The 62,138-nt window shown below is 36.1% G+C and overlaps 1 protein-coding gene across 1 annotated transcript; it reads right to left on the bottom strand.

Annotated features, from left to right (window-relative positions):
- Positions 1-26,081: 26,081 nt before the first annotated feature.
- LOC106672411 (OTU domain-containing protein 1-like) lies at positions 26,082-26,480 on the bottom strand. Its single transcript, XM_014403816.1, has one exon. The coding sequence runs from the start codon at positions 26,478-26,480 to the stop codon at positions 26,082-26,084; it is 399 nt and encodes a 132-aa protein (XP_014259302.1).
- Positions 26,481-62,138: the final 35,658 nt, after the last annotated feature.

Genomic DNA, 62,138 nt, shown 5'->3' with positions numbered 1-62,138 from the left:
AATGAATGGCAAAAAGGAGGGAAAATTCGAGAGATGAGGTTGAGATGGGAAGTTAGCGCCCGAGGGGATCGAAGTCACGATAGCTCAAGTGGTAGAGTAGTGGCGTATTTAGCCGAAGGTCGAGGGTTCGAATCCCGCTCGTGATACAGACTTTTTTATCTCTATCTAATTAATTGAAAAATGTTAATTGATCAATCGGACCACGAACTGTAATGGCTTGAAACTTATGTTGAAAACGTATAGTTTAGTTTTGTTTATTTTATTTTTTATTTGCTATTTTTTTCTTTTTTAGATGATTCGTCATTGATTGTTGTTTCATATTTTATTTAAAAAGTCTAAATACCAAACTAAGGCCACCATTTCTTGACATGAATAAGATTGAAAGGGTAAAAAACGGTCGTAATTCGTAAGAAAAGGGAAAAGGGTTTTACTGCCCTCCGTGCACCTATTTTAAATTGCATACACAAGGGTCGACAGTTGCCTTCTCTGTTGGTTTGAAAAAATAAAAAATCCAATGTGGAAGATATTGTTTGTAGTATGCGGTGTTTTATCTGCCAAGGAGGAGGTCTCGGAGGCGTATATATTCAGGGTACAGATGGTCTCTGGACTGTTAAATTATAAATATGACGAGGGTGCCGTACTGGAGAAAACGCGGCTCCCACAGGGCAGTATTATCTCTCGAGTTCTCGAGGGTGGTTGTTTTCCTTTCCCCCCATTTTTTTCCACTATGCAAATGCTTTTCGCACTATAAATAGACTAGCATGGTTGTTACATATTTAATAAGATGTGAATATAAATTACAGTACGACTTTTTCAAATAATGCCTCATTTGAAGTATAAGGTATAAATAATTTCGTTTGTTCACAACTATTAAAATAAGGTACAGAAAATTAATGTTTATCTTTGTTTTCTGTACGCAAATGAAGCTATACTACAAATGATTACATAACCTTATGAGCGCTTAATACGAATGAGAATATAATGGTAATGCAGAGGGAATAGAAAGAAAATAAGACAAAGTATTTTAGTTTTACACCAACAAATAAAAAGTAAGGTTAAAAGTGCAATAAAAATATCATAAAAAAGACATGGCATCATTCCATCACATGGTTCCAAGGTAAACAAAAAGGGAAGGCAAGTTCATCCCAGAGAACAGAGAGAAGGAAGATCAAAAACTCATCGTGCGTCTTGATTGAAAGATATTACAAATAAGTTTCAAATGAAATTCTTTCCTGGCTTATGTACTACCGTTCAAAAGCCTAATACCAATCCGTAATCCTTCGAAACAGTAATCTACATGGTCCAATCATAAAATCCGCAATGATTTTGATATTCCGTTTGTGAAAGAAGTACTAAAACCCAGAGACAGAAAATCCCACAAATCCGTTGCGTCCCAAAATAATAATCCACAGCTTATCAACTCACACTAACCGACATAATCAATTTTAATTAAAGTGGCAGTCGATTTGCGACCTGTTGGTCTTTCTTTTCAAGTCAATGTTGTAAAATGAGTGTGGAGAGAGGTGGAAAGTCTCTCTCTTTTTCTTGCATTTTTTCCACTGTCACTCCCACTATCTTCCGCTCCAACTTACCCGATCTTTCCCAACTCTCTCTCTCTCTTCTCCTTCTTCCTCTCTCTCACTCACTCACATTTACGCTCTCACTCTCNTCTCTCTCTCTCTCTCTCTCTCTCTCTCTCTCTCTCTCTCTCTCTCTCTCTCTCTCTGTCTCACTCTCTCACTCTCTCTCACTCACTCATTTTCATTTTCTCGATTTATATCTTTCATTTTTTAGTCTTTTCTCTCACTCTCTGTCACTTATGTTCCTTGCTCTCTTTTTTTCCATATAATCACTCTTGCTGTTTCTATATCCCGTATATATTTACTTTCCTTTTTACATTCGACTCTCTCTCCACACATATTTCTCACTCCATATCATTTCTTTCTTTTTTTGTATATTCTTCTTTCTTTTTACTAAACGTTTTACTCTACACTTCATTCTCAACCTCTTTTATTCCCTTCCTTCTAGGTTTCCCTTTCTTCCTTCCTTTTATTTTGTTAGCTTCAATCCATCTTTTATCTGTATTCTTTCTTTTTTTCTTCGTATTTGGCTCTCTCACTTCTCTCCCTCTCTTATATCATTGCATCTCTCACTATCATTGTTTCTTTCCTCTTTGTTTTTCGTTTTTATATATTTTGTTTCATTCTTTACTTTTTTCTTCATCTCTCTTACTCTCTCTCTCTCTTTCTCTCTCTCTCTCTCTCTCTCTCTCTCTCTCTCTCTTATTTTTAGAGTTTCTCTCTCATTCTATCGTTTTTTCGCCATCACTTTTACTCTGTTGTAGCTATCTCTTTGATCTATCTATCTAACTATTCATTTATGTATCTATCTACCGAGTTGATGTGGGTGGTTATCTGCGTGTCGGTGAGCTCATGATGAGCCGGCATTTAGTCATCACTTATTGGGTCCGTCATCATTCGATTCTTGTTGAACATTCAAACATGTTTCGGCAAACGTCCACTTCAGTGAAGAGCTACCTATCTACACATCTCGGTCGGTAGATCGTGAAGTTACATTAACCTTATAAACATAAAAACCGAATCAACTTGCAATTTGATTTAAGTTACCGATTACCTCGGTCTTTCGGAAATATCAGCTGACCCAACTCAAACGCTTCTCGCCTTCCTCAGTGAAGGTGTTAAACGGAGTTATTGTTAAGCACTGAGAATGCGGGATGCCGAAGCGCATTTTACATTCCAAAACAACGCGAACAGCAGACCAAAATGATGTGTAACCAAACTGCAAGTTGAATATACCCTGTCTTCATCGAGAAATTTCACTTTGTAAAGTATAGAGCTTTGATTGTTTTTATTTATAATATAGTGCTCTAATATGTTTTTTGCTATTGTTTTGTCAGAACACATTAATGAAGCAATATTGGTCATTAAATAATCATTTATGTAATCTTTTAAATAAAGGTGTGTTACACAAACAAGGAAGTGCTAAATACTAAAAGTCATTATTGCGAAATACTTCTAGCATATAAGCATTTTAACATTAACGAGGATGAAAAAAGTAATTTATTAGATAATCAAAATAGAAATAATTGCACATAACTGCAATGGTTATCAATCGTCTGCTGGAATCGGACTGTAAATTTTTAATAAATAAACAAAACTAAAAATTTGTTTTCAAGGAATAAACAAAAGAAGAAAAAATCTAAAAATTCTGCCTGTTGCAGAGAAAGCACTTACCGGTACTGTTGACTCTAATAACGAGGATAGGCGAACCATGATTAATTTCGGTCTCACTGATATCAAAAGTTAATTAACAATTTATGCAATTTGTATGCAGTGCAAGCGTATTTGGAGCAGGCCCGCATTTAATTACCAATATGCCATCTGAACTGAAACATGCATAAATCGTCGTAACAGTTAGCCGAAGTCCACGTGCTTTCGCCCCTTGCACATCGTCGGACCATGTCGCAGTAGCCTGTGAATATTTATGTTTGCCCAGGGGCCGTGAGACGAGGAGGCCAAAAGAGCTTTCGCTTGTAAAGACCCCCAGGCTGTAAACAGTGATGTAGCCGGATGCGAGAGCAGAGGATCTCATATTTCTCAATCAGTGCGTCGGACGGTGCGCCGGACTCCGGGGCGTAATAAAGTTAAACAAATCCGACCTCAGGCCGGCCTAGTCGGCCCTACATTTTTAAAGGCAATTCCGTAGGGCCAAGTTGGGGACTCCGCGGCGACGACTTATATTTCCCAAAGGGCGCACCCCATCGCCCTTTTGTTCCGCGGATTTGTTTTCATTTTCCGGCTTCACTTACGCTCACGCTATGACAAATTTCCGGCTCCAACTGCAGACTTACTGCCCCCTGGTGCATAACAAACCCCGTTAACTATTTATATATCATTTCCCGTTTATGGTCCCACACGTGTTGTGTATCAAAAACCTTTCGTTTTCCACCTGCTACAAAATGTTTTCCACCGTAGTTTCACTTTACAATACAAATGCAAATACAATTTCTAAAATAAATTCACAACATATCCAGATAATATGCATAATCAATTTGGTCACTAATTTCTTTTAAAAAAAATTTACTAGTTAAAAGACCAACAAACAAGAAACTTTATTTTTGTTTAATCATTTAAAATGTACAATAATGTCGAAATGCCAAAACGTATATGACATCCAAAACTACCCTGAGGATAAGTGAATCTGGAATCGACCAGCTAGATTTGATTTAGCACACCTCCGAGTTCAACAAGGATACTGAAAATTATATAAACAAACTGTGAAAAAAATGTAATTAAAAGAATCTTTACATGTTTGTTAACGTAATCATTTTTTTGGCAACAGAGCAAAAATTTGCGCGAAGCGCGATAAGTTACAGGGTTATTGGGATAATTCAAGTTAAAACAACAACGAAAACACATCTAGTGGAACACCTATCCAGTGCAAGCACTCCTAAATGAGCTACCTTTACTTAATCACTTTCACAATCTGAAAGCTGATCACCGACCTTTTTAGTCGTCGAAAGGGGTTGCTGGGAAGAAATTGGAAGGAAAGGTATTGTACGTGGGGATTAGAGTTGGAATCAAAGCGAGTGGAATTATTGTAGGATTTTACAACTTATTTAAAAATGAAACGTTTAGGTCGTTATGGACGGTGTGGTAAAAAACATAGAACCGAGGTGCTGACAATGGATCTACAGATTTCGTGATTGTGAGGTCGGGATTCGGCGGATATGAGGAAGGGTTGGATGAACCTCATGGTTCTATGCCGTAAGTCCACACTTGTTTCAGTATTGTTTCAGTATTGACTAATATATGAGTATTTTAGTGTCAAGGAAGAGTTTTGATCTGTTGTCTAATAGTCATTTAAGTAATAGGTATTGTCGGTTCAGTTCTATCCTTTTGAGTAGGCTATGAAGATTCCAGGTGAGAAATATGTATTGTCTACATACAGCCCTAGGGTGAGGTTTTTGGTGGGAAGAAGGGCGAGGGTGAAGGTTATGTTTTGGTTCACTATTTTTCTTGGTCCGCTTGACCACTATCATCCAATTAATCAAGGTTTTATGTTGAGATAAAAAAGTCAGTGTCACGAGCGGGATACGAACCCACGACCTTCGCTCACGATAGCTCAAGTGGTAGAGTAACGGCGTATCAAGCCGAAGGTCGTGGGTTCGTATCCCGCTCGTGACACTGACTTTTTTATCTCAACTTAAAACCTTAATTAATTGGGTTATGTTTTGGGTCTTTCTGGTGTTTAGTTAGATTCGTCTTTTGTGAAACATTGTTCAATCGAATATAGGTGTGTCTCCAGGTTCGGTGAGCAATATCGGGGTGAAGATCGATGATAGAATGGCAGTAGGATAGTGCTGTCGGGACTGAAAGGGATATACCGAGTTCAGTAGAGGGCCGAGGACGGTACCGTGAGAGACTCCCGCGTCCATATTAATAGTCATTTACGTTCATAACGTGCGGTTAGTTCAGAGACACCTTGCGTAAAAACAAAGTTGATAAAAAATTATTTTCACTATTTTCAAAAGGTGTCCTGATAAAAAATATTATTATGTACTTTGTTGCAAAAGAAAAGAAAGTTTGATGCAATATGGTACGATGATGTAAAAGTCACGAGTGTTTTTTGCCGAACTCAGCAAAAATTTATTAGAATATTTTTTTAATAACGGTTAGATTTTAATAACTGATATTGCAGAGATATTAAATAATAACTTTTCCACACTTTCTCTCTGTTTGTGTCCGTTTATTTGGTTTTGATAAAAATAAAATAGTCATAGATTTTCCGAAAGGTGCAACATGAAGGAGAAGATAATAATGACCTTAATCATTCTGGAAAAGAAACAGAATTGATATAAAAACCAACTATTGATTAATCAATCATACACGATAATATAGATTTAGCAATCAACACGGATGCAAAAGGAAGAAACCATGTTGCTGATCACTATGGACGTAAGAGAAGTCATTGATTTGGCTAGCTTGCCAAAAGAATCTAAAATAAATAAATATAAATATCCTCTGAATCTCTACTTCTTCACATTATCATCATTTTCTGAAAGAGTTTTTCTTCTACATTAAGCATACCAACGCGTGCGTCTGGATTTTTTGAACTCCAGCTCGTTAACGAATTCAAACATGTATGCTTATTATGCTGGTATGTCAGGTAATGTAACGAACGCATAGTAACAAAAAAAAGGGTGGGAATCCATGTTTTTGGGGCAGAATGTTTTGTTTGGTTCTTCTCTTTTCATGATAATTATTTAACCGTTAATTATCGAGACTTATAAGTGGGTAATAGCAGAGGTCATAATATCAACCATTTGATTTTTGGGTTTGAATTCAAGGATTCGAATACGAGACCTTTAGGACGTCTACGCGTGGAGCTACAGAAAAAACTGATTATTGACTCAAAATACTAATTAATTCTCAATGAGTCATTTCAAGTGCAAAAAAATGAGACACCCAGATGATGCCTCTGATAATTGACACGCTACTAATCAGTTCCAGGAAACTCGACTGCCGAGTCATTAGTGAGTGAAGTTGCTTAGTTTCGGGCGATTTTCAAGATTTACAATTACAGGTGAACATATTATTTTTGAGAGAAGTTGAAAAAGATCCCGTTTTAATGATGGAATGAAAAGGAAAGCCTATTCGATTCCATATCTCAATGTTTGGTTCTTCAACTCAATTACAAAACTATTTGGAGTTTAATTTTTTTTTGTTACCAGGAGCAGGTGAAGTTCCCCTGTGCACTGCAGCTTTATATAGTTTATTGTACTCTTTCTGGCGCCATTTTCGGGAGCTCCCAACACATGTGTGAGTGAAGTCACCTGTTGCCGGCGTTCTTCCATCGAAGAAACTAATTTTCGAAGAGGGTCGGGGCCAAATTCTGAGTAGCTGAGATCCTATTCCGCCCAGACCTTCCATTGATGAGTGCCGTGTCAATTTGCATGAAACAGCTTTCCTTAGGCGTCAGAAAAAAGTTCAGAGAGACGGTGAAAATGGAACCGCGGGGTCAACTAAAAAATTAGGGATTTCGATCTCTGGTGAATAGCTTCGTGTGTGAATCCGCGTCACTATTGCGTTAATAGCAGATTAATGATTCCAGTTAGAAACAGTTTTGTTCCTTTTGATTATCTCTGTGTGTAGAGGGTCATCAACTTTCGACCACCAAGCCCCAATTCTCAAGTTTATCAGCGATGTACTCCTTGGTGTATTTTCTGCACTCCTCCAGTGAAGTTAAGTTTTGCTCATTAGTTTTGCAGCCTGGAAGAAGAGAAAATCGGAAGAAACAATTTCACGCGAATATGTTGTGTGGAGTAGTACATCCGAGCCAAGCGGTAACAGTTTTTGGCACGTCTGAAAAGGCACCCGAGGAGGAGAGTTATCGTGATGGAAAACACCCCACCTGCGGTTAACCAATGCCGGTCGCTTTTGAACAATTACTGATGTTTAATGCTCCAGTTGAGGGCAGAGTACACCAGAATTAGCGTTTTGGTAGAACGGAGGAAGCACCCACCAAATGCAGAATATTGCCTTCTTGGGATGTTATCCGTCAGGAGAATTTGTTAAAAGTTGGTCGTTGTGTTTCTCCCAGTATTTTTCTGTCTAAACATTGTTGTAAATTTATCCCAGTTGTCAATCTTTTTCAAAATGAGCCATTTACGTTGTATTTCATGAGAAAATCATAGATAGAGTATATGGATGAATTTGATTTGAATTCGACTCACTTAATTTGTGAGGAATCGCCCCAACAAACCTATCTGCCTGCTGTCCGATGCATTCAAACACCCCAAATATGAAATATTTCAAGTGTCTCTGGAACGCCTGGTGTTGCGGAATGTGGGCTATCTGTGATAAAAGCTTGAATTCGGTCATCATCAACGTTTAAAGACGACCAATGCGTATTTTAAATCATCATTTCCGCTTCAGGGTTAAATCCTTTTTCCAGAGGGTGTAAACATTAATCAATAAATAAAAGTTTTTTAAAACACAAGAAAGAAAAAATCGAATTATTAAAATGCGCTACGGACCTATTTTACAACCCTATATCAAATGTTTTATCTGCCTAGGCTCTTATAATCTTTGCAAAGGTCATACCACATCTATTGAGATTAAATGGAAATCCTTTGAATTATAAATTTGCCAAAAAATGAATTTGGTATTGTTTAACATTAAGGAAATAACATAAATTTCATCTGAAGAGAGAAAATTAAGAAGGAAAGTAATTAACAGTTCCTTAGATCGAGATTCGTGGAGTCAGATAATTTTGTTTAAGATTTCCAACTTCAAACTGTTCAAATATCGTTAGTATGAATTATTACATTTATCATCTATGATAAAATTTCAACTGTTCATTTGTCATTTTTAATTACGAATGTAATTATTCTTCGTTTATTAAATGATAAAATAAAAGTTATTTTCATTAAAACAGGAGAGTTGTTCGTTAACACAATTACTCTTTTTCACCGTTTTCCGTTGCACTTTTCCATATTTGCCAAAAATGAATAATTATCCTCCTCAATTAGCTCGTATGACAATATTCAATTATGAATAATTTTCTAGTACTTGATTATTAGGTAGTTGGCACATTTGTCGACTTTATTGTTTGGAAAATCGCCTATTTTTTTTTTTTAGATAAAATAAAAGGTTAATAGGTAATCAATTTAAAAGTTAAGCGGTAGTTCGACAAAGTGGTAAGAACAGCTTTTAAAGCTCAGAAACTCTCTAAACGGCCCAATGAACCATAGAGGTTTAACATACAACATACAATGTTTTAACATGTGACATAAGCATTGACAAAGAGCGAATGGTTTTCTGGCACATTTCAACTTTCATACAGCCGCCATTTGTAATTTTCAAATATAAGTTAATCTTGGCCTGTGTGCAGAGATGTCAGGCATGAAGATTTCAGAATTAGAAACAAGAAATTTAAAGTGAAATGGTATGAAAATTACTTAAAATTTGATTATTAAATGTTATGGGGTAGTCCAGGGCACGGAAGGAAGTAAGAATTCATCAAAATGTCGTTACGAGGTTGGGTGAGACATCGTGAAATTTGTGCCATCCCTATGGAGACATCCGCTCGGCTGTGAATCTGCATAAATTTAGCATGAGCACCTGGCCCCTGGATTCAATAGCGCCTTGGGTAAACTCAATTTCAAAAATGTCTGCCGACCCTCATACCTTTTCACCCTCTTTACACGCCTGATAGCGTCTCTGATACCGTTCTTTTCGTTGAGATCTTTTCTCGGCAAATGACTCTCCCTTCCCGGCATCAAAAGTCAATCATGACCTCCGAGGACGCAATTTCCTCTCCGCTCAAGAAACCGGGGAAAGACGCCGAAAGAGAAATCGGAATACAAGATGAAATAAAATGTTTTCCAATGGTGGAGCCGCAGAACTCTGATTGCTTTTAAATCTAGCACACTGTTATTAAAGACCTTCGTGTTAACACAAAACAGTTTGCCGTCCTTATCTCTTTTTCTACACTCTAAGGTCAAGGCATAAAACGATTCCGTGAGGACTACCAAACAAGCTTTACATTTAAAAAAGAAACACGCTAATTTTGCAATGTATTGATTCAAGAAAAACAGAACAGAAGCGTCTCCCAATGATCATAAAAGTATATCTGCCATATGTGAGAACCGATAAAAAGCCAGAGGAAAATTTCTAGACACTTGACAAAATGTATTCGATTAGAAGTACATCAAGCAACGTTAGTAACGTAAAGATTTTAATAAAACCGTTAAAATAGTGATATAATAACAACTCTCTCTCTCGCATTGTAATCTATAACATTGTTTAAATTTTGTAATTATATAAATTTTTTTCTTTATTGATTTGATACAGGTAAATGAATTTAATTTTTTATTAGTTATTATTACTCTTCTAAATTCAGCTTAAATTTTCAATTTTTATAGTTTTGTGTGTAAGTCCAAATTTTAAAATAACTAACATTTTAAAAATTTCAAATTTTAAAATGTCAGTTCTCGTTAAATGCAAGAAAGGTCCAATTGACCAAACTATGCGAGATTTGTAAAAATAAATCGTTTAACAAAATAAATCAAATATCTCTCTCTCTCCCTCTCCCCCTCTCGCTCACCATCCCTCCCTCCCTCTCTCTCTCTCTCTCTCTCTCTCTCTCTCTCTCGCTATCTCTATTTATTTATCTTTCTTTTTCTCTATTTACCTATCTTTCTCTTTCTACTTCTTTCTGCATTCTACTCTCTCTTTCCCCCTTTTCTCTTTCTCTGTCTCTTTCTATGTATCTATCTATCTCTCTTTCTCTGTCTACTTCTTTCTACCTTTCTACTCTCCCTCTCACTCTCTCACTATATATATATATATATATATATATACATATATATACGCTGTAAGATACTTCTTTACAATAAAATGTTTTTAAACATTAAAATGGTTTTTGTGAGATTACAGATGTGTCATTTTTAATTTACAAAGCGAGTTCTAATTGATTTATTTCTACCCCCCTTCAAATTTACCTTACTCACGTTTTCGAACATTCAATTGTTATTTTTCAACTCTACTAGAACGTTATTTAAAAACCTGGATATATCAACGTAAAACATATTAGATGAAGTTTTGTAAAATTTGACAAGTTATAGGTATTTTTTGTAACCTCGGTAGAACGTGCAATCATGACCAAAATTTTAAATTTTGTAATTTTGACATGTTCCAACTGATATTGACTAACATTTTATGTCATTCAGATTAATTCAAATAGAAGTATCTTACAGAAAATTTAGCGTTCTCAAGAAGTATCTCAGAAAATAGTGTAATTGGATTTGTTGTAGTCTCAACATTTTGTAAGAGTTTTTTTGTGGTAAGGTAGTAAAAAGTTGAAAAAACCTAAATTGAATATCGTCAAAATAGAGAACTTTATGAAAATTTTTTGCTCCAAACGAAGAGTAGAATCGATACCCTGAGTTTTTTCAGAAGGAACTGGGACACCCTGTATATATATACACTGAGAGAGAAACAGAGCGTGAGACAGACCAAGAAAGATAAAAGTTTTAATACACAATTATGAAATTATATAAAATTAATAGAGTAATAGAGGTGAGAGAAATTATATATATATAATTTCTCTATTAAACTTTTATCTCTCTTGGTCTCTCTCTTTCTTCTGTTTCTCTCTTCTTCACTAGCCTTCACTCTCTCTACCTTACAAACTTACTCTCTTACAAATTTATCTATTTCTCTCTATCTGTGGCTTTGAAAGGTATATAAAAATAAGTAATCAAAAATTATCAGGCAATTCCTTATCTTCATTGTTAATATTACATAAAACGTTTACATTGAAGACCGATAAATGCCACGTCACCTGCTTTATGTGACATGAGATAGCTAGGAATTACTATTACCTAATAGAATAATAATGAACATTTTCAATTCGGAAAAATACAATTTAGCATATTTCGACTTGTTAGCATAATCAAAATTACAGCAGAAATTTTAGGTCGGAAGCAAGTCATAGTAATTAAGTGAACACTGAATCAGTGTTACGGAGAAGCGAAGTAGATTGGGGCTGGATCATGAATAATTATAAACATCACGCTCTCCTCCTACCATTCAGGAATCAGTCATGTTTAATATTAATAGAGTAATAATGCCCTTTGGCCTCTCCTTCTCATCGGATATATGTACCTTGCTCAGCGCAAATGCGTAAATATCAGTTAACCCGGCAAACTGTTTATAGAATAAATAGTGTTGAATATTGATAGTTCGTGCCATGTGGTTTAAGGCATTGGTTGTATTTCACCTAGATGAATCATAAAACTAAAGAAGAAACACGCTTGAAACATTGTACTATTCAATGCACATTTGGGTCAAGGCGGAAACAAGCCTAAATACACTGACAGGCAAAACATTCCACCCATTTGTAATATAACTTGGTTTATACATATTTTATATATTAATCAAAGTCGTACGTTTTTAACGTTTAATAAATGAGTCTTTGTCTAAAAAAGTAAAATAAAATAAAAATAAAATGCTAAGGCAAATTTTAAAAAAATTAAAGACGGTCAGATAAAATTTGTTTTAGATTTTTAATTAACATTTCTATATCGCGTATTTCCTCCTCTTGCCTTAATTAAATCTCGAAGACGCCTCGGCATACTTTCTACCAATCTGGAAAAGTCTTTGCTGGAGGTTAACCTATTCTTTAAAAATAGTCCTTTCAAGATAGTGGAGTGTATGAAGGAGTGATGTACGTGCTGTTATTCGTCCTTTGATATCCTACAAATGTTCGATGTGGTTCAAGTGGGGATAAGACCCTGATGTTATGCTGTTAAGGTACGTTTGTATTATGCGAGCGACATGTGGACGAACATTATCGTGAATTAGAACAGGATTGTCGCTGATTTCATCGAGGATAGGAAATGTTCAACGACCATCCATGAACAACAACCAACTCTTTGCGACTCTCCATTGAAATTCCCGCCCAAACCATAACTGAACTACGTTGGAAAGGTTGGCTCTGGGAAGTAGTGAGCTTCGTACGGTTCATTTCGGCTGATGTATCGCTTGAACAACAGTAAGGTGCCAATTTCGCAAAATTCTCAAAGTAAAAAATAAACTGTCATCCTGTGGTTCTGTTACCCTAGAACGTCCAGAATCGGGCCTTGTATGGTAGGACCCAGTTTCTCAAAAACGTCTAACGGCGTCTCGCAGTGTTTCCTAGAGAACTCCGATGGTAATAGATAACGCACACCTGATGGAACATCCATCATCAATAAGTGCAACACCACGCGCAACATCCTCAGCACTAAGTGGCATTTTTATGTTTAAAAATTGAACTTAAGAAAAAAAGATGAAAATGAAACAGTTTATTGCTTCAGAATTCAAATGAGACTGAATAAACATTTTAAATTAAATAAAAAGTAAAAATTGAAAAATCCATTATCCTTGCTTAGGATTAAGGATTAACCGTGTTTACCTCTAATTGATATTCCCAATATAAAACATAGCATAATCAAATATTTATTGATAAAATCAATGAGACAAATTAAGGACGGAATTTTCTTTTATCGAAAAAATCAAAATCAATTGGGTGGAATTTTTTGCCTGTTTATATATGTACAACAGGTGAGTCATGCGTACTTTTCACATTTAGTAGGCTTAATGAATCCCTTATTATTATAAATGCACTCTAAAAATTGCGTAGAAACTTTAGTCATTTACTAAACAAACAACAAGGCAAAGCTATTTATTCTATGGCCATTCACAAACAAAAATACGCGGAATAACATCGGTGATCACAAAACCTGCATCATCAAGTATTTCACATTGGACAAGAAATCAATTTATCTTATATAAAAATAATTTCAACATCCGGACTTTTTAAATCATGTTGAAGTGCAGAGGTAACGAAAAAAGGCGACAGTGATAACATAGATGATTTGGTGGTCATTTCATCCAAAGATTCTCCATACATTGAAGGTCATAACCCAGCATATGTCATAATTGCGCTAACAGACGTTTGCTTCCATTGGCCAACCATACCAATGTACATATTACTATCAACAAGTTTTTTCTTATTTGAGCGATATTCTGAGACGGGAACGTGGTTATTTTCTAGGTCCCAGCCATCAGGTCCAGAGCCACAAATTGCCAGAGATGGTCCTACTATAAATATCGGTAGGTGACCCTGGGAAGAACTGAATAAGAAGATTGATTTTAGCCATCCGATTAAGAATAGGCCATGCGACGTGGTCACGGACAATTTATTTTTAGACAAAGCTAGTGTATGTGGACGAAAAATGTTTCTGTGGTAAGATAGATGTAGAGTAAACTAGCTCGGCGTCGCATTTAATTGAACAATATCATTCCATGGATCAGCATATATTTCTTCAGTCTCTTGATTCATAATCTATTTTTGTGTAAATATTTATAAATCTCTCACTCACTCTCTCTCTCCCTCTCACTCTCTCTCTCTTTCTCTCACACTCTCTCTCTCTTTCTATGCTTTCCCCTTCACTCACTCTTTCACTCTCTCTCTCTCGCTTTGCCTTTGTCCGTCTGTCTGTCCCTCATATTCTCTCTCTCTCTCCCTCTCTCTCACTCTCTCCTCTCTCTCTCTCCCTCCCTCTCTCTCTCTCTCTCCCTCTCTCTCACTCTCTCCTCTCTCTCTCCCTCCCTCTCTCTCTCTCCCTCTCACTCTTTCTCTTTCTCTCACACTCTCTCTCTTTCTATGCTTTCCCCTTCACTCACTCTTTCACTCTCTCTCTCTCGCTTTGCCTTTGTCCGTCTGTCTGTCTCTCATATTCTCTCTCTCTCTCTCCCTCTCTCTCACTCTCTCCTCTCTCTCTCTCCCTCCCTCTCTCTCTCTCTCTCCCTCTCTCTCACTCTCTCCTCTCTCTCTCTCTCTCTCTCTCTCTCTCTCTCTCTCTCTCTCTCTCTCTCTCTCTCTCTCTCGTTAATTGAAAGAGACGTCGTTTGCCATCTAAATTTGCGTGATTTAAAAATAAAACCATATTCATTTATTCCTCATCTCTCTTTTACTCATTCAATTTTTCTCATTTCATTTTATTTGGCATTTCATTGTTCTACTTTAGTCATTCCATTTTATTAGCCATTCTTCTATCGTTCAAAGAGCTGTTTTAAATGGTTGACATATTTGTATTATTTGTGGTTATTGTAACCTATTCCCAGGAAATAAAAAAGTTCCTCTGCGTTTGGCCCCCCCCCTCTCTCTCTCTCGCTCTCTCTCTCTCTGTCTCTATTACTCTCTCTCTCTCCTTACATAGTATCCCTGTTTTCTGAATTTTCAGTTTGATTGTATTTATGAGCATGAAATATTATCTATTATATTTTATAATATTAAGTACCCCGAAGTCACTCAATTAAATTAGTTTTATAGTTAAGCAAAGGTAAAAGGTAGGAGAAGGTAAAGAGTGATCGTGTTGAATATTCCACCAACCTACGTGGGTGAAATATATTGAAATAGAAAAACTATTGTTGTTCAGAATGAGTGAGACTGGGAGTGTAAAATAAACTGCTTGCCTTGAGAGTTAAACTGACAACATCTGACGGTAGCATAAAATGTTTAGTGTTGTTTTCTTTATTTATGTAGGGAATATGCTAAAGTTACAAAAATTATTGTAAAACATAATAATTTTATAAAACATTTGTCAGAAAGACAAGCGATGTTTAAACGATGTGTTATTTTTTTAATTTTCACACATAGATACAAATTTCATAACAACAATCCATAAAGAAATATACGAAGATAAAGAAAATCCTAAGGAAATAACAATAAACATTTTTATCATTAAATCTCTATTTCTCGAAAGAGTCGATATCTTCATGTTGCATTATTCCATGTACACAGTATCTTTGTTTTTATTTTATTTTTGCGTAAAATTTATTATTCTACATTCTTTTACTTCTTGCTGTAAAAATAATCCGAAATCAAGTACGGCCAATAATTCTTCTTTTTTTTACTAAAAAGAAAAGTTAGTAAAAACCATTACTGCGAAAAATGAAATTTCTATGATATATTTATCTGAAGGGAACATTAAACTGTGTAGGGCATATTTCAAAAATAAAAGGGCCGATTATGTAGTTCGCAAAGTGTATTTTCATATGGGAAGCAGTTCTTGCCTTTGGCCGCTTTCCAAACGCACATCCCATAGCCGGCGTGTAATGTTGCCTCAATCCGTTCCCTGGGAATGTGTTTTTCGTTACTTTTTTTCCTATTCGACTTTCTGCAAAGCTCTCTGAATCAATTTCAGAACCTGCGGTCATGTATTCGATCCGATTTATTAGGCGATACAGCTTCTAGTTGCAATTAACGTCGAAATATTGGGAACTAAGCCTTCTGCGGCTGTTTATTCAAAACTTCGGAAATGCTTGAATAAGCCTCCAATGATGAAACTGCCCACTCTAAAGTTTTTCAATAGTTGAGACCCTCTCTGTTGATCAATGGGATAATTTAAACAAAACAAATTCCGTTTGTCGAGTTGTTGGGTTGGTCTGCAATTTGCAGAAAGTGCTGTTCGGCCGATCAATACTGATTAATCAAGCCGACTAATCTTGCGGTTCTCATTTTCAGCTCTACGCCATCACGAAAACAGCGATTAGGCTTTGGTAAATGATCCGGACATTTTTTATTTAATTTATTTGAAAGAAATATAAAAACAAAAATTTATTTATTATTGATAAAAAATTTTAAAAAATCATTATATAATACAATTTTCTACTACAAATAAATTAACAATTAGCCAATTAGCATCAATATTTGTAACGTATAAGTATTTCCAACATGTATGAAACAAGCCAAACACAAAAACTGAAATTGTTTACAGAAAACCATCTGCTTTGTTTAGAGCACATTTTAATTAATGCACACAAGTAACCACAAAAAATTCAGTAAATCGGAAGTTTAACATGCTTAAGAATAGAAGTTACAAATTATTTTTAAAAAATAGATTCATACATTCCTAGTGGCCATAATTGACCATATTAATTATTCCAATTAATTATTCTTTTTATCTAAGTTTTTGGTTGAAATGAAAAATTAATGTCACGAGCGGGATTCGAAAGCCCGCCCTTCGGCTTAATACGCCGCTGCTTTAACCACTTGAGCCATCGTGACTTCGATGAAGTCGTGAATGATCGAAGTCACGATAGCTCAAGTGGTTAGAGCAGCGGCGTATTGAGCCGAAGGTCAGGCGTTCGAATCCCGCTCGTGACACTAAATTTTTCAACTCAGACAAAAAGAATAATAATTTGGAATATGTGAATAGATATGACTTCAAATGCTTATCTAGTGCAGGTCGTTAAGAAAGCTTGACAATCTGTCAAATTGAGCTAAGTGACATTTGTCTAAAAAGAATCTGCTTGAAATAATGTTACGTCTTAAAAATGTACTAATAACCAAAGTAAATTTAGTGGTTAAAATGTAAATAATATTTTGTCAACATTACAGGTTATTGTTAACTTTCAAACTCCAGCAAGCTGACATATTGAAACATGGTAAAAAAATCGACAAAACAAATATTCCGCATCGTCCTGTAAGGAGCAAAACATGCTTCATTTTGAAATATCCATCAAAAGTTTTGTTTTAATAAATAAAAATATGCGCCATCACATACAAAGATTTTTTCTTTCAAATTTTCAAAATACGTCAAAAAATCATTTACAGAATGAGAGCAAGAAAAATACTATCATTCAGAAAGTTATGACTTCAAATTTATTGTGAGATTTCTTTGTGTAGCCAGCAGGTTGGTGAATCTGTAATTTAGTATTTACAAATACATTTTCTTTTACCCATGCTTCTACGAAATCATTCTTATCTTCCCGTAACATTCCGTAATTATTTCTGTTTTAACTTTCTCTCAATACTCGTTTGTTTATTTGCAGGTATTTGTCTGACTGTATCTCTCTCTCTCTCTCTCTCTCTCTCTCTCTCTCTCTCTCTCTCTCTCACCCAGTCTCAAATCATATCGATTGAACAATGCGCCAGAGAAATAAAAAGACCAGGAACACACTCCCGAAAGTTAGGCATTTCCTCTAGCAGTCAGGCAGCTCTAAGGGCATCGTGTGAGGCGAGACAAAGAGTATTTGGAACTGCTAGGAGGTCCTGACGGAAGTCAGTGTCGCTAATGAACTGACCCTGGCATGGGACACTGGGCACTCGGGGCATAGTGGCAACGAAAAGGTTGACTTGTTGGCCAAAGATGAAGCCAACATACACTCTTTGGGTCCTGAACCCTACTGTGGCTTAGCATCCTACCAGAAAAGAGGATACATCTTAAAATGGATCCTTAATGAGTTCAAAACCTGGTGGAACAATACCACAGGTATGAGGCACGTAACGATATTCATGAAAGGACCATCCGCAAACTTCAAAAGTATTGTTGGAAGGCAACCGCAACCGAACCAGGATTCTGGTTCGACTCCTGACAGGACATTACCACTTAGGAAATCACATGCACCGGATAGGAGCGCTGGTAGAAGAAACACTGTGCAGATACTGCCGGGAAGAGGAGGAAACTGCAGAACACATTCTATGTTTCTGTGAAGGTGCAGGTTCTTGCAACTAGGACAAAAAAAACCACACTAAAGAACTGCTGGCACAGCTTTGGAGGTTCATTAACAACCTGAAGCTGGCTAGTGAGTTATAAAAACAAGGGAGCACGATAGATCTAGTTAGGTAGAGGTGCAGTATGCCTTGTGGGTTGTAGCCAACTCTTTTATCACTAACCCTATCCTATCTCATTCTCTCATTGCCATCCTTTGAACCTTTCATTTTATTCTTGTGAGAATATACATTCGTTATTCTCATTCCTAAAACTCACAAACTACCCAATACACAAATTCTCTTACAGAACCATCAGCCTTATTTCTTCAATATCCAAAATCTTTGAAAATTACTTTTTAAAACGCTTCCTATATGCTTGTAAAATCATTCCTTCTCACACATACGGCATCCGTCCTAATCATTCTATCATCCAACAAAGTTTCAGAGTTTTCAACACTACCTCCTGGGGAATAACGAGTATTTCTCTGATACGTTCCTACATGTAGCACAGGCTTTTGATAGAGTCCGGCACTCGGGACTGCTTTATAAACATAAACGCTTTTTACCTATTCCTCATTTACCTTATCCTGAAATCCTATCTAACCGACCGCTCCTTCAGAGTGTGGTGCTCCATCGAGTTCGCTAAAGTCAGACAGATACAAACCGGCGTCCAACAAGGGAGCATAATTAGTCCCATACTTTATATTATTTATACTGCTGACGTACCTATACACACGAATATTATCACCATCTACGCGGACTGTAGACTTTTTCCTCTTTTCAAAGAACTGATCCATACCTGATTCTAAACCTTTCACCTCAACCTCTTGATCAATTCTAATCTTCTCAAGCAATCTACGCATTCCCATCCCCAGAGCTCTCCTCGCCGCCTTGTCCATTAAGCCCTCGCACTTAGTGCCAGCATCGGCTGGTTTGGCATGGCATGTGTCTTGGTTGAAATAAAAGCCTAAGGTCGTGAGTTCGAATCCCGCTCGTGACACTAACCTTTTCATTTCAACCAAGACCTTACATAAAAAGAATAATTAATTGAGAGAATTAAATTAAACATTTATGTTAAGAATCGCTTTTTTATTTTATTTTATAAATGTATAGTGTAATCGAACAACAATGTATAATTAACCTCTGTAATAATGTCAAAATTGTAAATTGATGGAAGTCAATGGGGCCAAAATTTACCAAATAACTAGGAATATAAAGGAAGCATTAATTTCTCTCACTCTCTCTCTCTCTCTCTCTCTCTCTCTCTCTCTCACTTTCACTTTTCTTGCTATCTCTCATTCACATTCTCTCTCTTTATCTCTTACTTTCACCTAATCTGTCTTCATATTTTTGTATACATTCTCGCATAATCATATCCTCCTTATGTTGGCTTGCCAAACAAGTTCTTTCTTCAGGTTTGTGTGGTTTCTAAGATGTGAAGTCTCTTTTGTAATATCGAAGGGTTTTTTACCAGGACAAAAAAAATTTGTTATTCCGCAAACTTAGAAATGTTGCATTAACGTTTGACCAATAGTCAAAACATGTGAAATAAACTAATCGATTTTAATGTAAGGATGTTACTGATCATTTGTTGGATTTAAAAACATAAATATATTACAAATCACCTCGAAAAGTCTATGAATTACCTACAGTGGAAATTGTTTAAAAGTGATAATCCGCGTAGTCTCCAACTCATTAAAACGATGTAATTATTGTAGCCGAACATTTTGAAAATGAGGCTGGAAGAAGAAAAACTAAATCATTCTTGAGTAAGCACGTACAACTTTTCTCAAAGGGTTTCAATCACAAGTGGCAACGTGAATTTGGTCCTGAGTTAGGATAGAAACAAATGACAAGTCCAATCCGTTTGCCTCTGTTGATTGGGGCGTGCTTTATTCAGTTATTCATATTTCAATAATTAGTCGCGGCTAATAACTGACCCTCGCATTAGACCATGGCTCTGCGATCATACAAAATAATTAACAAACGGCCGAGTGCAGGAACTCACAAGATTAATTAACTGTAAATGCAAAATCCGTGAACCGAAAGGGTGAGCCTCCACAAAGAAGAGAAGCACAGCTGCCCTTATTCGTGGATAATAATTTCCACGTCGGCTTCAAGTTCCGGCTCTTTATCTCTAATTAACCCCCTGGCGGACACCCCTTAGATAAGGATGGTATTATATTGCCGTAATTTATAATAGCAGAGAATATTTACCTTCGAGGAAATGTGTATAAGGTTAATTTTGTGGCAAAACACGAGATAGGATTGGCAAACTTGGTACTAACATTTTGTCAGCAGTAAATTTAATTTTAATACAGTGATATTTGCACATATTAAGTTTAATTACATTAAATATAATTAGAAAACAAACACAAAATATGTAGATAAATGGTGTGAAAAGAGAAATAGAAAGAGTGTGTATGAGAGATAAAAAGATAAAAAGAGAAAGGTGTAAGGAGAGAAAAAAAGCATGAAAAACACGGAAATAGGCTTGAGAGAGAGAGAGAAAGAGCGAGAGGGAGCGTGAGAGAGAGAGAGAGAAAGAGCGAGAGGGAGCGTGAGAGAGAGAGAGAGAGAAAGAGCGAGAGGGAGCTTGAGAGAGAGAGAGAGAGGGTGATAGATAGAGGCGAGTAAGAGGCAGAAGAGAGTAAGAAGGAAGAATGAGAGAAAGGGAGATAGATAAAGGACCTAGAAAGATAGATAGGTAGATAGATAGAGAGAGAGAGAAAATGAGAGGGAGAGAGAAGGAGTGAGAGGGAGAGAGACAGGCAGACAGACAGACAGGCAGTGCAAGGGAGGTCACACTTCTGGTCACATATGGATTTCTAGTATGGCGGCCCAAAACATTGAACAAGGAGACTCAGAACAATTACAAAGTCTACAAGGGCGAGCGTGTTCATACCTGCCTCAGTCTTTACTGAACATTGGAAACTACACTCGACCTTCCACCCTTACAAATTTATATGCAAAAGCTTAAAACCGTTTTTAGCCAACAGACTGTTGAGATACAGGAAACAAAGCCAGATGTAATGAGGAGCCACCACAGAATGAAGGACAATTTTAAAAAAAGGAGGAAACGAAAGAAAAACTCAACTGTGACAAACCCTTCCCAGTGGTCATACATAATGGAGACCTTTGGAAGAAATGTAGCTCCATGTTTCAGGAAAGAGGCACTAAAATGGTACACAGACGGTTCGAAGTTGGAACAGGGAGGTGTAGGGATAAAAGGGCCATACCCCCTTGGACCATTATGGAAACGAGGAATCATACTAGAAGCCAGGACCGGGTAGGTCTAAAGACGAAAGAAAGTCCCCTAACCATCCCTAACCATATGGTCAGACTTTATGTAGCAAGGGAACATGTGAATGGGGCACTGGAAGATTGGGGACGAATTTTTTTTACTGATGAGGTGAGAGTCAAATCTTCAGATAGGCGTAATTTTTCATACGGAGGCGCTCAGAAGAAAGGTACGTTCCGTGCTGTACGGTTCCTCAAGTTTATGAAGGGTCATTGATGTTCTGAAGTTGCGTTTCCTTGGACGCACACACCGTATTGATTGTTGGGCGAGGAAGATCTTCAACTTCACAAAGGTACCTACACGGCTTAATCAAGAACATGTAATGTCATTTGCCCCTAAGAGATTCTCGCTAATGGATGATAATGCCAGGCCCAATGGAGTACGTATTGGGGATGACCTGAATGTGTTAGGAATCGAATGCTTGGTGAAGTCAGCTCGAATTTCTGATTTGGACCCAATCGAACAAATTTGGGATCTATTTATTTGACGAGAAGGAAACCCAGTTCCTAACACCCTGGAATAGTTGGAAATGGCTGTACTCAATTTTTTTAACTTTTACAACTAATCATATTTTTGGTATGTAAAATATGAATAAACTTTAATGCGTTAAAATTACAGGGTGGTGCGTTTATTTTGTCCATCAGTGTATATTACCGAAAACAGTCTATACGCTCAGTCCTTACCTCTGTTAGTTTTACTTATTAATTAATAAAAATAATAAATAAAAAATAATTAATAATTAATTTTAATTTTGATACAAATTGCGTAGATTAAAGTTGTAATAAATCCAAAGATCCATACGAGAACGACGGAAAGTGACACCTGGTTTGGCCTTGTACAAATTATGTAAACAAACAAAAAGTATTCTATATTTACATTAAAAACGTACAATTCTAAGATTTGATTGCAGATGTATTTTTGTAAACAAGATTAAGCCAGAATCGGATAGGAGGTAATCAGAACCATTTTGGTAAAAATTTCCATTACTGCCCGGCTCGATGGGAAACGGTTATCTAGTCGTGATCTCCCGAGAATCATTTATCCTCTCGGGGTTTACTACGAAAGTAGAAAAGCAAAACAGATTGGTTTGAGAATAAGCACATGCTATGGTGACAAACAACTGTTTTCGACGTCGCCGGGGCCAAGGACAAAAGGCAATCTGTGATCTGTGTTTGTTGTCTTGGGAAGGGGCACAATTTGCCGCTCTGCTGGATTGCTATACTCTGCCAAAGTCTTATCTCGTCTTTATCTTGTTTGTCTCGGACAGAAGGACGTCTCCCGGTTATTAGGAGGAGGATTGTCAGTGCCCTTTCGTCCGCGAGATCATCTGACAACTGCCTCTTTTTAAGTTACTTTCCGCATCGTGAAGCAAAGGAGGGCAGGTCTGAGGTGCCTCTTTTCTTCTTTTTATTATTTTCTTTTTCGTTTTTCTAAAACTAATTTGATGGAAATGGAATGATACACAATTTTTTATATTTCTTTCGCTTTTCATTTGAACAGTTCTCTGATCAAGTCTTCAATTGTGCGTTCTATTGTTTGGCATTGGAATAATAGTTGAATTGTGCTAAGAATACACCGAACCGGAGTTACATTCCTCAAGAATTTTGTCTTAAATAATCAAAAAATTGAAACACTTGTCTTTAATTAATTTTTCTTTTGTAAGCGTATCTTCCATTGTTTCACAAGATCTTTTCATTCCAATTCTAAATAAATAGTTCTTTTGAAATAAAATATACTTTTCGACTCATATTTGAAAAATAAAAGAAGTCTTGCAGATCCCTGGATATTTTGATAAACGAAAAACCTGTATTTCTTGCAATTACATCTTGGATTACGGGGTGATGAACCCTCGGGGTGCTTCAAACCCAGGACCAGTATCCTTTAGTGATGAACCCCGAATTACCGCATAAACCGGTGCCCGGAATGAACCTTTAATTTAATCGCAACCAACGATTTTGGTTAGCTTATCTTATGGTTAGGCCCATGATATAATATATAGTGGCACTAATTACCCCTAGGTTTCTAGCAGGTGCACTTTGGTTCGAACAAAGTAATAAGGTACTACGTAACATTACTATTGGTGGGTGAAGAACGGTGAAGTGAAAACTTGCCAAACTTACACTATCTCTGTAGTTACACCTTATTTCTATATTTCTACACGGGGTGCCACTTCACAGTCCCCGATGGGAGAAAGAAGAAAATGGCTTAGCTCGATCAAATTCTTCAGTTGGGAGCTTGCGCTATTAACAGCAGCCTGCTTTTGCTGGGAATGGAGGATTATGTAAAGCCTATTATAATATATTATGCCGAGGAGCACAATGCAACCCGGAAAGGTGTGCTGGGCTTTTTATCTGGTCTGAATCCAGTATTGTGGAGAAAGATAATAAGCTTACTAAGGTTTAGAACCTGAAGAGTTGTCTGCCACTTTGTTCCTCATACACGGCCAATTTGCAGCATAATGGCTCTCCTTGTGCGTTCTTCCCAGGAGTGGTCAGCGCTTTCATGGTTTCTTTTAGTGAATCACCAATTTCCAAATCTCCCTCCATGGTGATGGAGAACTCAGACTTACTGCAGGCGGCTCGGTCCCCATTTTTCTGATTGATGATCGGATGCTTTGGACTACGTGGTTGAGGTCACTATCAGAAGGAGCAACTATTCTATGGTTCTAAACATATAAATAATGTGCGGTGCTTAGTGATACACCAGACTGCATCTCACGATCTCCAAATAATCATATAAATAATCTTTCCTTCAGAGTCTAGTGATTAGCAACTGTTGAAAAACTCCTAGGGGTGAGGGTTGCTACTCTTAGGAAGCCTGCGCCTGACGCAAGGTGCGGAAGGAAAGAGCTCATAATTTAAAAACTCCGCATAAAGAACGATTCTCCAAGCCAGACAGTATACCATTGACAGCGCGCCCAAGGCCTTGCTTACTGTTCGATGGTGCCGGGCTAAGGGGGGGGGGTCCGGTTCCCATGCCATATGTGTGTCGGGGGCATATCGGTCCTCACAGTTGCAATGATCTCGTCTCAGATGTTTATTTCTCCGATGTGTGAAGCAGCAAATCGCCTAGTAGTCGGAGAGTATAGATGTAGATTAGGCATAAGATTTCCCAGGACCGGGGTCCGAAGATTGAATGCTGAGGAGGAGGAAGTCCTTCACTCTAAATTTTGATTATTTGATTTTAAATTTATCATAAACTTTATAAAATAAGCATAACTTTTACTGACTACGGTCAATCTAAACAATAGCTTACCTTAAATCATCTGCAGACATGAGGACCTCGCTCTGATTTACGTCTTTTTTCCAAAAAAAACTACTATATAATCAGTCCTTTTGAACTTAAGTCTAATCAACTTTTCTGTACCGAGTTTTCTACCAAGTAACTAACTTTACATTTATATGTTTCTACCTATAACCTTCCCCAACTGCCTTTTTTTATTCTTCATTCCACATTCCAGTTTGCAGGCAAGTTAAATATCGAATTAAAATGTTTATTTTAAGTCATATTTTTCTTCACGATTTTATAAATAATAGATTTGGAGTTTGGATTTATATAGGTAGAAAACCGCACATGTACGTACGTACATACATACAAACATGTTCCCAGTTGAGCCTATGCTCTTCTCGTAGTCCACAGGCAATTCCAGCTTCCATTTAGAGTAATCTGCCGGCAGACTCGGTAATAACCGAGGATCACCTACCCCGAATGTTGCCATTCAGGGATAGACCTCAGTCTTATCCTTCCAGCCCCCGAGGTTGGGTTGGGGGGAGGTGCTGTCAACAGCATGGTCAATTCCGCACCAAAGCATGCAGTTTCAAATCCATTCGTATCCACATTCATTCAATACATTCACTCAAATATCAAATGCAATGCAAATACATTCACTCCTATTAGGGTGGTGCAGTACTACTATATTCCTCTATCAAATCAAACCTTACACATATTATTATAAACAATATAAATTTTAAACAATTACTTGTTTTTATTTTTTCAGTTCCTGTTCCTAATTCAGTAAATAACAATATTTGTTGTTTTGTATTTTGTTTTATCTTTCTGAGCTATGTATCATTTTCCCTGTACAATGACAAAACAATATTTTATCCAATTATTCTAATAAATAAATAAAACGGGGTGGAGCATAAAACTCTGATACACATTCGTTTTGGTTTTTTCCGCAAAATTCTTATTCAACTTGTTCACATCAATACGTTGATTATCTGTACAAATATTCAATTTTACAGTTAATACAGTCGTTGAGGTATATTCGTCGAATTGGTTCACAATAAAGACAAAGGAACACGTGATCGAATAGACTTGCATCAGTTGTAAAAATTAAAGCTTGTCAAATTCAAAAATGATTCCAAATAATTCAAGAAATATTGTTTTATTGTGTTATTATATATAGCTGTTTTAGTTTGGCCGTTGAATCGACTACGAGATGCATAAAATGTGAGTATGAAAAAAAACGAGCATTCAAGGAGCGTAAAGTTGTTTAGGTATTGACATGTTTGTTTATGTCTTGAATATTTAACAATCTATTTAAAAATAAAGCCGACATTAATTTTACAGAATTTATCAGACATTGGCATGCTCATGGTACGGTATTTGTTACCACTCTTATTCATCACCGTTAGTGTATCTCTGAAGACCATGAGCAGGAACGCCTCGAAGATCAGCGCGGAGAGGCAGGCGTGCACGATCAGAATCAGAGAATCACATCGAAATGTCCTTTGTCTTGGGATCCCGAAAACAGTAAAGAGCAGACTTTTCCTCTCCTGCCGCTCCCGAACTCGTGAGAGTAATTTGTCGCGGAATCGATGACGACGATGGTCAGGTTGAAGATGTCTACCGCAGCTGTGATCTCCACGTGGCCGCCGTACGTCCCGTCCGCACCCATGTGTCTCCCGTAGTCCTCCGGCGTCGAGATCTTCGCCCCGAAGGACTCATCTCCGATTATGAAGTTCTTGTACGAATCCCAGTGTCTTAAGACGTGGTGGACGCACCTGTGCCTGATGTCGGGGTGATGCTCCTCGAATCCGAACAGGCAGAAGGACAATGCTCTAAAAAGACAGTTGCCATCCGGAGTGACAAGATGTGTTTTCATTGAATTCACATTTATAATTTGGATTTAATTTATAATTACACGCTACCATCTTTTTATTAAAATGAAACATGTGCTTTTTTTCAATAATAATATAGAAATCATTGCATCAAATGAGCAAGTGATTTTTTTTTAAACTGCATTCCATCCAAATGAAACATCTAAAATAAATCTAAACAAAAAGTATTTTCCTACAAATCGAGATTTTCGTCAAACTATCAGCATGTTTCCTTTAATTCACCAGGTTCAACAATTTCGTTAACATTTGGACAAACTTGTCAAAGTGTTACGGACAAAGTAAAGGTATTAACAAAATCCCGTCCTAGCACGTAGTTTGCTAAGTAGCTTTTAGGAAAGCTCGGACTTAAAATAAGTTAAATATTTACAGAAGGGAAAATCTTACAGGTTTGTACCTCTTAGCTCCCTTTTAAACACAACGTCGACATCGAGATGATCTTTATGACCCCAAAAGCTCGCCACTTAAGATTAGCTAGACATACAACCCATATAAATTCGTTAACCAAGCACTATGTATGCCGTTCATTTTTTTGGTAATCATGATGATGGTTAAATCATTAAGTATTATCAGTTCTTGTATTAAAAAAACACTTTGAAAACATATTAAATAGAGAATCTTTGTATTATTTTTTTTTTAAATATTTGAATATATCTTCGTTTAGTCAACATTATTCCATCTTCCAGAATATTTGGTTTTGTTGAAATATTCAAACGTAATGTCAAGGAATCGGATCATTTTCATTTTATTTCTCGTTATGAAAACATGACATAAGATTTTGAGTCTAAATTTTAAAAGCTGGGCTTCTCATTGGTCTTAAAACTATTTACAAGATCCCAAATTCGAAGTCTGAACTGCAAACACACACTATAATAACTGTTTATGACTCTAAACACTGCCTATCATTCGAGTTCTAATTGAAAATGGGGCAATTAGAACGAACCAGCATGGCCTTCCAGAAAAGATTGTTGACTCACAAATTTTGAACGAAATTGCGGTCAAAGAAACACTTCCTTTCCCATTTTGGGTCGCAATTTCATCAGAAGGGCAATGAGCTTCTTTAACGTGCGAAGTCACTTGGTCTTATCACACTTTAGAATTAGGAGGATAGATAGATTTTGTTTATAATAGAATTTCTAACCACTCTCTAGAGAACTCTGCCTTCGGTAAAAAAGACGATAAAGGCACCACTGATCAACAAGCTCTATTCTAAGCACGCGCCAGGGGTCTCTCCACTAAACCACTACGATTCCATTCACATGTAGTACGCTACCGTGCTTGGAACCTCGAACTTTGCGCTACCCCAGAGTTCAGTTGGTTATGCACCCTCCCCCGTCGATGCAGACAGGATCTGGTACCCACTGGTAAGCACTCGCCATTCGCTTGCTGACATACAGCTTGTACTTAAGGGGGTTTACTCGCTCTGATAGCTTCACCATTATGCTTTGCTTGAAACCCCCCCCCCTTGCATCTAGGGACTGGGAAAGGTCTTATGGAAAAATGCTGTGGGACCTGGATTGAAAAAATGGAAATGCCCGAGAATGATGTGCTCACCTTTTCAGCTTGCGCCCCTTGCAACGGGCATAAACTACCACCCTTTGGCAGCGTGATCCCAAAAGTATTGAGGTACGCTCCCTCTGGATGGATAAAAGAGGTGAGATTGATCGTTCAAACGCCGAACAAGTAGAACGCCTTTCCAACCATCCTATCACGAGGGATAATTCCGAGATTGTGCGCCCGCCTTACAAACATCACAGAAAAACTGTTCATTCTCAGGTACCACATGGGTGTATTCAGGGGGAGAGATAGTCAAAAGGTTTCTTCCCTGATATTTGGCAACAGGTGTCTCCAGAGCTTCGCAAGCTCACCCTTTCGGGTTACGCCCGCTCAACCCCAGAAATCCGCTCCCGATCAGTATTTGCTACGTCTTCCCTGAATAAACACGTCGGGATCCTCTTTTAGTTCGTCCTCTGGTGAAGCCTTAAGCACTCTTGCTGCCTGGAGAATGAAAGAGAACGCGGGAACGGGCACAACACCTACCCTGCTACCCTGTACGCATTCAACAGACTCCGTTGGCGAAGTCCTCGCACGCTTTACGTTTCCTTCGTCCGATCTTCCATATGCACACGGAACGTGCTTACGGAGATCATACGCACGGGCGCGGTGGAGGACAAGAAAGAGCAGACAAAGATTTACAGTGTTATGATCATAAAGACATTTACGAACAAATGAGCAAAAATGGATGCAGATCATTCAAATGTTTTGGGTACCATTAAACTGGAGAAATGAATTGTTCTCAAAAAGCTGGAAGTTGGGACAGACATTTTTATACAAATGCCAGATTTTCTGCAGACTCGGAAACTTTGATTTGGTAGACCAAAAATCGTACAATGCAGATAAACTTAATATATTTAATAGGAGAGTTTCAATGAATCTGAAAATAGCTGGACATGATTGTCGGAGCGATATGATTCCTCAAATGTTGAATCACCCCCTCCTGATAAAATATGATAACTGTGGTTGCAAGCTGTATCATTTTTAAAAATTTTCAGATGGGAATATCTCGGGGGAAACTCAGTGACCCACCGTTAATAACTCCATAAGTAGGTAATGCCTTGCGCCCAGATGATAATATGCATTTGGTGAAATCGGAAATAAATTTGCAAATTATAATATATACTGCGCCCAAATGGAGTGATTAAAATCAGAATTTGACCAAAAAACTACTTCCATTGGCTAATCGCAAGGGGGGATTATTTTCCACAAGGATATAATACTCGACCTAAATGCGCCAGAAATTGATCGGCTGGTATGTGCAACCCCATCCATCATATTCGGTTTTATTCCCCTTTCAAATTTTCACTTATTCGGGGATAAGCAGAGGAATTCATCTCCCTTAAACCGAAGAACTTCTGGGAGAACGGGATTTTGCAACCGATAGTGAAAAAAATGTTTTAGGTTTTGTTGAATAATTTTGTTCACAAGTACCCGACTTTTTCATTTAACTTACCATCAAGTTCAGACAACGAATTTTAGTTTTAGTTTAACAATAATACTTCACAAGTTAACAAGTGCTTTTATTTGGTGGGAGGTGCAGAAACTTTTACCCTGTGTTTTTATTGGCCTTATTATAAGGTGCAAATAAACATATTTCTCACCTCAAGCACTCCCCGAGAAAACCACTGTGCCAAGTTTTCCCTTATTAAATATAAAAAAATCAAACCGTTGAATGTTGTTTCTTGACAACTGATATCCGCGTTTTATGAGATCGCGATTGGTGTAGGTGGATGAAAGTGGCGAGACATCCCAAGCCACCTGTAGCTCTCCCGGCATTGTTTAAACGAAGACAAAGTCTAGTTTATCTTGTTAAGAAGGGAATGTATTGCAACTTAACAGTTCTATAGCTTGTTTGCTTTTCTGTATTATATACCGAGTTTTTTCTGCTTCATTTTACTTTCCTCACCATGTTTTTATTATAATTTAAATTTGTCTGGATATACTAATGAGTTTGTAATAATCAGCATTTTTTCATATTCAATAGTCCAATTTCATTCAATTCAATCACTGGGTTCTATTCAATTCTGAAAGGAGCTCTTTGTATATTTTTCCTTTAGGAAAAGGAATCCTAATTTAGTTGGACCCTGTTTTAGAGCTACAACTCTAGAGAACTAATCAATTTTATCTTGTCCTATTCCTTTCCAATAAAGAACTCTTTCATTTCCAGTTTCACTTCATTAGACTGTTCTATTCTCAGAAGGGAGCTTCAAATACAATTATCTGACCTCTCGTCGCTGTCTGAAGCTAATAGACTCGACAACTTTGAGCACGTCTTCGGTATCAGAAGGCTTCTCATTAAAGGCGATACCTCAAGGTAACTTTATACCCTTCCATCTATCTTTCGTTAGCTCTATTGTAACCTTAGAATACCGTTAACCAAAACCCCTTTCTCCACTTCTCCTGTACATAAAAGGGTAATTATCTAACGCCTCTTTATTTTGTTGAAAATAATGGAAACACTGTATAAAACTGTTAAATAGTTACACAATCTCAACTAGGACATATTTGTTACAAGCAACAAGTCAAAATTTTCACAGCCCTTCCAACTAATTTTTTTTATCTGAAAACCTTAATATTTCTTGTAGGTTTACCTTATAATCAAAATATAAAAAAACTACAACGAACAGCTGAGTTTGTTAATAAGTCAATTCTGACTTTAAATATTCAAAATTGGACTTTTCTTATTAAAAAAATTTTTTGTTTATAAAAAATGAATTTGCCAAAGTAACTCCATCAAATAATGTTAAAATAGTTAAATCCCTCTCTGTCTCTCTCTGTCTGCCTCTTTATCTCTCTCTCTCTCTCTCTCTCTCTCTCTCTCTCCCCCTCTCCCTCGCCCTCTCATTCTCTCTTTCTCTCTCACTGTCTATCTATATCTATCACGATCTATCTACCTATCTAATCTATATTTATCTCAATCTCTCTCATTATCTATCCATCTATTTTTCTACCTACCTATGTATATAGGTCCCTATCTCTTTTTTGTATATTTTCATTCTTCAGAAGGTAATAATTACAACCAAATAAAAACTAACCAAATTCTCAGTACGGAATTATTTGACAATCCACGCATACACGCTCAATCAAACTCTCTCTCTCTTTCGGTTTCTCTCTTTTTCTCTCATTATCTATCTATCTCTATCTACCTACCTATCTAATCTATCTTTATCTCTCTCTCATTATCTATCCATTTATCTATATACCTGCATACATTGTTCCCTATCTCTTTTTTTATACTTCTTCTCTCCAACTTTCTAACTCTATATTTTTCTTTCTCAACCACTCTTCGCCTCCATCACCTTCCTTCACTTTTCTGTCTTTCTAGTTCCTTTTTAATCTTTTCTCTCAAACTCCTCTTATCTTTTTGTATATTTTCATTCTTCTGAAGGCAATTATTACTTTCTAGATAAATATTTGACAATCCACGCACACACGCTCACTCACACACTCTCTCCCTCACTCACTCTCTATCTCTCTTTCTTTCTCACTTTTACTTACCCCCTCACTTTTACCCTCTATCTATCTATATATGGGATATATATTTTCATTTTCTTAGTATTCGCTCACTCTTTTATCTATCTCTCCTCCCTTTCTTAGTCTAACTCTCACTATCTCAGATAAATATCTGACAGAGCTCAGTGGCAATAAACGTAATAAAAACTATTTAACGGGAAAGAAATCCTTTCATTTCTTAATAGAAAAAGAATAACAAAATTCCGATTTGTTCATCTTTATTATGAATCGACTTGGTTATACGGTGAAAAGTTATCATGTTAATAAATTGATACTTTATATAATATTAAGTTAATTTTTTTTTAAATCAGTTACGTTTTAAAGTAATGTATATTTAAACTTGGCAGATAGGACCTGGAAGGTTCCGAGAGTTATTTCCAGAACTTACTTTTTAAAAAGATTTACCCTTCTGATTCGTTAGAGTTGATTTCGAAACGGAAGGAGATAATTTGCCGGATTTACGAGACTGGCTTCGCAGAGTGAGCAAAAAATTTGATTAGGGTTGTCGGATATCCGTCTTATCCTATTCATTTTCCTCGGCTTCCTCATCTGCATTGCGGCTGGGATCAAGAGGTCTCCAGGATGATTTTAGGGTGATGAGAGTAATCAAGGGTAATACCTAGGGCAGGCCTTCGTCTTTAATATTGTGTAATGCCTGGAGGGGCCAACGGGGAAATATAGAAGTAATTCTCTAGATGGAAGTCATTGTGACTGCCGAACCTCACCCTTCAGAACAATAAATTCCTCGGTTAGGAGAACGTGGCCGGCACACCGAGCACAAAACCGTTCAACTACAAATCTCTATTTAACCCTCCAGATTCCACCCGGGTGCAATACGACACAAAGAGCTGCTTCTAGTTATTGTCGGCGGCTTATCGACAAATTCTCGTTTGGAAGGAACGTCCTAAATCGCCCTGGCCATCCTCCAATAATTCTTGATTAGGTTCAACCCGTAGGTGCCGTTTCGGCCGTTTCCAAGGAAAAGAAAAGACAACGTTATTTAATAGATTTCTTCTTGTTCAAGAAATAGCTTTTAAAGTCTGGTCTGAATTTCCCATGAACATCCCACAATTTTCACATAATTCCATAAATGTATTATAACTTCGGAACATTAAAAAATTACTGATTGCTAGTAAATACCTACAGTCCATCTAATAACGCATTTTAATTACTTAGTACTAAATATTTAGCTTACTTAACTCAAATTGTCTGATAGTTTTATTAACACAAAAATTCCTTTTGCAAATATATGGACGCATTTGACACACAAATCCATGCAAGATACTAACATACATACGCTATTTTCTATAGTAGAAGGTTGCCATAAACTAAAACTAAAAGTAAAATTTAAATATGTTAATGTAAATAAATGTTAGATGGTTTTGAAAGAAAGATGATTTGGCACTTTGGTAATTTTAATACGACACAACAACCGACCTAAGAAAAATACAATATCCAGCTACAAACAAAAATAAAAATCTGCCTATTTATCTGTGTCTCTCTCTCTCTCTCCCACAATTTATCTGTAAAACTCTCTCATTCCCACTTTCTCTGTACACTACCTTTTTTTCTTTTCCAACTTACCTGTCAGAAATACTCTCTCTCTCTCTCTATAAATATATAAGTATAAATTCACTTTTCCACATCCAAAATGTAATTTTTATATGTAAACAACGTTTGTAAATCCCAGACCCTGAAGATGATCTCAATAAAGATCGAAACGTTGGTACGATAAAGAAAATGTTTTTCTGAAACCTACATCACACCAGACNCTCTCTCTCTCTCTCTCTCTCTCTCTCTCTCTCTCTCTCTCTCTCTCTCCCTCTCTCGCATTATAATCTATAACATTGTTTAAATTTTGTAATTATATAAATTTCTTTCTTTATTGATTTGATACAGATAAATGAATGTAAATTTTTATTAGTTATTATTACCCTTCTAAATTCAGCTTAAATTTTCAATTTTTATAGTTTTGTGTGTAAGTGCAAATTTTAAAAAGTTCGTTCTCGTTGAGTGCAAGATTGTCAAATTGACCTAACTATGCGAGATTTGTAAAAATAAATCGTTTAAAAAATTAAATCAAATCTCTCTCTCTCCCTCACTGTCTCTCCTTCCCTCTCTCGCTCTAAATCACTCCCTACTTTTCATTCACTCTCTCTCTCTCTCTCTCTCTCTCTCTCTCTCTCTCTCTCTCTCTCTCTCCTATCTATCTATCCATCTATCTCTATCTATCTATCTATCTCTATCTTTCTACCTCTCTACTCTCTATCTCTCTATCTATCCCTATCTCTCTCAATGTCCAATCATCTATATATTTAACTGTCTACCTTCATCCCCATATCTTTCTTATACTTCTTCTGTCCAACTTTCAAATTCTATATTTTGCTTTTTCCACCCGTCTCCGACTCCATCACTTTCGTTCACTTCTCTCTCTTTCTCTTTATTTTTTCAAACTTTTCTCTCAAACTCCTCTGTATTTTTTTTATAAATTTTCATTCTTAAGAATGCAATTATTACGTTCTAACCAAATTCTCAGTACGGAAATAATTGACAATCCTCGCATACACGTTCACTCAAACTCTCTCTCTATCTCTTTTTCTTTTTCTCTCTCTCACACACACACACACACACACGAAAGGATCGTACATATATATTTTTTAACGTTTACTTTGTATCGTATAAACTCATAATATGACTTAACTAAATAAGATAATGCACATATGTTATTCTTGTACGGACTGCATGTTTGCATTGCTCTGGCAGTATTTTCCATGATACTAACAGGTCTAATCAAATTAGTTCCGAACAATTATAGAATGAGATTTTTTTTGTTATTTCTCATTCATTTCCTGAGATGTGAGACGTCGAGGTGAGAATGAGGGTAAGAAAAACTTTTAATGGCATTAAGGAGGCACCTGAAAGGAGAGTAAACTTCGTTAATTGTTAAAATGCTGACAACAAAGTGGATAAGATGCTCCATCAAAAGGTAAGAAAGTCAACTAAAGCAAATCTGATGGTCCATTAAGATTAAGTGGATTCCAAGGATGAGAAAGTCACCTAATGTTATTATGTGGAGTGGAGAGTTAACAAAGACCCTTAAATATACCAACATAATACGAAAGGAGTTAATACCCTCACCCTGGGTGACTCAAGATCCGAAAAGCATGTTCGACGTCCGAAATTGCATTGGAAAAACCAATTTTCCGAGGACTCCCTTAGTCTAAATGGGTTTTCACCTGCTTCAAGAGGAGTACATTTATTGAGTTCGTCTCCTTATGCATGAAGCCTAAACTCGGACCCAAACTCGCACACTTTCGAAAAATCCATGCCCAAATAACGCTTAAAATAAAATCGTACAGAAACTAGAATTGTTCGTACCAAGATTTCAATAGTAATAACAACCGGGAGGACAAATTAAATACTGTCTACAGAAAATTTTTCATAAGGTGTATATAATAAAATGCCTAAAAATTGAATTTCCCCGACTTGCTTTCGAACCATAATGCGGAGTGGTCATATACATACCGAGCTAAACTGGGCGGCAAAGTTAAAAGAGTTACTAACGATGATTGGGAGAAGCTTTGGATCCAACAGGTCGGTCTGCTACATGTCAAAAGTCTTTGTATCCAATTAATTAAGGTTTTTAGTTGAGATAAAAATAGTCAGTGTCACGAGCGGGATTCGAACCCACGACCTTTGGCTAGATACGCCGCTACTCTACCACTTGAGCTATCGTGACTTCGATCCACTCGGACACTAACTTCCCATCTCAACCCCACCTATTAATTGGCCAAGCGGACCATGAAAACTAGTGAATTTAATAAGTTAAAATGAAGTATATATTCACTAAATTTCTCCGCGACCATTTTATTTGTCGCCGAGAATCAAATAGATTACATGACGTTTGAAAAATGGCAAAAAGGAGGGAAAATTCAAAAGGTGGGGTTGAGATGGGAAGTTAGTGACCGAGTGGATCGAATCGTGAGATAGCTCAAGTGGTAGACTAGCGGCGTATCTAGCCGAAGGTCGTGGGTTCGAATCCTGCTCGTGACACTGACTTTTTTTCTTTCGGCCTGAGTGTAGGCAAAATTCTCCTGACGAGCTCTCTTTTTCAACTCAGAAGGCAAGATCGTGGAACTTGTTAAGAACATTTTCTTACTGTTTGTTTTTAAACGGTTTAACAGATTCTTGATACCTTAGATGCAATATTTTGCTTATACTTGCGACAATAAGTTAGACGGGTTTCGAGTTATTAAAACTTTTATCACTATGAAAAGTACGCTCCTCACGCTCACAAAACATTGAGGAGTAGATGTATTTATTTTTTGAACTGTTATTTACCAAATTGTTTAAAACCGAAAAAAATCAACGATTATTGTTGAGAAGAGGAAAATTCACCTTAGAAATTATGGACTCACAGTACAGACGGATTATGTGTCCAGATATCTGCTAGATAGAAATTTGTTTAAACAAATTCTAGTATGAATTTTTATTTAAGGTTTTAGTTGAGATAAAAAAATCATTGTCACGAGCGGGATTCGAACCCATGACCTTCGGCTTGATACGCCGCTACACTACCACTTGAGCTATCGTGACTTCGATCCACTCAGACACTAACTTCCCATCTCAACCCCATCTTTTGAATTTTCCCTCCTTTTTACCATTTTTCAAATGTCATGTAATCTATTTGATTCTCGGCGACAAATGAAATGGCCGCGGAGAACTTTAGTGAAGATATACTTCATTTTAACTTATTAAATTCACTAGTTTTCATGGTCCGCTTGGCCAATTAATAGGTGAGGTTGAGATGGGAAGTTAGCGCCCGAGGGGATCGAAGTCACGATAGCTCAAGTGGTAGAGTAGCGGCGTATCTAGCCGAAGGTCGTGGGTTCGAATCTCGCTCGTGGTACTGACTTTTTTATCTCAACTAAAAACCTTAATTAATTGAAAGATATTAATTGGTCAAACGGACCACGAAAACTAATGAATTTGTGTTTAAGCTTGAAAATCGCTACCTTTCGGTGGATATAAATAGAGCGCTAAACGCAAAGTACAATACAGTGTATCGATCAATTTCCTGCTTTTGGTAAAATTGAAGATTATTGTAATTACAAAACCAATTTTAACATGTTGAGGTTTGTTTTTCAGCAAATTTTGGGCTTAGATAATATAATTAGGTTCTATTTGGTGGGCAGATTTCATATAATTGTAACTTCTGAGGTGGGTAAATTGTGTAAAATTAATATCTCAACATTCTAAAATCTGGTTTGCAAATGTTCTTTTCTGAATCCATTTAAGGTCAATGCTTATTTTCCACTATAGTGAGTTTTACTCTATACGATCTCTGATGTAAATAATTTATGTAAGTTCTTTGTGCTTGCAATTGAATTAAGAATCGTTTTTTCATGTTATAGGTACGTGTGATAAACGATACTACATATTACATAGTGCCTATATATTGTTTTTTTTCACGCTGTATAATGCAATTTTTTTCAATTAATTAATGTTCAAATTTATTTAATTAATATTCAAAATTAATAGGTCTACTAAACGATATTCAACCATCTAGGGGCGTCAGTGGTCGCAACGGTTTATGCGTTGACACGGCGCTCATCACTGTACACTGTAAGAAGGTCCCGATTTCGAACCCGACATACTTACAAATGGGCAGTTTATTCCGGCACCCCGAGGGTTGAAATAACCTCTGCTGTTGCTAACCCTCGTTTTAAAAAAATTAGCCTGTACACTACACACTCACGTTAATAAATACATTCACTTTTTTAAAATAGGAACTGAGTAGTCAAATACTCGCTACCGTGCTCATATCCAATGGCTCTCTTCACGGATCCATGAAATGACATCCTTCAAACAATTAGGACACAGCAAATGAACTTTCTATATATTTATAGATAGATTTATTTTGTCAGTTTCAAGCTGACGTATGAGAGGTGATGATTTTATAAAATGGTCGTTTTCATCTGCCCTCTTTTGATTTCTAAATGTTACGTTTTGGAATACAAACGTGAATAAAAAATTATGAGATATTCAGTTCAGTTTGGAAGCATAGATAGCATGTAGTTTATCAGGTCATTCTGTCTTAGTAAATCTTAAAGTAAGACATTTTCAGTAGTTTGGTGTGTATATGATTTAATTTTTTAATTCTAGTGAATTTTTACGCTGAAAAAGCAGTATTGCACTCCATTGTACATCAACAATAAAGAGATACCAGTTTCCACTTAAGTCAAATACCTTGGACTATATCTCGACAGCAGACTGACGTGGAACCCCACACAAGACTTAAAAAAGCAGAAACTTAGTACTAACTTGGACTACTATGAAGACTTCTAATACCAGAATCGATTTTGACAATTGAGACAAAGTTAACAATGTACAAGACTAAGACCAATATGGACATGCGGAGTGGAACTGTGGGGTACTGCCAAACCTTCCAATACCCAGCGCATCTAGTCCGTCCAATCGAAAGTCCTTAGACAATTTGTCAAAGCACCTTATTATGTCACTTAACATCACTATCTACAAAGACCTCAACATTCCTTTTGTCAACAAACTAATCCGGTCCAGATTCCAAACCTTCCACACCAACCTTTCGAACCATCCTAACCATACTGCTCGAGCCTTCTCCACTCATTCCCATCCTGACAACCCACCACTTCGCCTCAACCGACAATGGCCTCGGGAGCTCCTCGACCCCTAATCATACACACTGAGTGCCAGCATTGGCTGGCTCCTCAAAGCATGTGTTCTACCGGTGTAATTTTGGCATTAGTGCTAGTGTTTTGCTGTGTGATGAGTTAATCATATGTACATATTCGTATAGTATATTATCATGCATTGGTAACAAATAAATTAATTTTTTTTTAATTCTAGTTAAAATTGATAAAAAGAAGATTATGTGATATTTTATTGAGGTTTGAGGGGCGGACAATTTGTAGTTAGAATGCATCAGATTCGCTCGTTTGGTCAGCTATACGCCATTTTCAGTTGTGTTTATTTTTTATTATTTTTAACTCACTAACGTTGAGAAACGTCACGGTAAAGTAGGAGGTTTTTGTTTTAAAATCATCCAATATTCAAGCGAAAGTTCCCCTAAACCAACAGTTTACATAACAGAAAATATAACAGGGTCATTACCAAATCGATTTTCTAGCATTGATCATTTTTATCAGAATGTTAATGAAATCCTATCTCATATACCTATAATTCCGAGTAATCAAGGTTCTTCATCGCGGAGATCCCCAGGCACTGCGGCCTTCTGGCTTATTGGTACTTCTAGTTCATTAGTCCAGTGCAATAGACTCAATCCTTCTTCTTAGAAGTATCAGGCCATTATCTCTCGCTTTTAAAATTTCAATTCCTAGAATTTTATCGTGAGTTAGATTAAATCTCAATTGAGCTTTCCTTATAATAACATGGGATATTAAATTGTTTTGGTATTCTGAGATATTTTATTGAGATTCGAGGGAGGGCGACGTCTTTGGGTCAGAAAGAAGTGTCTGTGTGTCAAGTATGGCTTATTTTTAATCGGGTGAGGATTTCTCTTCTAATATTTAGTTTCACTGAGGGACTCATCGACCGTTCTTTTCCACCCGAAGCATTCGATCAGACCAACCGTTTCCATTTTTAGGGTTTTATGGTATCAAAATTTCAATAGTCTTATATGGCTTGTTAATTTTTTTTAAAGACGTTTAACCAGTTTGTCGATAACAAGCTGATTGTATTTGAAGTGTCTGGGCGATTGTTTTTAGAGAAAGAGTAAACTCTAAAGCGTTTGATAATTTGTAAAAGGTTTTAGGGACAGGAAAGTTCAAATGACACCTTTTCATCACATATCTGTCAGAAAAACAAGAGGCATGTGTGCAGCTCCGATACGACGGATCCCCATTGTTTTCTCTGACATCTGAGTTTTCAATCATAAAAAAACGCCCAGGTTACCCCTAGATGCCAAGAGGAACAGCGACACACCCTCTTTATTTATTTTTGGATCCCCATTGCGAATGTCAATACTATTTTTGTTTTCAATTCATTTTCGCCGGGTCTGAATCTGAGTCACGGGCGAAAGGATGGGACCAAGGGATTTATTCCTTTGATGCCAGAATTGTCCTTTGAATTTCCCAATTGGCATCCCCTGTTTTCTCCCTGTAATGTCAATATTTACAATACCCTCGTATTCGGCTGGCGTTCCGGATGGAAAAAGATCGGTCCGGCGGCGAAAACCAACACTCTACTGTTGATCCAGTCGTTAAAAAAACAGAACGACGAAAATTACACTGAGCCCGTTCAAAAACGTTAATAAGATTCTCAATTAAACCTTGACAAAACAAGGTTTGGTTCTTTTGCAAGTTGACACAGCGTCGAAAAACACTGGAAAAATAAGCTGCCAAAGCATTCAATATCGAACGTCGCGCGTTATTTAAAAGCGATTCTTTTTTAAAACACGTTTTTGACATTAATTGCCAGACAATTAAAAAATTAAGAACATAACAAGATAAAAATAAGATTTTTAGTGTCAGTTCGTCAAAGTTCTATAAATTTTTTAATGAAAACCTTGTTAGCGTTCCAGAATGGAAGCGAATTTTCCAAAGAATCCGAGTTTTCCTTTCGGTTTACGTTTGTTAACAATAGGTATCTGATTGGAGAAGCTGTTTACGACAGAGGCGGAGGCGACGTATTGTGGTTTGTAATGAGACATTGTAATTCTAATATGGGCTTCCGGAAGCTGCGAAATGCCAGTCATTAGGGAAGCATTCAGGACCAAACCCAATCCGCAACGTCTTCTTCAACTAGCCGTTCCGGGCTCCGGATGTTTATTCATCACCGCATTGGACGGCTAACGATCTATTTTATCGCGGCCCTAAGTTGTTCTCTAAGTTCAATTTAACAAAAGGCAAAAAAGTTTGAAGAAAAATTCTTGATTTTATGTTTATAAGGTTATTCCTGGCAACCAATACCATTTGCTCCCTTTTGTCATCTTTATCGCGTTCGATTTTGCTAAAAATGCCTGTATTTTCCAGTAGCCAATATTTATTTTCTTTATTGTATTTCTATTTTTATATAATATACTTTCTAAAAAAATAGACGCATGTTAGTATGAAAGAAATTAAGCCAGTTGTATATAAATGGCCAATTCAGGAACTTGAGAGAAAAGAACTTGTGATTCTCTCTAGATTGCGAATAGGTCATATCAGGCTAATCAATAATAGGCTTTTAATGCAACAACCTTCCAACTTGTCCTCGATGTATGCGAAGTGGAGAACGTATCATTCTGACAGTAAAACATATTGTGGTCGACTGTCCCACTTTGCAACCCTTTAGGCAAAGGCTCAACCTTTCCAGTGATTTACAGGAGTTTCAGCTTTCTCAAATTTATTGGAATTTATAATGAGATTTAGGCCTTTTCCCAAATTGTTATACCATTGAATGTTTGCCTGTTAATGATTGAATGAGAGTTGTGCGTGCAAGATTTCTTTTTTTTTTTCAAACATTTTTGAGGCTGCTGGAGCGGAAAAATGAAATGGAAGAAAATACAAATTGCCGGTTAATAAACTGCAATGCCTAAAATTGCAATTTAAATAAGAAAGATAGCTCCCTCAAAAAAAATGTTATGTAGAATTAGTTTATTTATCATATTTGAATGGAAGAATAAAATGATAAGGATGAGCCTACACCCATGCTGAGACTGTTGCTAGTCTAACTCCATTATTATTATTATTAACCATAAAAGCCTATGGGAAATGTTTAAATTATGGAACAAAAATTCAGAATTCTACAGAATTCTAATTTAAAAAAAAAATAAATAAATAAATAAATTTTATATGTGATTTAAAATGGGATTTTTGCATACATTTGGACTTCCAAATTAAAAATTTTAAAAGGATAAATTAAAGCAGGATAAATTAGTTTACGAGTGAATGTTTGGAGTCAGAGCTTTATAGCACTCAGAAGGGATATATCGTAGCTAAACTAAGATAGAATGTGTGGATGTTAGGGCGTGAAATGACTTTAGCCGTTAAAACGCTCTTAAAAATTAATAATAATAATAAAATAATAATAATAATAATAGAAGCAAGTATTATAATACTACGCTCGCTCAAACATTAATTTATTTCTACTTATGTTCTTACAGAAATAAAACCTGGGAAATAATTTCTGTAGTTATTTATCTCTCTCTCGCTCTCTCTCTCACTCAATCACTCTCACTCTCCCTCCCTCTATCGATCTATCTATCTAACCTCTCTCTTTCTCTCCTTCCTCTCTCACTCTATCCAGGTTCTTCTATCTCCGTTTTACTCTCTTCTTTATTCTTAACTTCTTCTTTCTCCCTATCTATGTATCCCCTTTCTCTTTCTCTCTCTATCCCATTACCTCTCTCACTCTCACTTTCTCTCTCTCTCTCTCTCTCTCTCTCTCTCTCTCCTCTCTCTTTCTCATGTACTTCTGAATTATATAATAAACTATTCGATAAACTTAATTCGATCCAACAATACTGCCACATGGAACCTGTCCCTATACCTGGTTTTCACTATCGATCTACCAGAAAACGTGGAAAATACCTCAGCAACGCCGCTGATGATACAGTAATTATGGATGTTGGGGAAACTAAGGCTTAATTAACCCATAAACTGAACACCTCAATCTTTAGGACAAATAACTGCGCGACTAACTGGTTAATAAAGGTGGATTTAGAAAAATCGGTACATATGGTCAAAGTCAACCGGAAAATTCAAAATATACCAGCCCTCCTGCCATAATCCTTGAAATTATAATATAAAGAGTATTTGTTCATCTTCAGACCTCAATAATATACAAGGTGTATCAACTTCTATAGTCCACCCAATTAATTCGGAAACGATTAAATTTAGCAAAAAATTAAATTTTACCTAGGAATCGCGTGGTGATAACTGATTTAACAGAACTTTTTCATGTAGCTGGGATATGACAAAAACTTTGTGACAATTCCATATTTTGATTGTACAATTCGATTCTAGAGCTTATTTTGTGCTACTTTTACTGAAGGGAAAATTTAGATAAGATCGACAATTTTTGAATTATGCCATTTTTTTTTTTTAATTTTGCAAATAAAAAATATGTTCTCACTTGTTTTGAGAGAGTTATGGTATTATCTTCCATTTTGTTTTAGCTTTCTTATCTAATAGTAAATTTGCATTTATAAATATCAATGTTTCGATGTTCTGTTAAGTCTAGTTAAATTTCGATTGGACCTCTCTTCTTGTAGTAGTTGTATTTGTTATTTTCTCGAAGCTAATCTTCTTAAAATCATTTAGATTCTATCGCACAATAATGTATACCTGAGTATTCATTTCATGTTCTGCTTTCCAACAAACTGCCAAGAGGACAGATGTGCTTGTTGCTTTTGTTGATGCTAGGCAGAGCTCTTTTTTTTCAAAAAGTAATATTAGCCAGGCTTAAAAGCAACCTTACCCGATTCTGAGAGGATTCCTATCCTAAATTCACTTGCCAATGCTAATCGTTTTCGAAATAAACGGGTAGGTCCAACTTGTTGTAACAAAAAGCAAACCCCCTCACGCGTCTTCCGTCGGGCAGGACTCAGAAATGGTCGATCCTATCAAAATTTTCCTTTCAGTAAAAGTGGTATAACGTAAGTTCTAAAATCGAATTCTACAATAAAAATGTGGGATTATTGTTTAAAATAACAAAGTTAGTGTCATTTCCCAGCAAGGTAAGAAAGTTATGTTAAATCTGTTACGACCACGCGATTCCGAGCCAAAATGAACATGGGGTATGTATAAGACCATTTTTTCATAAAGTTAATCGTTTCCAAATTAAATCGGTGGACAATAGAAGTTAAAATATCCTGTACATGAGAGTCTTTTATTCAATAAATATTCCTTAGAAGAAGACCTTAGAAATCAAAATAGCGAGGACAGGAAATGATCAGAAAAAATCAATATGTAGATTCGTCATCCCGCAGACAGGAACCAAAAAGAGGATTCTCTCGATATAACTTTATGTATCTACCTGTTGTACTATGTCAATTGTTGTATAACAAAAGAAGAATCCGTGAAAATGTTTTGTAGAGCTAGACGGATGTCTGCCCCAAACGATTTATGATGTCATGTTGTTCAGGGAGTAAGTATAATAACCCGGGGGATCTTCACGATGACATATTTTGATTACATAGAATTCTAGATTTGTGAGGGAGGATTTGATTAGCATTTGTTTCAATCGAGCTTATTCTTAATTGAAAAATGATCAATGCTAGTAAATTGACTTGATAATGACCCTGTCAGATTTCAAATTGTGTAAATTGTTTATTTATCTGAACTGTAGTATGACAGTAGTCTTTTATTTATTTATTTTTTAATAAATAGATCTGAAGAGACAATTTGCCATGTTTGAACTATAACTTTTTTAATAGTCGTAAAAACACCAACCAAACGCTTCTGGTTTGAGAAATGTGCCCAGATATAATGGATTTTTGAAGAGGAAACGCTCCGGAGAAACTTAGCTAGTAATGAATTTCTCCGAGGATTTATTTTTCTTTGTTTATATAAGACCGGGTGCGGGTGGAGGGTCGTCGAGAGGGAGAGTGCTCCTTGTATGGCCTTAGGAGGAAAAACATAATTAAAGTGAGAAGAAAATACGAGCGTTGCTGCCCTCAGGCTGTCTGAAAGGAGACGTCTGTATTTGTTCATCTTAATATCACTGCCAGAATATGATATATTAAAAATCAACACTGATTATACAAATGTATTTTTGTGATAGAACGTTTCAATAAAGGGCGTTACGCTCTCATTTAATAGGTATGAAAAATTCCAACAAAGCATTTATGGAATTATACATTTATATTGTTTAAATTCAGAGTTGTAAAGCGGGCAATTCCGACAATCAGAACTTGAGAAATGCTCAATTAATCAATCTGTAACTTTCCCAGATATTCTGGAGTTGTTGCTTCACGAGAATAAAGCATGTAAATTTGAATTTAAGTTTAGGTGATGCACGACAGACTTAGAATCAAGTTTAGCCGAAACATCTCATTATGAGGGACCAGTTTCGGAGGAAATATATACGGGCTCGGGTGACAAGTCTTTATCTTTCTGTTTGTAACTACTAAACGAATTCGATATTCAGTGAAAAATGGGGATTTTATCAATCGGTGGAGACTTTAAATGGCGTCAAAAAATACATTAATTCACTTATACTGCTTAAAAACATTTTTTTTTAATTACCGATACTCGCATTGCCAAGAATGGTAAACTTGACAATTAAATTAATCAGGTTTTCCGATATTCAAAGTTTTAAAAATTTAAATCGCACCGAAAGAACCTTCAAAATGATTTATAAGTTTTTAAAAGTTGTTACAAGCTTTAATTATTCGCCCTATTTTCCCCTTAAGCTTCTTTGCCCAGAACTTTGTACATTCTACAAAAAAGTTTCCTCCGCGACAAAAGGATTTTAAATGTTCTCGAAAAATAATTGGTCTTCCTTTCCGGATCAAAGAAGTACGAGCGTCTTCAATCATGAAAAATGTGTATAACAAGACGTGCAAAAACGTAAAGGTTTTTTTAATAATTAACTAAAATGTATCTTTTAAAAGGCATAAACAATCTAATAACAATTTTTTTGTTCTCATTTTTTTCCAGTAATCCTCAGCAGAATGGAAAATAAACATAAACTATGAGAAAGTTCAATAAATTTTTAGGAACTCGTAAATTCTCTAAGCCCCGAACCCTTTTATAGCCTAGTACCTTGCCATAGAACTGGATACATCCAAAATGGATTCTTAACGAGTTAAAAATCTGGTGGAAGAACACCCCAGGCATGTGGTACGCGAAGAGATACATAGTAGGGTTATTCGCAAGACTTACAAAGGAATTACTGGAGGTCACCGTTCTGGCGAGACTACTGACAGTGCATTCCCAAACACTCGGTGGTCCTTAAAAGGACAATGAGGATCTTTAACGCCCGTAGCTGGTTGATAGCCTTACCGGACGTTTTGCTTCTCAAGATGAGAGATGACGCACCTCCGCTCACATGAATGTATGTTACAACTGCAAGCGTTGGTGTAGAAGTCGTCCCAGCCCCGAGGGGCCAAGACGAACCTCACTCCCCGCTTTCCCATTCCGAGTGGTCGGGTCTGCATTAAGCATCAGATCGTATGCCGCGCGTAAAGGGCTACTCATGGTGGCTGAAAAGTACAAGCCTGGTCTCCCACGCACTCCTTAGATAGAGAAGGCCACTCTATCGCCCAGAGTATTGGGGCTCTTCGAGCGTTAGAACTTCCGGATCCGCCGCGGCCGCGGTTTTGTTTAAAGCGGAATCGCTAACCACCCCCTGGAGGAGACTGCCTTCAGTAAAGGAAGCCCACGCAGGCACCACCGACCAAAAGGCCCAACTTTTCAGGTTGCACCCCAGCCTCGGCCACACTGTACCATCCAATGTCACCGTAGTAGGACATTAAGTGGCCTATGGCTTCTCTGGGAAGATCTAGACTTCTGACGGAGCTCTGCTGCCTAAGAAGGTACGCATATATGTATACGTATGTACACATACATGTATATATTGTTAAAATTAATGATTAAGAGGAGTATTATTAAATATGAATAAATTATTAGTTATAAAATATTCATATATTAATTACCCTTAATTAATCAATATATGAATAAATTATTAGTTATAATATATTCATATATTAATTACCCTTAATTAATCAATATATGAATAAATTATTAGTTACACTGGGTAGGAATAATGACAAAAGAAACACTGTGCAGATACTGAAGAAGGCGAGATCACATAGAGAGAACTAGGTTTACGTTTCTGTAAGAGTCCTTGCAATTTTCTAATGATTTCGTACAAGTGACTAGTAGTTTTTTTTGTCTTATATCATACAATTGCATTCTACTTATTGAAAACTTTGGTTTTAAAATAGGAAATAGTTAATTCTTATATGTTAAATTTTAAATTATTGATAAATCTTTCAAAATGGGTATATTTCTTGAAAGCTTGACAAAGAATGAACTTAATACTAATTTTTTTGTATGTTGCACATGTTTCTAAATTTAGAACATTAAAAACAATTTAATGACAAAAATGTTAAGAAAATTAGAAATCACAATTGTAGTGTTATCTAAAAAATGAAACATGATAGATTTTACCATTCTGTATCTGCTTTTTTTTCGTTTTAACGTGTTTTTGCCTACTATTTTATTTGAAAGAAAAATGAAAATAATTATTTTTAATTATAATTAAGGGTAAAAATTTGGTTTTACAGGAAACAAAATAGGTTCTTTTTAACTGAGCCATTATGAATACGAGTGAGATTAATGTTTGCTAACATAAAAGAGATTAACATCAACCCGTTTATTGAAGATGCGCAATAAATCAATCACTCACCAGGAAAACAAGAGTAAATATAATTAATTTCGTAATTTAAATTCGTAAAGGCTGGAAGGTAATTAGGGCTTCACTCTCATCCCAGGCAAATGTGAAAAATGGGTTTAAATTATGCACTCGTAAGTGAGGGAAGAATTAGCATAGATGTAATCCCCGTAGAAGATTTCTTTTTAACGAGTGGACGCTCTCATGCATATGAAGCAAGAGAGCCGTGTCACGCGCTAATCTGATTGGTCGAGGGTACACATTTTTTCCCTACTCTTGGCCCTTTTTCTCGTTTTTACGAACGCGAGCAGACATGCATTAACCGTGCCACTCAACACTTCGTATCACCCTTTAAATTCCCACCCCCTTTATGAAATTCAAATTAGATTCTGGCCGAACGGGCCGATTGTTTTCTAATTTTTGCCTCCACTTTTCTCTACCCTTAACCCCTTGCTCAAATAATTTAAGATATTCACATGCTTTCTACTATTATGCAATTGTACTTATAATGAAATTATGACATATGGTTGTGAACTAGTAGAATCTCCATCTTTCTATCTATCTAGATCGTCTGTCTTCCTTTCTCTTTCTCTCTCTCTCTCTCTCTCTCTCTCTCTCTCTCTCTCTCTATATATATATANTTCTCTTTCCCTCTATCTATCGATCTATATCTCTATCGCTCTTTCTCTCTCTCTCTCTCTCTCTCTCTCTCTCTCTCTCTCTCTCTCTCTCAAACCTATTTCCGTATTTTACATGCTTCATTTTTCTCTTTAATCTTAAACTTTCCTTTGATTTAAGAATAAATGGAATGTGTCAGCTACAGTTCGTTCGAACTGTTTGTATGGGGAAAAAGGAGCAAACACTATAAAATTGTGATTATATATGGTATTATTTAGCATAGGTTCATTATGAGGAGGTGATTAATTTTATTACAAAGAGATTTTCATCTTGCAGCTTAAATACTGTGCGCTATCAATTTTGTACTTACACATACTTCTACCCTTTTACCACACTAAGTGTTACTTTCTGGTTTCCCATTTTCAGTCAATGTTAAAGACGATTTATGAAACGTTATGTTGTCAAGGGGGAAGTAACTTCGATATTCAGAATAGATGTTTATTACTTTCCATAATATTTCCATATTTTCTTTGATATGGATGATTTGTTTGACCAAATAATGTAAAGCCCATCATCGGCTATGTAAAGCCCTCTTACAACACTGCAACTTTCTCCCTATAAATAAAATGAACTTTGCTGATTTAATGGAAATGTTTATAAAGGTTTAATATTTATACATGTATTATTTATTCAGATGTTTGCATAACGGCTTTTATAAAATAAAAATTTATTATTATTCATACTATCTGATCCGCTAGCAAAAAGTTAATAAAATATTACACAGTTCATTCTCCCATCAGAAAAATACAGAATTTTTTTTAATGTTGTTTTGTTGAAAAAATGTTCTACAATAAGCTTTACAAATTAATTATTAATTAATTACACAACTAATTATACAAAAAATAGTCTTATAGCTATGTTTTTAAATATCTCAACAATTATTGAACTATGTGTGGATTTACCGAATGTTCTGAATATATAACAACGTTACGATTACAATAAAAATTATTACTATTAAAACATTTTGCTGATAAATAAATCTTTTTTATTGTTCTGCCTAAAAAGTTTTCCTTCTTAAAAAATAGTCTTCTCATCAGTAAACTAAAAGGGATGGTACAAAAACGCTATAGAGATATTATTATTTCCTACCATACGATCCTATATATTAAGATAATTAGCTCTGTCACTGTATATTCAGCTGCAATGTTATGGTATAACAGTTTTTATCAGTTTTATCGATTGTCAGAAAATGGGAAAAGGAGCGATAAAACTGTTATACCATAACATAACAGCTGAATATACAGTGATAGAGCTAAATATCTGAAAATGACCTAAGGTGCCAAGCTGAGATGGGGAGAGCCTGAGAACATAAAAAGGACTGAAATATGTTTAAGGTACAGACAGCTACCTACCTAGACAGACAGCTAGCTATACCTTGGTTGATAGGAAGCAACTATATAGACATATATTATTCAACTCTGGAGTTGTACCAAACACAGCAATACCAAAATTATACAAACAGCTCCGAAAATCATACGTGACATAGTCCCTGCACCTTCGTAAGTAAGGACTTTCATAGGGAGCTTATGATCCCTGCGGTTGAGCGCTGAAATATAAAGATTAGACTACCACTATCGAAACACCTTCAGAAGGTTGAAAAAGACAAAGCCTATGAACAAATGAGGTTATTAATTTTGTGAATAGTGATATGAACCATTGGCTTTGTAAGAATGGAAACATTTATTTTTTTGTATATACTTAATTGTAAAATTAAAGGTTGGGCGCTACTCTCGGCAAGCTATTTTGACAGCGGACCTCGGAGCCGTTAGTAGCATTAAAAATAACCGAGTTTTTCTTCTTAAAAATTTTTTTTTCTCGACAAAACCGGACACTAAACGAGATCAGCAATTCATGAGTTTTAACAAAAATTATTCGGTTATGATGGTTTGAAAGAAAATTCATTTAGTGATAGAATAAATTTAACTATTTAATCCTCGTTTTGCTCTTATAATGCATTAAGACCAAAGCCAGGTAAAAAAATTGTTAATTAAATTTTATTATACCATTAAATGGTTTTCCAGTGTTTAGGTGAGCTTTCTTTCAAACCATTATAATTAAATATTTTTTATTAAACTTTATGAATTTCTGATCTCGCTTAATTTGGTTTACATTAAAATAATTATGATTTAATTTATATATCGATAAAAACACATAAATATTGTTTTAAATAATCAACAAAATAGTAGCGTCCGTTTTTCCTCTTGTCTTTCAGGTTATTAATATACAAATGAACTCCTCAAAACTGAATAGGAATATTGCCAATTTTGTAGTATCTACTTTCCCCTTAGCATTTTTATTTTATTTTTATTATAAATTTCATTAAAACGTATTTTTAAATATTTTACTACTATTTTGAAAAATAACAAATTAAAAAATTTTAATTCCATAATTTTGTTGTTGCAGGTCCCCTGGCTACGGATGGTGATCGAAAAGCCTTCTCTGCAACGCATCCCACATGTGCTCAATGAGACTGAGGTGTGGAGAAAATAGGGGAAGGGAAAGATGGGAAATTCCAACGCTTTCTAAATATTGATGATCAACTGCCTCTATGAGGTCTGGCATTGTCATCCTGAAATCGAAAATTCCTGCCAATGAGATCCCTGGTTTGAGGGATGTATTCCTCGATAATTTCTTGGACATAACGGACTGCGGTGAGGATGCCTACAACAATATGAAATCCAGTTTGTCTTCCAGCGTAAATCCGAGCCGAGGCCATTACACTGCCTCCTCCAATCTGCACTGAAGTGAGCACGAAGTGGGGCATTGTACACATTCCATGTTCTTGGTAGACCTTCGACGCCTGCTATCACAATACAGACAAAGACGGGACTCATCACTAAACATAAAAACATTCCAATTGGTATTCCCAGTAGTGGGCTCTTGCTATAGGTCATCTCAATGGGGCATGCGATGTAAGGCCCACATCCTACAAACAGTTACGAATCGTTAGTGTTGATAAAGGCCTTGAAAACATCTACTTCATTTATAATCTGGAGGGCTCTATGGAAAGTGTTCCGTCTTCCAACAATGACAATATTTCTGTCCTTCCTTAGCGTCGTAATGCGCTGAGATCCACTACCAGGCCTCCTATTGGCACTTGCAATCTCTCGGAATGAGGCTACAGCCAGGGAGACCACGCTCTGAGAAATTGCTTCTGCGTTATTCACTTGCAGGTGACCTCGATGACTGATTCTAACAAAAATATTGCGAACTTCCGTTTCCAGATGATGTCTTTCTACAGTTGAATGGAATACAACTTGATTAAAATGTAGAAAAGATGAGAAATGTTTGCATACAAAATGAGTAATCTTCATGTGTACTATTCTTAAGTAAATCCGTTTTTAGAAATGAGGATTAAGATTTGAATGTTTTGGTTTGTTTTCAATTTTCAATTTTGCTTTATTTAACCAACAAGAATATATCGGTTAATTCAATTAAAATTAATAGAACAAGAATAAATTAAAATATCCCCATTTCTTTTTGAGCAGTTTATATATGTATACAAGTATTAAAAATAAATTGATGATTATGAATTATCTGTCCTGGTATTAAATTGGTTTATTACTAATTAAAACATTTAATTAAATAAGATTAAATTATTGTTTGTTGTTCAAATTAAGGTGGATGTCAGTTTTAAAATACATAATCAATAATTATCGTCATTTTAGTGTAAAATTATTCCAGTCGAAAAGCTAATGCAACGGTCAGGTTAAAATAGATGTTTTTCTCACGCAGGGGACAGCAAATCGCCATAATTGCAGTTTGATATCAATCCACGCCGGATCGAGGAATAATAAACCCAGCGGGATAAAAAAATAATCTGTTCAGACAAGAATGGTAAATGATAAGGACATTTACGTGAGTGTTTCTTTTTTTTTTTGTGTGTGTGTGTGTGTGTGTGAGAGAGAGAGGTTTTTATCGAGGCAGGAAGGTTCAAATGGTGAAAAACCTTTTTTCTATTCCTAAATGATGTTTCAAACAATATAAAAAACTGCATGCATATCCGTTTCAATCGACAAATTATTTTGCAATAGGCATTTAAATTAATTTAATTTCGAACATACTATATGAAATTGTTGTTTAATTAGGGGATGTAGCACACAGGATTGAATCATTTTCATTTAAAATCAAATTATATATACATGGCGAGATTAATATTAATGTTTCTACTTTAATAACAACGATTATTTCAAAAGCGCTTTAAAAAGAGTGGAAGTTCGTAGATTAGTGGACACAATTTTTGTCAAAAACTCGAAACCTATCTCCTACATTTTGAACATTAGATTGGGTGCCTAAAAAAATATCTCCTTAAAACCGTTGATCCCTATACATAATTCTTTCACCCTCCACGGTCCCTCAAGACCACCGATTTGTCCTTCGCCAACAACACTCCATACCTAGCTTGTATTTTTTCGTTTAGTCTACATATCCTCATCTTTTGAGCGTGAAGAGTATTTTATGTGGACCTTTCTAAACATATCACACGCGTTGGACCGCGTGAGGCATGAGGATCTCGGTTTTAACTATGCCTGTACTTCCAAGTTCCTAAATTAATTGTTTCACATGTTTCAAAACTTAGCTAACAGTTGCGATGTTGCGTCGCGCATTCGTTGTCGCAGTATTTTTATAGTGAGTTTGTCGATATGTCGATCGTCTCTTTTACTGGTTTGGATGAGTAAAGGTTATGTCAAAAGAGTTTGACAGTTGGGAAATGGTTAAGTTGTTTGGTTTGTCTACCAAGTCTGGTTAAGTTGTTTGTCTTAATGCAGAATTATTCTGGATTTAAATTGGATTTTAGAATATTTGCAACAAACTTTGATAGTTTGGATTCATGGGTGCTCTATAATAGACTATTGTTCTGATCGGAATGCTAGGTTGGGGTTTTTTGGGAATGAAGATTTTTTGGTTCAGGATTCGTATTGATTTGTATATTTCTTAAAGTTAATGTAACAAGGGACAGTCTGTTAACGTGTTTTAGTATTTTTGTGTAGGGTCTCTGTGGCTTTTAGTATTATTTCGATTTCGTAAAAATTGTAAAGTTTTTGTATTGTATGTTTTTGTCATGATGACCATTGCGTTAACTCACCTGAGGAAGGATTCAAATAAATCCGAAACGTTGTGGAGAAAAACTGGTTGTGGTTTTTTGAGATGACCTATTATCCCACTTTCAAGAAGGAAGAATCATAAGATATGTTTTTGTCATGACTTTTTCAGTCAGCTTTTGTTTTAAGTCGTTCGCAGATAGATTATTCTTTACATTTTTATTTTTTTATTTTAGTGTGGTGATTAGTCACTCTCTGATTACGGCACTCTCAACACGGCACATAAGAATGGCACAATTACGCATAAAACAAACACTTTGACTCTGAAGATGATCTCAATAAAGATTGAAACATTGGCACGATAAAGAAAATGTTTTTCTAAAACCTACGTCACACCAGACTGCAACTCACGATCTCCGAATAATCATTTTTTTATAATTTTTTCTTCTGAGTTAGTTTGCTGTATTGGAGAAAGTTTTGTCTATTATGGTGGCTGCACGATGTCTTCTTCTTTCTTGCATTTGATTAGGTATGAACCCATGTACGGTTGTCTGTAATGTCTATTACATCTTGTATTACCTTACGTTCTAGATTTTGAAATAGCGCTAAGCCCCTATTCGTATCCCACTATTGTGAAGAAGTAGATCAAAACTCTTTTGCTTCTTAGCACTTCACAAGAAACAAAAGTGTAAGTGTCTCAGGAGTTCCTCTCAAAAACGCCACAATAAAATAATGTAAAGTGAAACAGAAATTCAACTCACCCAGTGTATACAAACGTGATATGTGTATGGCCAATTAAAAAATGGCTAAAACAGTCGCAGATCCTTTTTTCCGCTTTTAAAGAATATATCCCCTCATCAGGACTTTCAATTCTTTATTATTAATTTAAAACAACAACATAGATGAATCATCTGCTTATAATTCTTGCTCTAATAAGTAGAACGCAATTATATGTCACCTCAGAGTAAAGCTTAACTGGGCCTATGTTTTTGTCTATCATTCTAATGTGATTTCAGGTCCTTATTTGCTTCTGCAGTCATTTTTGTCTGGGCTTCTGATTTCAAATTAGATTGAACAAATTTATTATTACCTAATTAAAATATTTGTTTGCTGTGCTTCATATGTGAAGCTGATAAACGGAATTGTAATACGCTGTCCTCAAATTGTTTACTATTAATCAGCCTAAGACAACAATCGTGACGATGGCGGGCGGGGGGGTCGGATCCTGAGAATTTCACAGTTAATGCCCACAAATTATACGGGACGGTGGATCCCGGTCTGGGTTGTCGTGAGATAGGGGATGAGGGCGCGGGGCACCACTATCAGCAGTGTGCACTCAGCCCTTATCGGCCACCACACTCTCACCCTCATCTCATCTATGAAACTTGTTAATTTAGATTCCTGGCCTCGATCCTCTCCTGCCGGCCGAACAATCTTGAGCCTAAGGAATTCCATTCGGGCCTTCTTAACTCGAAAATTCTCACTCGTTGCATGGGAATTATTCCCCTTGTCCCGGCAGCCCCTTTCCTAATTGAGCCGAGCTGGAAGCGGATTTCCTTAATCTCTTCAAGTTTAATCGATCCTGTAAAATATTCCTCTGATATTTTTGCCTTGTGCTTAATACCTTTTGCGCGGAAGCGAGAGAAAATAAAACTTGGGCTATGAAGAAACCTAATTTTCGTTTAAAAAAAACTAATACACACCCCAGTTTTTATTAGAAAAAAGTTTCTTATACGGAGAATTACTGTACGAACGAAAATAATCAATACAAATTAAATTTGTACAATTTATTCAATTTTCAAAATTCATTTTTAGATGATAAATTGAAATTATCGAGTTCTAAAGGAAAAATTCAACATCTATAAAATAAATCGTGTGAACTCTATTCCAAAATACAACTTCACCTTAAAGTGCATGGTACTCCTGTAAACAAAGAGTGGGACCAAAAGATACCTCTGAAGGCCAATTTTTGGTCTACTAACAGTTAAAAACCATGGAAGCACGGGAGCATGGGGTTGTTGAGATGACTTTAAACTTAGGTAAAAACCCTATTGTTTTTCAGCATGAAATCATTCCAATTGAACACTGCGCGAGAGAAATGAAACGACTAGGAACACATTCCAGGAAGAAAGCCATTGTCTCTGAGAGTCAGGTCTTACTTAAAGCATTAGCCGAGGTACAGGCGAAAAGCTTATGGAATTGTATTGAATCACTCAAGCTGTCAGTGACACCAATGGCCTGATCATGGCGTGTCCCTGGGCAAAGGAGAAGAGTCAATGTGGAAGGGAATATGTCGGGAAAAAAAGGAGCCTATATGAATTTTCTAGTTTCCGACCCCTAATGTGTCCTACCACCTTGCCACAAAAGATAATTCATCCAAAAATGAATCCTTAAGAGTCCACAACCTAGTGGAGCAACACTCGAGCCATGTGGCACACTAAGAGACTCGAAGTCTAATTTATGAATACAGATAGACCATCCGCAAGACTTACAAAGGAATTAATGAACAACAGAACCAGAATGCTGGTTGGACTATTTACAGGATACTGCTGGCTGAGAAAGCACATGCACCGAATAGGAGTACTGATGGAAGGAAACACTGCAGGTACTGCAAGAAGAAAAGAGCGAAAAGCAAATTCTATGTATATGGTTTTTTGTTTGTTTTTTGAGTATATGGTCCTGCATGAAGGAGCCGCTGGCGAAATTATGAAGGATAACAACCTGAAACGTGCCAGTGACGATTTTTGTGATGACATTTCTATAAAGGCCGTTACGCAAGTATTTGATATTTATGAAAAATTCCAACAAAGAATCTATGGAATGATATCCTTCTAAAGGCCATTTCGACAATCAGAACTTGAGAAATGTCCAGGCTCAATTAATCAATCTGAAACTTTCATAGATATTCTGGAGTTGTTGCTTCGTGAGAATAAGGCGTGTAAATTTGAATTTAAGTCTAGGTGATGCACGACAGACTTTGAATCGAGTTTGACGGAGACATTTTATTGTAACAGACCGGTTTTGGAGACAATATATGGCCTCTGGTAACAATTTATAATAACTTAGTGTTTGTTCTACATAACGAATTCGGTACTCAGTGAAAACTGGGGAATTTATCAATCGGTTGAAAATTTACGTGGCGTCGAAGAATACATTTAGACACTTAGACTGTTTATAAACATTTTTTTCTAAAGTTTTTGATATCTTGCATAGCCAAGAATTGACTTGACAATTCAATTAATCAGGTTTTCCCGATATAGAAAGTTTTAAAAATTTAAATATCAACGAAAGAAACTTCAAAATGATTTATAAGTTTTTAAAAGTTGTTACAAGATTTAATTAAACGCCCTATTTTCCCCTAAGCTTCTTTCCCAAAAACTCTGCGACAAAAGGATTTTAAATGTTCTCGAAAAATAATTGGTCTTCTTTTCAGGATCAAAGAAGTACGATCGTCTTCAATCATGACAAATGTATATAACAAGCCGTCCAAAAACGTAAAGGCTTTTAATAATCAACTAAAATGTATTTTTTCAAAGGCATAAACATTCTAAAACTTATTTTTTGGTAGTCCTCAGCAGAATGGAATACAAACAAACTATGAGAATGTTTGATAAATCTTAAGGAACTCGTAAAACTCTAAGCCCCGAACCCTATTTTAGCCTAGTACCATGCCACAAAACCGGATGCATGCAAAATTGATTCATAATGAGTCAAAAACCTGGTGGAACAACACCCCAGGCATATGGCACGCGAAAAGATACATAGAAGGGTCATTCGCAAGACTTACAAAGGAATTACTGGAGGGTAACCGCCACAGATCCAGGATTCTGGTTAGGCTCCTGACAGAGCACTGCTGCCTAAGAAAGCACATGCACCGGATAGGAGTACTGATGGAAGGAAACACTGCAGAATTTATCCTATATCCTCCGCAAGAAGAGGAGACCGCAGAACATATTCTATATTTTTTGGGTTTTTATGGAGTTATACCTACAATTAATCGTGGATAAACCGACAGCAAGATCCTACGTTAAGGAGCCACTGGCAAAGCTTTGTAGGTTAACTACCTGAAACGTGCCAGGAATTGTAAGGACTAGAGGAGAATAATAGATCTCAGATCGAGCTGCAGAAGGACTTTTGCCCTCATTTATCCCGATCCCTATGTGTGAAAAAAATAAGGCATTACATTTGTAAATCACCACATTGGCATAACACGCAACTTATTAAAAATTTAATAGCACTAGACGATTTCATGTGAAAAATTATATTTACTTAGTTTTACCATGGAATATGAGAAATGTAAAAGAAATGAATAGATGTAAAAGTCTAGACATATCTTTTATGAAAACTAACGCGGTATGATGAGTGTATGTATGTTTGTCAATGGACAAAATTTTTTCGATCGATTAGTGAGTTTTATACAAAAGTACCTTGTCGATTGTAATTTCCTATCTTTGGATTTTTTATACATAAAAGCTAGAGTAATAGTTATATTTCTTAGCACGTATTTATTATTCATCGCTGTGTTTAGACATTAAAGAGGGAAGCTGTACATGTTCAGACGGATCGACTTTAACGAGATGAAAACCTCTGAGTTGTTATAAAATTAAACTAGGAAAGTCGGAATTCATACAGAAACGCGTGAGTAGGAAATTGAATGCTTTCTACGGAAATGGGGTCAGAGGCATCTGAAACAAATGAAAGTCGAGAATTTCCAACATGGGATACGTGATTAGCAAGCGGGGGAAATTCAAGTGGTATAATTTGAGGTCTCGGCCCAAGCAGCATCGAGCCTCGGCCGTTTTAAACATTTAGAAAACCACAGTTTCAACAGTGATGTTACGAGTCGCCGGGGGCCAGTTTTAAAGTTAAAACGTGTTGCCTCAGGTGGGAACGTCTACCCACTGACCGCAGTGTTTAAAGCCGAAACTGAAGAAAGAAAAATTATGCAAGGAGTGCGAGATAAACATTCTTCACAACCTGCCTGGCCTCTCTGTAAAATATTTTCACCACCACAGACATACTTCAAACAGACTTTATTGCAACATTTACATATTTCATACGGCGAGAAACTCGTAAATAATATAAACTGTTATTCCTGAAGGTTATCCACGGACGTGAACACTGTGCAAAAATTACTTCAACCCCTTTCCCATCATCGTAAAACCTTTGAAAATAGAAACTTACCCCTGTCAGCGTTATTTACATGTATGTGTAAAAATATATATGTAATTATGCCATACAAATATATATGATAGTGGTTCAAGAAATAATAAATTTACAAAATTATATAGAGGGTGTACGTTTTAGATGTCTCGGCTGAATTTCTCTTGAACTAATTACGCTATAAAAAAAAGTAAAATAAAATAAAAAAATAAATAAAAAATAGTTCAGTTTTAAAATTTCTCCTACATATGCCGACTTTGAACCACCTGATGTTGACGTCATTCTCGGATTTTTCTCTGCCCACGTTCAAAAATTCCCACGGTTTAGTATGCCATGAGAGGTGAATTTGGACTTATCAGTCCGTAGAATGTGAGGAAGAACGTTTTTTTCAGCCTCCGAAATCGACATTTGTGAAAAGAACGTTAGACGCCTGTCATAATCAGAGTCCTGAAGTCCCTGGACAAGATGAGAACGATACGGCTTAAAATCGTAAATCAGGAGTACAACTCTAATTTTATTTTTTGAAAAATCTAAAACCCTTCTAACATTTCGGAGAGGGAAATTCGGATTTTCGCAAACATACAGTAAAATATTAAGTTCCTAGTCGAAATTACGCTGCCGGTGTCTTGGAGATGGAACATCAACTGATAGTAGCTCGTCATATAACGAGCAAACGAATAAACGTTTCCTGGTTTACTCTGGGGCGATCAGGACATTTCTGGGAGTACGACTCGACTGCGCGACGCCCAGTACCACCACTATCAATAAAACAGGCGTACATATCAAATCTCTAATGATCGGAAAAACGTGCTCTTCGGTTCATTTTGAATCTAATATTGATGTAACGAATTGTTACTTTTGTATATAAACAATGTGGGAAGTTAGAAAGGAACAACCGAAATATAACAATGATTTCTGATGGCTGAAACATCCACCCGGAGAAAAAGTAGAACCTTTCCGCAATTGCGGTTTAAAAGACGATGCAGCAGTTTTTCTTCTTAACAATTCAATTGTTTCCTTTAGTATTTCAATCAGATTAAATAAATGCGCGCTTTAGTCAAAACGGGATTTCAACGAGAGAAGACGCGATAAATTTAATTAAACGAATCTTTCATCCCTGTCAGAGTTTCAGCATCATCCCCAGGGCAGGAAAATCTCATCAAAACACAAAGGTCGAAATTAGCTTTAATTGGAGGATTTTAGGAGAGGTGAAAAACAAAACAGGCAAAGTCTCTTGAGCGATTAAAAAAAAACCTAATTAACCCGTTTTCCAGTTTAATTTAACACTTCCATTCAATTTACCCCGATTGAGAGACAAATCATTGTCGAATCCTGTAATTATTATTGTGCAATTAAATGAGCCTTCACTTCCTTGTGTGATTCCATTCGTTTATGATATTCTTGAAAATTTTCCAATAGGGATTTGAATTTGATTGATCGATTAACGCTGAATATCGTAACATGTTTGTTGGCACGTATAAAATAAAAGCTAAAATTAAAAAGAAACAAAATTATTTATTAAATTTTACTATAAATACATATACAAACATAGTTCATGTTTTTATTATATATTGTTCATGCTTACATGCTTTTGGAGGCTTAATATTGTTAATACATCATAACAAATTACATTTAAAATCTATTTAAAAAAATATTTTGAGATATTAAACAGTAAAATCAGGGATAACGTAAATCTGCCTGTTTTTTTGCCATTTTTGTAGGCATAGCATAGTTCTTACCCCTTTAATTTTGTCTTAGATTTTATATCCTTCATAGAATTCAATTTATTCTTGAAAAATTAATAGGCTTTGGCAATTATAATTTGAGGTACCGAAATTCTCATTTTATTTATAAAAGACCATTACTTTTCGAGAAAGTTAAGATTAGCGTCATAAAAGTAGACGTTTGGTGTGCAAAAGTGCATGTGATCAACAAAACGTTTTCATGTGGATATATATTGTGGCTAGATACATATTTTTTTCTGAGACCACCTAAGAGTGCATATTTGTTAGGCCATATTAGGTTAAGGTGAAATAAGGTGAGGTTATGTTCGTGTTAGGTTGAGGAGGATAAGGTCAAGAAGGTTAAAAATGGTTAGGTTAGATAGAGTTAGGGTTAGATTGTGTTGGATTGAGTTAGGTTACAATATGTTGGGATTGCTTAGGGCTTATTACAGCGAGAATTTTTGGTTGGTTCAATGTTAGACCAAGTGTAAGTTCAAAAGGAGTCGACCTGTTTACGATTTTGCCAATATTGGTCGACAGTGCAATAGGTTAGGTTTATGTCAATGCTCAGGTGTATGCCACATATGTAATAGGTTAGCATTATGGTTAGACATGTGGTAGGTTGATTATACATGATTGAATATTTTTAGGTGAATCGGAAGAAATATATAAATAAGTGCGTGGTTGGTTTATGTTTCAATCAAGGTTTAAGGTTAAAAGTAGTCGCCTTCTTTATGACCTTGCATATTTTGACAAATATTGGTCTATAGTGCAATAGGTTAGGGTTAAATCAGGGTTAGACCAAGGTTAAGGTTTAAGGTTAACAAGAGTCCGTTTCTGTTCGGCCATGCGCACTGCGACCAATATTGGTATATTGGTCAGTTGGCTAAGTGCTAAGATTTAAAGTTGCCAACATCATTATGACCTTTTTCACCGCGACCTATACTCGACCATGTCAAAGTGAAGAATTAGGGTTTTGATATATTGTATACCAATGTATGTACTATGTACTATGTATATTGTATATTTTGGTATTTTGTAGCTAACAGGTTAGATCACGGTTAAGTTTTAAAGTTAGAGGAGTTGCCTCTTGACCACCATGGGCACAACGACCAATATTGGTCTATTATGCTATGTGGCAGTTCGGAGTTAAGACGAGGTTAGGGTTTAAGTTAAGATAGTGTTATGGTTAAATTAGGGTTACGGTCAGATTACATGTTCATGATTCACTATTTTTCCGTAAAGCGATTAATTAAAACTCCGAAGTCACCTACAACGTTGTCCAAAAATATTTTAGGTTATTTTATAAACGGTTTTTATTGTTCGAACTGCCAAAAAAATGAGTTAAATGAGAATTTATCATAGTTTTTCACATAACATTTTATACGTGGTACTGCGGCAAGGGTCCGTTAACTATCGCTCCTTTAGTGCATTTTTGTTTTATTTTGTTTCAACAAGATGTTAAATTACAACCCAACTCTCACGTAATCGGCATTTTATCATAAACTATTCAACTTTGGAAAAGACGAGATGGATAATTAAATTTATTTTTGTATGTATAATACATCTTTTTTTTAATCCGAATTTTAGAAACTAAGATCAATATCCAACGATTTGTTCTACGCATAAAATATACAGTTATTTTAAACAGATACGTAATGACGGATTTTAATTTGTCAAGTCAACGGAGTCAAGAGGCTTTGTTTACCCAAAACGAAGTTTATGCGTACCTTAAGTGGGGGATGATTCATGCCGTATAAGTATAAGGGAAGCATTTTCATGTAGTAATATGATTGGATGTAGAGTAGCAGGTGGCTCGAGCCCGTGTGATGGATGTGGAACAGAGTATTAAAATTAATAGGACATGGAGTAAAGGGGGCTGCTGTGGGGGAGACGCCATAACTCAGAAGGTTTCCAGTCTTTTCTTTATTAAAGAAGCTTTCCGCAGCCGCAAAACCATAAGGCATTACAAGCGTCAACATCAAAGGTTTTCTCCTTTGAAATTTTAAGATGGGAACCTAACCTGTTCGGAGAGTTTACATGTTATTGATGAGAATAAGTTCGCATGGAAAATAAATTGCTGTTTGGGCTGGATGCTAAAATTAAATTTAAAATAAAGGCAATAAAAATTACAATTTAGCGTAAACTGTTTAAAAAAAAAAGGAATCACACACTGACGGTCGAGCGAGGTTGGGGCACCGTTGCAACGACGTACAAAGACCTATAGTTGAAAAAGGGAAAAGGAGAAGGGAAATTTTGGGGAAATGTTAAAGGAAAGTTGAAGCGGAAAATTACAGGGACACAGCGAAATTGGACTTGCAGGAAAATTTCAGAAAGCAAGGTTGAGGAAAGTACTGAAGGGTGCCTTTTCTGCTCTGGCCAAAACAATCAAATACAAACTATAGGTGATCTGTTAAATTATACCAGTAAATTATGCATTTAAATTAATTTTGTTATTCAAAAGCCAACTGTACATCTTCATTACATACAACCACCACCAAAAGAGGCACATAAGAAATCATTGATTAATACTAGACTACTAAAACCAATTGTAAATACTGGAATTAGTTAACATTGATTGCGCTGC

This window comes from Cimex lectularius, unplaced genomic scaffold (genome assembly GCF_000648675.2).
Source record: "Cimex lectularius strain Harlan isolate CLEC.00 unplaced genomic scaffold, Clec_2.1 scaffold167, whole genome shotgun sequence".
In the NCBI taxonomy this organism is placed as follows: Eukaryota; Metazoa; Arthropoda; class Insecta; order Hemiptera; family Cimicidae; genus Cimex; species Cimex lectularius.
The sequence above is the reverse complement of the archived record's forward strand: the minus strand, read 5'-3'. Positions and strand labels throughout refer to the sequence as shown.

What these genes read in the sequence shown, in the direction of transcription:
- LOC106672411 (XM_014403816.1), bottom strand. Translation starts at nt 26,480, where the DNA reads ATGAAAACACATCTTGTCACTCCGGATGGCAACTGTCTTTTTAGAGCA.